Raw genomic sequence first — 53,573 nt, forward strand, 5'->3', positions numbered from 1 at the left:
CATATTTTCATGGCTATTGGTGCATCAGCAACGAATAATTTACCTTGAATTTACCTTGAAGCGCTTCTGCCTCAAGAGAGCGTTACACCCTCGATGTACGTTGAGGCAGGGCCACGGCGTTGCCGCCACCCCTTACACTGCTGCATGTATTCCAGCTGGGAAGTGATGGAGTTAGAAGTTACTGGTCGTGCTGCAGAATATCCCGGGACACCTGGTTGATCCGGGATTGATGCCAAAAATTTGTCCAGTTCCCTCTTGAACACCTCTGTTTCCACCCCTGTAAATGAAAAATTGCAACATTTAGGCTACAGTCACCATGTATTTCGAATTACAGTATTTTATCTGTACTTCATTTCATCATGATAAAATACTATTTAGATAATATGGAGGGTATTGGTGTCTCAGCACACACTCAATATTGCATTCCAAATGTTAACAAAGACTCAGTCAATAAAATCAAGACATCACAAGCAAAATGCATGTCACATACAACAGTCGGATCTGTATTTTCGGTTACAGTTATTTCCTGTTTATATTTACGGGAAAAGTACTGAAAAAACAACATAATTTTTTTTACAGTGCAGCCCTGGCAAACCTACCCTTAAAGGTGATAATATAGTCTTGATTTGCCTTTTCTTCTAAATATACTTGTTCACATTGTAAATAAGTTCTTTCTCTCGACTGTGGAGCACACGAGAGTGTGTCGGAGTAGGTGCCATCACGGGTGGATATGAGGGAGGAAGTGATGGTGTTCTGTCCTTGACCAATGACCACAGTCTGCTGACAACGTCGAAGAGCAAATTTGTCACGTGTTTTGGAATTTATTCAATTCATTGCTATTATCCTAAAACACGACACATATATAACACTGTATAGCCTTATTCGATATATACAGAATATTCAATACAATTTCAAATAGTAAATAGCTAACATAATTATGAGAGAGTGATGTCCTGGGGTGATGCGGCAGCGCTGGGGAGGGGCGCGGGGCCACACCAAAACGGACTTTATAATAATATTGACCACTTCTTGAAGAATGTTTCTAGAAAATAAAGTTGAAGCAGCTGTGTAATTTTGTTGACCTCAAAATGTTCTTTCATTATTTGGTTCCATAGGTTTTTCATATTACACTTCTAGCTATTTCCAGTTTTCAACAGTAGAACATGAAACAAAAGTTTCTGAATCGTCCGAACCTTCCTTACCCGTGGTGATGGTTCGGCCAGTAAGGTGGGATGGTACGGACACTCGTATTACTCAGCATAATCTAAATATGACCTAAGTTTGATTAGTTAATAAGCAAGAATTAAAGGATAAATTCCAAGGCATTTGTGTAAATACAAAATGTCCTCTATATTTATAAGAAAAATAAATAAATCCAGGAAAACTATGACATGTCTCACGATTTATGGAATAATGACTTCCTTCTTCCTTCACACGCACAAATAAGTGACTGGTCACACTCCCCCTCTAACACAAGAGCTAGGTATTCATGTTTTAATCTACGGCGCAATACCCTCGCCGTGCATCGCTGCTTCACCATAATAATGCACAGTATGCTACTTGCCATAGTCATTAACTGAGAGTTTACGATCCAGCCTAAAAATATTACATAGATGAAAAAAACATCGAAAAGTACAGCGCTGAGAGGGTGGTTGTTGTCCCGCGTGGGAAAAGGCAACAAACTTTTGCACATTCACACTAAGATCTCGTCACTCCCAAACCTTTTACAAAAAATGCGATGTCCCGGACCATCCTGCTGTCCGAATCATCACCGCTCTCTCTCATACAATATATATATATATATATATATATATATATATATATATATATATATATATATATATATATATATATATATATATATATATATATATATATATATATATATATATATCCCAGTACATATACAACTCCGATTTGTGAACGTAGTGGATATTAGATACAGTGACATCCCCTCAGAAGAAATTGCAGTGCTCTGACTCGCCATAGGTCCCGTTGCCTCACGTAACCAATGGTACCAATTCTGGGGTTCCTCCAAACAAGTCTCCACAGAAGCACCTTCTCATATCAGGTACCTCCCGGCAGAATCCCTCATCCTTTGCTCAGTACATTTACTGCAAATTCTGCATCCCTACCATCCATCTGTCTTGCCCCTACTATCCATACCACAACCCTTTGCTTTAGTTATTGCATGTTACTGATTTCTGCCGTTGTACAGGTAACTCGATTTACGCGAGTTTGGTTTACGCGTTTTTTAAATAACGCGGGGTCCAAAATCCAAAAAATGTTTAATTTACGTTTTTTTCACTTATACGCGATATTTGATGGAGTGGCCACCAGATGTCTCACGCAACTGGACTCACACGGCGCCGCGGCCACACAGCTGAGCTCAGTTCTTCCCGTGCGCCACTTGAACAACAATACAGTACCCACGCTACGCAACAATAGGGGTGGGCAGGTACCGGTACCAGTACCGGTACTAACGGTACCAGCTATACGGTACAGTACCGGTACTAACGGTACCAGCTATACGGTACAGTACCGGTACCAGGTTGCTCGGTACCGGTACCAGACTGCGCGGTACCGGTACCATACCAACCAGTCGCTCATGGTGTCCCTCATTTCTTCCTCGCACGAGTGAGGCAGAGACTGAGTGCCTGAGTGGATATCTCGGTGATATGGATACTCTCTCTCTCTCTCTCCACTGAATGAAGTGAATATTTATTTTTTGATAGAAACCTACGTCTTGTTTGACTTACATTGTTTTTGATTTATGCGACCTCTTCAAGGACATAATAATCGCGTAAATCGAGAGTTACCCTCAGAAGTAGAGTGCCTCTTGAAGGCACAAGGCAGTAGTATTACCTGAGCACGAGAAACAGATAGCGCCACCAGGGCCGCCAACACCACATAGACAAGCTTGCTCATCGCTGATCGGTGGAGCGGTGCTGAGGGTCGCGACTCCCTGAGCCTCAGTCAATCACTCCGCTGCCTCTTGCTAAATATACAAATACAGCGAAACACTTGTTGTAATCACAAGTGTAGTGATTCAGTGAAAATAAATTGTAAAAAACTTACCCGGAACTGACAATTAATCATATTTTATATTACCTTGCCACGCACCACATAAAGAATAGTATATATACGTATAAATTTTTTTATTTTTTTTTCATTAGCAGTCAATTTTCTCTCTAGCACCTGAATGATGTTACAACAGCAAACCAGTCTTTGGACTACAGTCCATCACAACACTCTTCATATGCCTGAACCTTCCCAGTGCTCAGTGATGGTTGTGCCTGTGCAGGATCACCTAAACTCTGCAATACTTGTTTCAACCAAGAAAAGGTTAGTAAAGGAGCACTCAAACTTACTGTATATTAAATAAATCTATGATAAATATATATATTTTTCAATCTAAACCATTATACATGTACAAAATACCATATTAATCATTTAAACCAAACTCTTGCAATGATATAATGTCAATAATGGGTTCAATTTATGACAGCAAAATAATACTGTTCTGAATTTTTTCTTATGTTTGACAGGACTGTGGAAATACAATTTACTGTATGCAAAAAGAAATATATCCATTAGATCGTATGACATTCATCCCATTTATTAAGCTATCAAATGGAACATGTTTTCCTCTTGTCAAAGACTGCCTATACAAGCTACACCCACAATGAGTATCTACTCAAGTTGCCAACTCACAACCTGATGTACATATTTGTTTGTTTGTTTGTTTAATCTCAAATACTGGAGCATTGTAGACACACAAAAGTAAACCAGTATGTTAAAGGATAAATACAAAAACACAAATAAAGACTGGTAAGAAAAATATGCAGGTAATCTCAGAAACTTTTGAAAATGAAAATACTTCTTTTTTGTGTCCATAAGTAAAAAGTTCATCCATATGTAAAAATATTATAAAAATAAATGGCTCTGCTACAAAGAGAAAATCTAATCTAGTTTTAAAAGATCAATTCTGACACCATCTCCCTTCTTTAGCAGATTTGCAAAAATCTATTTTAAAATGTGAAGCATACAGAATAAAAAGGAGCGACACTATATAATGGCATCGCTGACAGTATTATGTACTAGGAAACAATGTACTAGTATATTAAATTATTGATGAAAATTGGTACTGTTGCACCAACAAATTTTATTTATTTCAGAAATTAAGTGAATAGTACAAAGGCGAGTCAAATAATGCCACAAGAGGTTCATGGCTGTAATATTGAGAGGGGGTAATGAATCAACACTTTAATATGGACACAAATCTGGGATTTCTTCACCTAAAAGTCGAAACAAGAAAGGTTACATATGGTACCTATTACTCCAACTACTTCATTACTGAAATTTTACTTGTACAATACCAGAATAACACCAGGTAAGTACAGGTTGAGAATCCTTTATCTGAAATTCCAAAATCCAAAGATCTCCAAAGTCCAAAAGTTTTTTAAATGCTAACATGACACGTCACAAACAGAAAATTCCACAAAGTGATGGGAAGGTTCCACCACATACAGCTGTTGTGTGCTGTTCAGGGTTTACACCCCCAATTGGGAGGGTAAACCTACTGCTGTGTCGACACTTTGGGCATAAAACATCTGACTGCCACCACCACTGGTTTTGGGCAGCTTTTGGGATGGGATTGGGCAGGAACACAGTCAATTCACACTGGAAATTCTGGTGCTGCTATGTGTAGTTTGTTGTCAGCAGTCATCACAGTAACACCTTCGCTAGTTACTCATTGTTATTACTGCTTGTTGTGTGCCTTGTGGTGTAAAGATATTGTTGAAAATGTCAAAAGGGCCTGCGTATTCCGAAATTCAAAAAAATCCAAAATCCCAACTCTTTCGGTCCCAGGAATTTCGGATAAGGGATTCTCAACCTGTATTAAAGTTGGTAAACTTTTAAGACTTTCTACAAGAACTACATGCTGCATAAGGGTGACTTTAAACAAATGGCCCTACTAAGTAATCCATTCTTTTCACATTCAAATAATAGTGAGTAGCTCAAACTAAATCTAAAATATATATACATTCATATTTAAGTTTGCAATAAACCTTATCCTTGTCAGGCCTCTACATTCCCTGAATGACACTAATACCTGACAGTTTACTTTTATGTTTTGTAGTTCACTCTATCAGCTAGAAACCATTACCTAAAACAAAATGTATTCTTACATGTGTGCAATCTGAAAATTTAAAAGTTTGACAGTTAGACCTTACTGTAGGAAGATGATTTCCTTTATAATTATAGTCACAGATTACACTGCTGTCACTAGGACAAGTAAAAGGGGTCAGCAAGTCAGGGTGCAGTATCTTTTCCATTAGTAGTTCCCTGTACCATAACTGGGGTTGTTGCTGCCTGAGAAACATGCTGTCCCGGAACAAACTCAGCAGCATATGGATTCAGGTTACTCTAAAGAGGGAGTAAAACAAATTCAAATTAATAGAGTGACATTAACTAGGTAGCAGCAGGGATCATGTTTCTTAATGGTCCCTCTAAGCAAGAAAAATGAGAAAAAAAATCATCAGTCACACAAACCATTTCATAATATATATCAAAGCTTTTGTGATCAGTTTATATATCATCTATTTTGGAGGGTTTAAATCATGGCACAAATTTGGCCCGTCGCTGCTACACAGTAAAGCCACAAATTTGGCCCATCGCTGCTACCAGGTTAATGAAAAGGAGTGATAATTCACCATTGTCACCATTGCTGCTGTCACATTATTTCCTACACCAGGCAGGATAAATGGTTGTGAGCATCTATAAAAGTTATCTTGAATTTGAAGCTGAATTTGTCTGATCTAGACACAGAGACAGGACCCCACAAACATAGCTCATTTCCTGTATATCACAACTAGGTGAACTAGCTGAAGTACACACACTATGCCTTCTATATTACAGAAGCTCATGTGGTTCTTGGTACTACTTTAGTCATAGATGATTGAGGTGAGACACTATACATCATCATCACCATCACATACTATGGACAAAGTACAGTAGAGCAGGAATCCCAGACTCAAGAAACAAGAAAACGGAAAAGTCACAATCTAAAGAGGAATGATTGCTCAGAGAAATGGACAATAATATGTCAGCAGATAACACAAATATAGCATATGAGATAATGACTCCAAGCAGAATTTTACCTTAGCTGCCACATCATCCCTTACACCCATCTTCTCCATGCTTGATGAGAGATCTGTTGTTGCATTGTTTCTGATCCTGGAAGAAAATTTGTATAAGAAGCAGCAAAGTGATGTCATATGCAGAGCAAGTAGTTGTTGATGGGGTTCTAGGAATGTAAAGCACCAACATTGTCACACAGGCTATAATGAAATTCACACCTAGGGGGTAAATATGCACAAATGGGATATCTGTGATTGCCTGACAAAGAACTTATAAAGAGTAATATATGTATAGATGCTGACAACGTTGTATGAGGCAATCCTGTAGTAAAATCTTAAAGAGACAACTCAACTCATTTAAAGGCTCATTACTACTGTACTCACTTGTCTTGGCAGTACTGGTGATAATAGACAGTATCTCTCTCCTCCTCCTCAGCTAACATGCGACACAAAAACTCCTCCTCATCATCTCTCAGGCCACCAGGGTCTTCCATCATCACCTGAGACACCTCACATAACACCTGCAGGATGAAAAGAATACAATAACATCAATCTTTTACATGGTACTGAAATTGCACATGTGTTCTGCTTTTTTCTCTTAAAAGAACTCTGCAAATCCTTTTTTGTCATGCTATATTTCACGCCCATGATTCTGAAGTGCAATCTGGGTTGGTAAGAGTACCGATATTATTCATCAGTTCCATATTTAACTACACACTTACACCACTTTCTCTATAACTTTCTATTGATCATGTGATATTTTCTTTCACTAATGTTTCTCAGATTCTTTCCATACTTAAATCTTTCCAACTGTTCCTTGATATTTAAACAACTCAACCTTCTTTATCTTCTCCCTAAACTACGTACTTTAAAATCTTGATATATTGGTAAATTATATCTTTTACAAAAATAATGTACCTAAGCATGTAAGAATCATGTAGGAAAAGGCAAACAAAATTATGTTTCAGAGGTCATAGTGATAATTTTCAACTACACAGTTTTGTCCTTTGAAATTAAAAAGACTTACCTCTCGGTCAAATGCCTCCAAGTCCTCCTCCGCCATCCACATGAACTCAGAGAAGTCCGGCTCTGCGTTGGAGTTCATCCTGCCACTGGTGCTGCTGCTGCCGATGGACTGGATGCCCTCCTTGTTGTCACTTGGCAGGTGCATGGAAAGTGCCACCTGCAGGTGAGTTAAGACAGGAGTACTGACTTGCACTCATGATCATGATCCACCCCACCACACAATCAGGTCCCAACTAAGTTTGTTTAAATTAGATCCATCCTAAATTTTCCACAGTTTAGTTATTCCATCACATGAGTAACCTGATCCCACCAAATAAAATAACAATTCCACCAAACGATGTGGCCTGGCCTAGCTCCACTAAAAAACAAAAAGGTAAGTGATTCTTAATATTTATTCTAACAACCAGCCTAATAATATTATTACCCCTGCATTAACATAGGAGTGGTACACTCATAATGATAACAGCAAAAACATGCCCCATTTATAAGGAAGGCTACAAATTAGAGCCCCTAAACTACAGACCAGTTTCCTTAACATGTGTTCTGTGCAAATTGTGCAAAATTCTAGTAAGAACTGAACTAATAAAACACCATGAAGAGAATGATTTGATCACCAATGAACAACATGGTTTTAGGCAAAGGTGAAGCACCTTAACAAACCTGCTAATATATATGGAATAACTGACATCTGCCAAGGGTAAACAAATTCCTGTGTACGTGAACTACTTAGCTTGCAGGATAGCATTTGAAACAGTACCACATTTAAGACTTTTGATCAAGCGACATAAATTAACTATAATGGGAGGAGAGAAAGAAAAGGAAAACTTGGTAATAGTATCAGCCTATTAACTTAATTTTTTTTTGTGAAATTCCAAACTCTAGAGTCTAGATCATCAATAGATGGGAGCCATACACAATGTAAGTCTTAACCTCCCATGCAATGAATTAAGTAAGTTTGAAATAGCTAAGTTACACCCCTTTATGGTGATGCCAGAAAATAAATTTTTCACTGCTCCCCAAAAACTAACCCCAAAATCAGCCAGAGGTTCCACCTCTAGCAAGACCCTCTCGATTCACTGCATGACCTTCCTGTAGTCTCTCTTATAGTTTCTACCCATTAAAACAAAAATGAATGGGACTTGTCTCACTTGTTCCTCTCCTCTTACAAGCGCATGTACTGAGTAGAGCTAAATACAAGGAGCTTATACAAAACAGAAGCTTCCATCGCAATACCAAGTTCTGGCATCCTTCAGCATATTCTTCTGTCTTGAGCTTGAAAAGATTAAGTGGGGGCCATCATCAACAAAAAAGTTAGCTAACAGGAATTGGCATGTGGTCTTCATCAAGGATGAAATTGATATCCTTTGAATAGTTCGGTCACGATAAGCAAAACTTCTTAAAAAACTTTAATCATTTCGGCCGTAAACAATTTTGGCCATATGTTGTTTCGGTCGTTTGATAATTCAGTTGTTTGCCAGTCTGGATGTTACGGCCTAAATGGCTCACGGCCGAAACGACCAGGACCTGTTTTACCTAGTAATCATTACCATTACACACACTCACTTGTCACCACAACACACCAACACTAACAATGACACTTAATTCACTTCCCTCCCCTGCACACTCGGCTCCCCCGTCCCCCAACAGCCAACACAAATATGCATGTTATGCACCTGTATGGGTGCCCTGTGCATTATCGTCCAGATCCAGATTACATGGTAGTACATTACATGATATTACATTACATGGTAGACAGCTATAGCCTCTATGATATAGAGCACATTACAGCTATGCAACACAGGTCACAGGCATGATCAAGATTAAACAGGGATTCTTTACTAGACTTGAAGTGGCTGTTTCAGAGATAGATTATCTATTACTAGGTAAATTATGATGACTTTAAAATTTGGCATTTTTTCCCTGGAAAACAGCTAAAAAAGTGCTGGAGAAGATTTATTGCATAAACAGCACTGTGCTGTGGCTGTTAGAACAAACAGCAAACACTAAAGCATAAATCATTGAGCAACCTTGACCCCAAGCCTCCAACCTCTGGTGATATATAAACTATAGTCTGTTCACGGTAATTGTGGAGAATCACTCCGCGCCTCCAAAATACGATATTACACCTCCATATTATGGTTAAGGGACTAAAAACATGTCCTTTAACCATAATATGAAGGCGGAAGTACTAAAAAGTAAAGTAAAAGCCGAATTAATCCCCTCCCCCCAACGATCTTGGGGGACCCGCGAGAAGTCAGGGTTTTGGGTGGGGGAGCATATTTAAACTACTCCAACCAAACTTTACGACCTGCTAACTGGGGAGGCTTCGCCCCCCAAGATCCCCTTGCTAAGAGATGGGTTACCTGCATCTATAGAACATGTGTAGTCGCCATCAAAATGGCGCTGGCCCACAGGGCGGCCATCATGGTGACTTTATTTGCAAAATATAGATTTTTCCCCGTAAGTAGAGCACAGAAACGGTTCATTTCAGGTAGACAGCATCATTGCAATAGCTGCTTTTACCCCACAATTTCCCTGGTCTTCATAGCCCTCCCCACTACCAGATATTTTAATTTTGTTGAAGGGGACAGGATTATTATCTGTTATTCCTTATCATCACTTGTAGATGCAGTATATGTGTGATGCGCCGGTAAAACTAGAGTAACACAACAGCATGTGATTGCTTGGAAAGGCTAGTAATGCCGTGGGAGCAATACTGGAGGCGCGTAGTGATTCTCCATATTTACCCTGTTCACTTAACTCCGACCCAAGCTGACAACACACACCTAAGCGTGTTTGCAAGCTATGCTGATTGGCTACTGCTATGGCTTCCAAGTTTTCTTTAACCTCTGCTTGTGTTTATCTCACACAGCACTTGCTGCTAATCTGCACTGTGCTTATGAACATGCTTCGGTTTATGTTGTCAGCTTGGGTCAGACTTAGTGAACAGACTATAACAGCCTAGCCTAGCCACTCAAGATTACCTATAGCTGCTTAGGACATCATCTATTGTGTGCACCAAGTACTTCATATAGCACATAGGTGTCCTTCACAATGAGGCAGTCGGGTGTACTTCTGGAGTGATACCGATCTTCCTTCCTGACCATATGAAATGAACTCCCAATGCACTTTCCAGACTGTCTTATTGGATTATATTATGTTGTTTGATGAGTTGGATAGGCTGGCGCATTGGTTGGTGAGACCTTTCGGTTCTTTGCCTGACGGTTCACCCCAGCATGGCCGCTTAGGACATCACTTATTGTGTGCACCAAGTACTTCATATAGCACATAGGTGTCCTTCACAATGAGGCAGTCGGGTGTACTTCTGGAGTAACACCGATCTTCCTTCCTTTGTATCTTTTAATGTTTTTTTTATCTCTCCCCGTTTCCTGGTTTGAGGCAAGAATGTTTCCATCCTGCCAGCTGTCACGCTCTCCGCCTCTCTGCGACCCTTAGCAGCCCTCACCACTGCCCCGGCCTCACCCCTTCCCCGGCGCACCCTGTATTGAGGCAGTGGGGCTGAAAATATTATAACTTACTCAGAAACAGATGTTGAGCAGATGGAGCGAGAGACGACCTACAACACCCTTTGGCAAGGTTTTGTTGTGCCTTGTCCAAGACCACTTCGCCTTGCGCCCCTCTCGGCCCCACCAGTAAACTATGGGTGACGAAATGGAGTTTTGAGCAATGACTTCGCCTCTGTGTTTATAAATTGCTCCCATATTTTATTTCTAACATGCCACGTGAAGTTTTAAGTGGTTATATGATGAAACGTGGCCAGCAGCAGGGGAAGCATAATGGAGATCAAGCGTTGTGTCGGGAGCCGTACTGACTTGACCGACATTTCATCGCAGTTACTACGACGAACATATTGATGCCTTAAAAATAATGTTTCCATTATGCGAGGAAAGGGATGAACAAATATATGCGTCTTATATTGCCGACGGAGTGCCATTAATGTGATTCTCTTTATTGATTAATTAACCGGGGGCATTAGATTATGTAATAGTGAAACCGAAGTTGCTATACAGACTTGTTTCCAGGGTCGGTATTTTTTTCACTTCCATTTCTCTCATCAACTCTTTTCAAAAGCCAAAAAGGAGATCAATCGGGTTTTCATGATTTTTGTTCTCACATTCATGGTACAGAAGAAGGGCCAAACTTTCACTAGGGCCATTTAATCTACCCCTGGAAATGGCCCAAACTCCTACGAAAGCTTTGTTAAATATGTGAGCTTGGGCGCCAGGCAAGATATGCTTCCACCTGCAACTCATTTCCCCTTCCTCTTTTATATCTAATGGGATATCCAACTGTGTGGATTTCTTGAGTTTCTTGGAAAATTATATAAAGTGCTGCAATGTGTTTTGTGAGAAGATACGACCAAGAAATATCATATTCAGTACAGCTGCAATATTGCATGATGGACGCATTGAACTACGTGATAAATAGATTAGTTGCTTTTAGTGAGGCAGTACCAATGTAGAGGAGCCGAAAATATAATAAGAGAAGGGATAACACATGCGTTCCCTTGCCTCGACGCGTTACCTTGGAGTCAACTTTCACTTACAGCTCATTAATCCTGTTTCTTAGACCCCCGGGTTGACCTTGAGCACGTGTAACTTCTCAATTCTTTCGTCTTTCAGTCCAACAGAACCACAATTCGACTACAAGTAAACTATTTGACACTTTGTGCCGCATATGCAGCGTCTATGATCTGCTAATCCCATGTTGGTAGCTTTATGCGAGTATCCCCCCAAAAAATGTCAACCTTGCTTTTTCACTCCACGCATTAATTTATCTCATTATATTGCCTCTCTGATCTTTTAGTGTTATAGTAGACTATATATAACGTAGTTGTAACTGCAACTCAAGTCTTCGTAACTAATAAAATATCCCTCAGGTTAGACATCTATATATAGGCCTATATACCTATATGTATGTATATAGCTGTTCATTGTAGCCTACTTAATTTCTTATCTCCGATATGCTTTTTGTGTGCGGGGGTTCCATACTACTGCGCCATTGAGTGTGATTTTATGTATGATATGTAATTATACTTTATACCTCGGTCGGGATATGCCTGCACATTCGCTCAGCGCCATATATAAGTATAGCTATTTTGAGATGGCAGGGTTTTAGAGATTGATAAGGAGGGAGATCAAGTAGAGGCCGGACTGGAGGTATAAATTAAGGTTGTAGAGGTTGTGACTGCATGGTAGGGATCGGGAGGTGGAGAAATTGAGATCCGAGGTAGAGATTGGGAAGGGGGAAGGGAGGTGGACTGGACTGGATGTAATGAGTACCTATATAGAGATTGTAATGATTGGTAGGAAATTAAGGTGATTAAAGCGTGGAAGTAAAGGTTGTAGAATGTCATGATTGGTAGGAATTAAAGGTGAAGGGGTGGAGGTAGAGGTTGTAGAGGTTGAAATGACTACGTAATGGTTGTAAAGGAGAGGTGGAGGTAGAGGTTGGGAGGTTGATTGGTAGGAAAATTTGAAGGGGTGGAGGTGAAGAGAGCTTGCGTAGAGGTTGAAATGACTGTAGGTAATGGTTGTAGATCTAGAGATTGTAATGATTGGTAGGAATTAAAGGTGAAGGGGTGGAGGTAGAGGTTGTAGAGGTTGAAATGACTACGTAATGGTTGTAGAGGTTGAAATGACTGTAGGTAAAGGTTGTAGAGGTTGTAATAATTGGTAGGAAAGGTGAAGGGGTGGAGGTAGAGCTTGCGTCGAGGTTGAAATGACTGTAGGTAATGGTTGTAGATCTAGAGATTGTAATGATTGGTAGGAAAGGTGAAGGGGTGGAGGTAGAGGATGTAGAGGTTGTAATGATTGGTAGGAAAGGTGAAGGGGTGGAGGTAGAGCTTGCGTAGAGGTTGAAATGACTGTAGGTAATGGTTGTAGATCTAGAGATTGTAATGATTGGAAGTGCCGGTAGGGGAAGGGACAAGGGAGGAGGTGGACTAGTGGAGTGGTGTTGATAGTGAGGGAGGAGGGAGTAGGAGGAGGCAGTGGTGGTGCAGCGAGCATGACGTGGAAAAGATAGTGACCGTGGAGGTATAAACCGTCACCATGATTGCACTTATTAGTACGTTGATGCCCACAGGGAAGAGTGTGTAGGCTGAGAGAGGCTGCTGGTGCTTGGCAAAACACTTGTGACCCAGAGTGACCCGATGGAGGGAGTGAGGCAGAGAAAGGTCAGTTTTTCGGGGACGTGGCAGTGGCCTCGTTGACCCCCCCTGATTGACCCCTCGTCCCCGTCATGCCTAGGACGTGGATTTATTATTTCTTTGATTAAAATTCGCCTACTTGTTGCTGGCTTTCCCTTGGTAGTTTGTGCACTGGGATGTCACCTCACCCCTTGACTACCCTGTTTACCTGTTCCTCCTCTATGGTAGTTTGTGCACGGGGATGCCACCTTACCCCTCTGACTACCCTATTATATGTCAAATCAGATGAAGATAATTGGGTTTGTTAGTTTGTGGTGGTGTTATTAAGATTTGTCTGCCAGTAGATGCCTGCCTCACCTCCTTTATTAGCTTATGTGCTAGTACGCCACAATGACCACTAACCACCCCCGTAGAATGTATCCAAGAAGACATGGATCTTTTTTTTTTTGTGTGTGTGTGTGTGTGTGTGATTTTGATTTAATTTTTTATGCCTCTAGCAGCCTTCTTCACCCTTGATTCTCATTATGTTAGAATGTTACCTCATCCCCCAACCACCCCAGTAAAACATTTTCAGCCAAATCAGAGTCAAGATATGGATTTTTTTTTTTTTTCGGTGTGTGTGTGTGTGTGTGTGTGTGTGTGGTTTCGATTATATCTTTATGCCTCAAGCAGCCTTTTTCACCCTTGATTCTCATTATGTTAGAATGTTACCTCATCCCCCAACCACCCCAGTAAAACATTTTCAGCCAAATCAGAGTCAAGACATGGATTTTTTTTTTTCGGTGTGTGTGTGTGTGGTTTCGATTTAATTTTTTATGCCTCTAGCAGCCTTCTTCACCCTTGATTCTCATTATGTTAGAATGTTACTTCATCCCCCAACCACCCCAGTAAACCATTCTCAGCCAAATCAAAGTCAAGATATGGATTTTTTTTTTTTCGGTGTGTGTGTGTGTGGTTTCGATTTAATTTTTATGCCTCAAGCAGCCTTTTTCACCCTTGATTCTCATTATGTTAGAATGTTACTTCATCCCCCAACCACCCCAGTAAACCATTCTCAGACAAATCAAAGTCAAGGCATGGATTTTTTAATATAATTAGTGGTTTTGTTCTTGAGAAATTATCTGTCTATGGTTGTCTCCATGATCCAGTAATGCTGCATGGGTTGGGACGACACCCTACCGCATTACAGCATGTCAAATATAGCCAGAATAAAGATGAGGTTTGTTAATTTAGTTTGTTTGTTTGACATTGAAATTTGCCTGGCTGCAGCTACCTTTATTGCCTAATGTGCAGGAGCATGTGTTGGGACATGATCTGACCCCTGACTATTATATTGCAGCCCACCAAAAGAGACATGGACTTCTGGCTTTAACTGGTAAAGGTCCAATATAACTACCTCTTGGTTTAATACATGAAACTAACATTTATTAGCTGGTTCTCATTCGTGTGATCCCCATTTTTTTAGCAAAGTTTTGTATATTTTGGCCCCCCTCTCCCTCACCTTTTCATAGCAAAACATGCAGTTTCCATCAGATCTATCTGGTAACCCATCTGCCACACTTGCCCTATGTCCTGGCATAATAATGGGTTCTTATTCACCACAGGCTCAAGGGCCAATGTGATGGAGATGATCACTGAGGCCACTTGCAGCTAAAGCATATGCCTCCAACATTACCCTATCTGTCAAATAACTGATCAATCTTACCTAACCTGTCAAGTAATTACACATTGCCATTAAATAGTATAGAAGGCCTAAGAGAAAGATACAGTGATTTCCACCAAAAATGCATAACATTAATTAAGAGTGCTATCTCAAAAAATCCCCCCCCAAAAAATAGTTTGATCTCACAAATTGAAATGTAGTTATACTGGACCCTACCTTTTGACTTTTGATTATATTGAAAATTAGTATATACTCTTTTGCTTTAATAGTGCATATGATAGCAAATAGAATGCCACGTCAGCCTATAACTACCCTATTGTATGTTGAAGAAAACAGATTTACCATTTAAGTTTGTGGTTTTGTTAGCCAAGTTCATGTGTCTGTCGCTTTTTTTTATCATGCCTCTACTACCCTATCACAGCACATCCAGAATAAAAGCTGCCGAGTCTCTTAATATCAACTTTACTGTTAGAGTATTACTAGCAGTAATATTCTGAAAATACTAATACAATGTGTGAGGCAAACTTGATTGTATTGATAGCCTAGCCTACATAGAGAGGGATGTAACTAGTGGTTGTGCAAATGTGTGATTCGTAAGTTATCATGCCCTATTAGGATTGTCAGTGTAGTGTTCGAGTTGGTTAGGTGGAAGTTAAATAATGTCTAGGATAGGATTGGATTGGGCTAGAATATGATTAAGTTTGGATTTTTTTTATTATTATTATTATTATTATTATTATTTTTTTTTTTTCAAGATTCATTCATGCCTGCTTAAAATTGGTGCTTCTCCCAAAGATTCTGTTGTTAGACCAAATACGAATAGAGGAGTATCTAACAGCCAGGATACAGGTACTCCTTGCATTCGGTCATAAAAATTCATTAGTTGTAATCGTTACATGTAGCTCTACTCCTTCAGCTGGTATTTTAGCAGCTGTATGTTCTTACCATAATTATATGCTTTTTTTTTTCTACTAGTATATTTAGTCAATCATGGTGCCCTATATCAAAATTCACTTTGCTTTTGGTGTGTTTCCATTGCATGGTATTGCATATATTGGTGTGATAGCTGTCTTTAAGAAATCAAACAGGAAAATACTTAGGAAAAAGTAGAAAGCTGTATTCTGCTTTCATGGATTTTAAGAAACCACAGGATGGAACTGACAGGAGAACCTTGTAGGACAATATTATATGAATGACATATTCATCATGGCTGATCTAGGGTTTTATAACTGTCTGTTGATCCTTATTTACACCTCTTCATTATATAAGTGAAAGATAGTCATGCATGTATGTGTGGACCCTTTCTAACATTTTCAGCATAATGGTTTACTAAACAGAGAGGAGAATGTGCTGTCTCACAACCAGTGAAAAGGTGAAAGCAAGTATATATTCACATCTGTTTGTTATTCTTGATAATTATGCCTCAGAGAGTTGGGTAAGTAGTTACATAAAACAGATTGGTAGATAACATGAGTGATGATTATATTAGAATGTCAGATAAGTAGTTTGATAAAATGGACAAATAGTGGACCAGATAATATGTGAAGCTTTTGTGTGAGAATTATGTAACCTTAAAAGTGTTCATGGTTGTTAAAGAAGTAGTGTACGTAACTCCACAGCACTTGCCAGCTGCAAGTCTCTATCTCCAGGTGTGCTCACACCTGAATCAATATCAATAGCATATGTGGGTTGGGGGGCCTGGGGGTCTGAGAGGAAATGAAGCAGTTTTAGTGAGTTTTAAGAATGTGGAAGTGCTATTGATATACTCCATCATCAAAAGACCCCAGTTTAATGAACTCTGTACAGTAGAAGAGATCCAACTCCAGTTATGATGGAACCTTAGTGAAAGAAAACTTTGTGCTGCTATTGCAATAGAAACAACTTTCCTGGACAGACTGACACATCATTGGCTTTTTCACATTCTTTCTGTTGTCCCTCATCAGCCCTGTTTCCAATGTGCCACTTAAAATTCTTATCTTTTTTATCAGTTCAGTGCACTGTTTGAAGTTTTTTTTAAACTTTAGATAGGTAGTCTGTTTCATATATATATATATATATATATATATATATATATATATATATATATATATATATATATATATATATATATATATATATTTTTTTTTTATTTTTTTATTTTTTTTAATTAAAAAGATAGATACTTTCATAACCTAGATCATCTGTATGACTTCAGGAAACTGAAAGCACTGATGTGTAAAAATATTATTTCAAGCCTTTTATGCAGTTTACTCTTGTGGGCAACATAAAAAAGTGCTCACTACATTCTCCAAACCAAGAATACAAGTCTTTACACCTTCAGGAAGATATTGAACCTTTGTACAATATATACAGAGTAAAAGGAATAGCACATTGACCTGAAGTGACAAGTGCATAAATATGTCTGGAAAACAGGAAGAAAGTGGTGTGCGGGCGCGAAAGGTGATGCCTAAACATGTGCCAATGTCTTTGGATGGACACACAGACAATGACCTCTTTATTGATTTGGAAATGGTAATTAGATTTCCCAAATTAAAAGAAAATAACAGTACCCATACATTTCAACATTCCCAACTATTTTATAAGTAAAATGAATTATGTTTTGCTTTTCCCCATTACATGTCCGAAAAAGAACTGAGAAATAATGTCTTTTAGTGGATTATTATCTCAAACTGTGGCAGCTGAATGTACCAGTCTGCCCTACTCTGACATTTATTTACGCTTGATTAATATACCTATGAGTTTGTTTATGTGATGATTGATCATTCTTTTTCAAGTTATCCATCAAAGTAGGTGAAGAATTGTATGTATCATTAGAAGACATAATTAGAGGACAGACTCAGATCTTTAATATGATCAGAAATAAGTAATGGAAGGGTTCATTAATCTTAAACTGGAAGAATATCAAAGAAGGAACCTCTATAGGAAACAGTGGCCAGTGTAGGGTGTGGAGTAGCAGCAACTGTTAAGGGATGAGTGTCCAAATGTAGATTGTTTGCCCACAGACTGGAGGTGACCTTCTGCACCAAAAGAAGGCTTCTCCCTCTGGAAGCACCATGAGCTCCTTCCGGCTGATGCGCTTCCTCTTCTATGCTATCGTCTTGTTCCTCACCTTAATCCTTACTTTGGGTAAGATAATCAATCCTTTTACCTGTGTGTACTATATGAAATAATAAAGTGTGTGTTTAATTTATCATAGTGTTTATGTTAGGAAGTCAATCTTTACCTTTGTATTTGTATTAGTATGATATTGCAATACATTGTTTGTATTTGGGGAAATTTATAAATTCAATCCTTGTTGAGAATTTAAATGAAACCTTCTACACATGACTAGATCTCAACATTGTGACAAAATGAGTAACTGATGAAGTGTACATCACATCTGAATAACCAAACTTGGTGTGGAAAGCTAAATCAGTACAGTAGAAGTCACTAATGTGATCTTAGCAGGAGAACCTTTTCCACAATTTAGTTAATTATTCCTCAAATTAGTCACCTTCATGGCACTTTTCATACAATTGAATCACAAAAACAAGATGTTGAGGAGCAGTGGCAAAAGGAGATTCATGGTGGTCATGTCACTTCCAGTAACCTTGAACAACACATGGCTCCTGAAGAGTGCCCGACACACCGTTAACTCTCTGGACCGTGTCTCGGTTGCCCTTGGAGTGCAGGAAAGGGTCCATGCTGTTGTTTTAGATGCCGGGTCAACTGGCTCTCGGGTCTTGGCCTTCACTTTCTTCAAGAGTCTTTCAGGTCAGCTTTATCTTAAGAGGGTGAATGCTACACTGATGATAGTTCTGTCTTTTTTTCTGAAGAGGGCATGTTGTAATAAAGCAACTTGATTGATTTAGTTCTCTGCAGCTGTAAAGTCTTTATATAGTTAAAGCCTAAAGGAAATATATCTTCAGTTTTATGTGAACTTATCCCTCCCTTAGTGAAAATTCTTACTCTTTAATATTCAATGCAGTGAATAGCTTAATTAATAAATAGTAAATAAATGAATAAAAAAATAACAGGGGAGATGTGGGAGTCAGAAAACTTTTCTACAGGAGAGTAAGAGGATGGGAAGATAACTTAGGCTACTCCGTGGAGGATCGCATGGCATGTGTCCTTAAAGTCACAATCATGGCTCACTGCTAGTGTGAGTTCCTTGAAATTAAAACTTTCCCTTCACTCTAGCTAGGCAATATAGTCTTAGTTATCTGCTCTTGGGATTATCTTGATGCAAAAACCTAACTTACGTGAATTGAATCTCATCATGATAACTCCCCTTCCCCCATTTTCTACTCATTGTGTGTTTGGACCCATGGCAAGCTCATCATAGAAGGCAGTAAAGGTTGCCACCTTCATAAACATCTCTCATTTATTCTTTATATCTATGCCTTGGTGCTTCTAAGCAGTAGGGGTTCAGGTCCTCTTGCTTCAATGCTCTTCTTGCATCAGCTCACTGTTGTTTCCATGTGTATTCTGTCAAGGGACTTATAAAGCCTTCATGAGAGAAACTGAAGTGTTGTGTAGCATGAAGTTTGGGTAGAGGCAAGAGGGTAGTTGTTTAGCAATCAGTTATTTGAAACTACCAATTGTACAGTAGATGATGAGGAGGAAATGCTATAAGCATGACAGTTTTTTAAAGTCTGAAACACATTTTTTTATGCAACTGTTATTTGTTTGTCTGTCTAGCTCATCCTCTTAAGGTTTTGTCATCTGGGTGTGTTTCTCCACACTGCCTGTGGTGATGCCTTCTGTATATGTCTTTATGCTTGAGTCATTTTGACCTTGTTCTAATAGTGCTGGGTCATGCTCCTCAGCTAGTGTTAATCTCTCCCTACTCTAATCATGTAACAATTTAAAGCTCTTGTAGCATTCTTATTTTTTTTAAATTTTCAAATTTTCTTTTAAATAATGGCTATAATTTGTTCATGTGTTGTTCTCCTTAAATATTTAACTTGTAAACTTTTTTTCATGTATTTTTAAATAAAAGAACTAATGACTAGAGCCACAATGGCCAGCTGGTGAGGGAATCATTGGTTGTGTACGAGCAGGACTGATTCTGTTAACAGGTGGAGGGGATGCCAGAAATGTGGTGGCCAAGGGTCCACTTAGCTTCATCGCTAATAACTCTTCCTATGGTAAAATTTGTCTTTCTTCTCATCCCTTTCTAATCCCTCTGTGCTACTGCAGTATGTGGTGGGCTTGTCTGGCCTTTGTTTCTCTTAGCCTCCTCACCTTCAAATAGTAAAGTGAATGGCTTCATAATTTACACACACGATTACTCATGTTATCACTAGGAAACAATTAATTGATTTGAATGGCTCAGGCTACCACTTACAAGTACCCTGATTCATTTTGTAATATGTCTTACCTTATGTTTCTCCTTACCTCTAATTAGTATGCAGTGCATGGGCAAAAACTTTTTGTGATGCTGACTTATTTTTTATGCAACTTTAATTAAATACAGTGTTATCAGTATATAGTAGCTCAGAGTATTTAATTGGCAAATTTTAAAATTCATTGTGACCAATTATATTGCCTATCATAATTTGTGACTGAAATGATGCACTTTGTAGAATGTTAAATGTATAATTACATAGTCAGTGGATACAGTCATACCTATACCAGCATGAATAGATGGCCATGCCCACTTTAACAATCCAGTTAACATTTTCAGTAGTTTTTATCCTTTTTGAGTCAAAATTTAGTTACCCATTACCTGATGTTCTGGAGTAGTGAACAGAAAGTTACAGCTCATGAAGTTAACTGTAATTTAGACATATAATGTTGGAATGTCTGTGGCATGAGTATCCGTTAGATTAGGTAATTGCTCAGTGTGTATATCCCATAGATAAATTTGCCAAGATGTACTCCCTGTTCCCTCGTCTGTAATGTCAGTGTACACAGAACCTGATGACATATCTTACCTAGTTTTGAATATATATATTTTATAGTCTACACAGAAGCTTGGACCAAAATTCCCCTCACTAATAACAAAATGATTACCAAAACAAGGAAAATCATCTTGTCTCATGGATTCAGATTACAATACAGGTAGGTTACTCTTGGCAGAATGAAGCACTGCTACATTTTTTAACATGAACATTCTCTGGTACACAAAAATAACCATCCTGGTTGCCTAGTACACACAACTAGGTAAGTACACAACTAGGTAAATACACACACACACACACACACACACACACACACACACACACACACCCTAACTGCCTAACTGAAACTAAACTAAAAGAAAACATCCAAATTGAGTTAGATGGAAGATACAATGTATGGAGGAAGGATAGAATGGGCAAAGGCGGAGGAGGAGTGGTGATAATGATAAAGAAAGAGTTATTAGTAAAATCAGTAGAATATGGAGAAAGAAAAGCAGAAATAGTGAGTGTAAGCTTGGAAAACAAGAATGGGAAAAAGTGATCACGTGCTCATAGAGATGGAAATGGAGGAGGGAGGAAGGGAACAAGATGAGACTTATAGAAGCAATAGATTAAACTATAGGAAAGCAGAGGTGGAACACCTCAAGAAGTTTTTTGGTGAAATGGATTGGAAAGAGTTAATGAGTACAAGCAAAGTTCAAGGAAAGTATGATATTTTCATGAAGGCGTACAACACAGGTGTTATGAAGTTTGTACCAAAATACAGACCGAGGGAGAGGGCTAAAAAGGACTGGTTTAATGCAAGATGTGCAAAGGCAAAAGAAAAGAGACAAAGCGTGGTCAAGATTGAAAAGAAGCAAAAATCAAAGAAACAAAGAAGACTTTAAGGCAGCGAGAAATGAGTACGTGAAAGTGAGAAAGGAAGAAGAGAAACGATACAAAAAGGATATTGTGGAAAAGTGTAAAGAACAGTGTAAACTATTTTATAGATTTATAAATGGAAAAATTAAATCAAGAGGAACAATTGAAAGACTGACTGAAGAGAATGTAGAGATTGAGGATCCCAAAGGCATGGCGGAATTATTTAACAAAAAATTCCAGCAAGTGTTTACCAAAGAATCATTATTTAATGAACCACAAGAAAACAACTTAGATGTATATATGGAAGAGGTCAAAATGGATAAAAAGGAGATAAAAAAAACTATTGGGGGAATTGGAAGAAGGGAAGGCCATGGGACCGGATGGAGTTTCAGGTTTTATACTTAAAGAGTGCAGAAATGAGTTAGTCGGCCCGATATATGACATCATTAGGTGCTCAATAAAAACTGGCACAGTGCCTAGGGAGTGGAAGAGGGCAGAAGTGGTACCTATATACAAAAGTGGAAAAAAGGAAGAACCCCTAAATTACAGACTGGTGTCTCTGACCAGCGTAGTATGTAAAATATGTGAGAAATTAATAAAAGAACAATGGATGAGATTTCTAGAACATAATCTAATCACAAACAATCAATATGGGTTTAGGAAAGGCCGCTCATGTGTGACAAACTTGCTGAGCTTTTACTCAAGAGTGACGGACAAATTACAGGAAAGAGACGGATGGGTGGGTTGCATTTACCTAGACTTAAAGAAGGCATTTGACAAAGTTCCACATTCAAGACTGCTGTGGAAACTATAAAATAAAGGAGGATTGAGATAATGCTAAACTGCAGAGACATATAAGAAACAGTGAAGACTGCAAGGAGCTGCAAGAAGACCTAAACAAGATTTGGAAATGGAGTCAGAAATGGGAGATGAAATTCAACGTGAAGAAATGTCATGTTATGGAAATGGGAAAAAGTGTAGAAAGACCAAAATGGACATATAAAATGGGAGATGGTGAAATATTAAAGAAAGTAAATGAAGAGAGAGACCTGGGAGTAATAATGCAAGATTATGCAACCAGAAAGTCATATAAATTGGATCTTCGGTGATACATTTAACATGGTGAGAAATATAGGTATAGCATTCCACTACATGGACAAAGAAATGATGAAAAAATTAATTACTACTATGATCAGACCTAAACTAGAATACGCAGAAACAGTGTGGTCTCCACATATGAAGAAACACATAAAAAAACTAGAAAGAATACAGAGGATGGCAACAAAAATGGTTCCAGAACTGGAGGGACTGACATATGAAGAGAGACTAAAGGAAATGGACTTACCAACAGTAGAACAAAGAAGAGACAGAGGAGACCTGATACAAATATATAGGCTATTGAGTAAAATGGAAGAAGTGGATAACGAGAAATTGCTACTAAGAGAAGAACCTTCCAGCAGGAATACTAGAGGACATAGTAAAAAGTTGAGGAAGGGAAGATGCTCAAGAGACATAAAGAAATATAGCTTCCCACAAAGAAATATAGAGGTTTGGAACAGACTAAGTGAAGAAATAGTATCGGCGAAGAGTGTGCAGAGCTTCAAGGAAAAGTTGGATGATTATAGATACGGAGACGGGACCACACGAGTGTAAGCCCAGGCCCTGTAAAATTACAACTAGGTAAATACACACACACACACACACACACACACACACACACACACACACACACACACACACACACCATTGTATCAGTGAGATTTTGATGGTCTTGCTAAGTATGCAATACTATTCGTTCAGTGATATCTTTGATATCTATTATCCATCGGTGTTTCTCAACATTTGTTAAAAAGATGCTGTATATACTCATATGATATATGTCTAAGTTCGGATCATACTTGGTAAGAGTTTAATTGTGTCTCAGGTTTGCTTTAGGCTTTGAATCTACCACACTTATCAGATTAAAAGTTACTTTACTGTAGTACTTTATTACTCTGTAAATACATATTCCCTTGATCCAATTCCTTTGTACTTGCAGACAATTCACTGAAGCTTGATGATCAACTCTGGCATGAGGTTAAGCCAGGGCTCTCAAGCTATGCTGATGATCCTGTCAAGGTAGGTCCTGTGGCAGGTAGGGAAAGGCATTGTGTTGTGCCCATTTGGACTTAAACTGGCATGCACTCAATGTAATGTTGCATATATTTATTTATTTATTTATTTATTTATTTATTTTTATTTTTTAAGGAGTTACTTTCTTGCTTGGTTTTATCTTGCCGATATGCAAATTATTATAGTGGCTTGAAAAAAAGATAAAGAAATATAATGTACTGCCTGTGGACAGTGGCAATATACATGGTAACCGATGGGGTCTTCTGAGTGACATGATTGCTGCTAACAAAAAGCACGAAGTTGAGGGAAAAGTTTTCACACTAACATCCAGCACATTGTCTGCAGTGCCTTACAACACCTTAGAAATTTTGGGATTACCTTTCATTATTTGTAGTACCTACTATTAGGTGTTTTTAAGTGCTAATTAATTAATTAATTAATTCTTTAGAAGAATTTACACTTTGGAAAAACAAGTACGGTACTGTGACTATAATTATTATTATTATTATTATTATTATTATTATTATTATTATTATTATTATTATTATTATTATTATTATTATTATTATTATTATTATTACCTTATTCATGTGCTGTGCTTTATTTTGGCTCCATGCTGTGGTGTTTCAGGGAGCCGAGTCCCTCCTTCCCCTCCTGCAGCTGGCTCGGGAACGCATTCCTGAGCAGTACTGGAGTTCCACCCCACTGGTGCTGAAGGCTACTGCAGGGCTGAGGCTTCTGCCCAATGAAAAGGCTGAGGCTCTGCTGCTACAGGTGAGGCTCAGTGTATTAACTTTTCGGATGTGGCAATGGGTGATGCTGAAGTAGTATGAGGAAAATACATAAACCCTAGGTAGTATGTAAAGGTAATGAGAGAAAGTTGAACAAAAAAATACAGTTACTTCATTAAACTAAGGTACATACCAAATATTAAGGTGCAACTAGAAATCAGCATACTATCTCAGTTAACATCAACAAGTAAAAGTAAGATAAAGTTTAGGGCATATACTGTTGCTGTGTGTTGCCTTGGTGCTCATCTCTGTTTAATTAGCCTTTAAGCCACAGGGTGAGTGTGTCTGCAGTTTAGCTTCCACAGTTTCCAGAGATACTAATTTATTTACCAGCCTGAAAGGGAGGATGAACAGCTGGGTGGGCTGCTCACTGCTCAGGCTGGGATTCAAACCCGGGCCTGCGGCATTCTACACCACGGAGGCGCACAACAAGTGATGGACAAAATATCCCTTTTAGTAATTACATTTTTTGATGATATTGAGAATGTTAATTTATCTATGACTTGACTTGAATGTGCAATGAATTTCTGACCTTTATCTCAGGAGTGATTGCTTTAATGTCAGGAGCTGCTCTAACATAGTAATATTAGTATTTATTTCTAAAAGCATAAGCAGAATAAGTGCTCTTAGCAAGCTTATGAAACATCACCTGGATTATTCTGTTCAGTTCTGGTTTCTTTTTAACTAAATGACATAGACATATTCAAATCAATAAGAAAAAGAGTGATAGGTGAATGGGGAGAACAACTAGTGATAACTTCTCTGAATCTTATGATCAATATATAACTTTTTATGTTATGAGAAAATTAAACTTACACTTCTGTTCAGGTGAAAAAGGTGTTGTCCAGCTCTGGCTTCCACACCACAGAGAACTCTGTTGGCATCATGGATGGCCGAGATGAGGGAATCTTCTCCTGGTTCACTGTCAACTACCTTTTGGGTGAGTTGCAGCAGAAGGAAAGGTGACTCAGGACATGCAGGACTGGCAGTCAATGATGGTGATGATGATGGTCGTGCTCATTTGAAATAATGTATCTGCAAGTAATAATGTAAATGCTCTTTTCTGCCCTTGTTCCAGACCGCATCACAGGAAATCCCAAGGACACATTGGTAGCCATGGACCTGGGCGGAGGCTCAACTCAAATCACCTTTGTGCCTGTGGAGGGCGAGACCATGAGTAGTACCCCAGCAGACTACCTCACCTCCATCTCTCTCTTACGCAAAAACCTTAATCTCTATACTCACAGGTACTACATGGGATTACCAATTCATATAAGTCACAGAACAGTTGTTTGACATGAAACATCTACTATTTACCACTAGTAACAGACCAAAAAAATAAACATGGTCCCCTTTATTCATCACTAATATAGACTTGGCAAAAAATGATTCAATGAAGACTTCATCAGCATGGCTGTTATGAAAGTATTTTGTCTCAAGAATGAAAAAATGAGAAATTTTTGAACTTACTTGCACACAAAATGTTGCTTATGAAAGAGTGAAACATTGAATGATGGGATGACAAATAAAGGGGACACTGTATTCCTGCTAATGCTCGTGAAGTCACACCTAATGTACATTCTATGCTGCATTGTTTCCTTGCTAATTGCAGTGGTTAAAGAAATGTAAGTTTGTCCTTTTCCTCTCATCCCAGACATGAAACTTATTAGTAAATATTTTTACCATTGGTATTAGTTAATGCTTCCTGTTTTCACCAGCTATTTAGGTTTGGGCCTGATGGCAGCACGCAAGGCTATCCTGATGCGGCATCAAGGCAAGGATGGCATCATCCGCTCCCCTTGTGTCAACCCCATTGTTGACTACCAGTGGTCCTACGGAGGAGAGACCTACACAGTCAGGTGAGGCCAAGACACGTGGCACCAAGGACAAGCAAATCTATTATAAAGTGACAGTTGAGTAGTATCTATATGGTGTAAATTGTGACTGACCAAACACATTGTCAGATATCTAAACTGTGTATACTCATTAGCAATAGTAAATAGATTCAGTATTAGAATTCTACATTTCTACTCCTTCATTGGCACTTCTTCAACAGAGGCCCAGAGGTGCCCAAGTATCAGGAGGTTCGTGGGCAAGCAGGAAGGCTGGGTGAGAACCGTCCCATTGCTGACCACTCGGAGTGTATCAAAAGCTGCATTTCCATCATCCAGAAACAGGTATAGTGTTCAGTGTTTCCTAATCTGTTTTTAAATATATATATATATATATATATATATATATATATATATATATATATATATATATATATATATATATATATATATATATATATATATATATCAACAAAGAGTGACCTCACTTTGTTGTATAGAAAATCTCATTAGTAAGGCAGCATATATGAATTTCCTGAGTCAAGACCTGTAGTGACTGTTTGGTGTTTTGTTAGGTTAGTTTAGGTTATGTTTAGGGTATCTTCAGACACATGATAGCCAGCACTTTATGGTATAAATCTACAAAGAATGACCTCACTTTGTTGTATAGAAAGTCTCATTAGTAAGGAAGAATATATGAATTTTTTGAGTCAAGACCTATATTAACTGTTTGGGGTTTTGTTAGGTTGGGTTAGGTTAAGTTTAGGATATCTTCAAACACATGATAGCCAGCATCTTATGGTATAAATCAATAAAGATTGACTTCACTTTGTTGTATGGAAAGTCTCATTAGTAAGGAATCATATATGAATTTTCTGAGTCTAGACCTATAGTAACTGTATGGGGTTTTCTTAGGTTAGGTTAGGTTAGGTTAATTTTTGGGTATCTTCAAACACATGATAGTCAGCACCTTATGGTATAAATCAATATAGATTGACCTCAGTTTGTTGTATGGAAAGTCTCATTAGTAAGGAATCATATATGAATTTTCTGAGTCAAGACCTTTAGTAACTGTATGAGGTTTTGTTAGGTTAAGTTTAGGATATCTTCAAACACATGATAGCCAGCACTTTATGGTATAAATCAACAAAGAATGACCTCACTTTGTTGTATAGAAAGTCTCATTAGTAAGGAAGAATATATGAATTTTTTGAGTCAAGACCTATATTAACTGTTTGGGGTTTTGTTAGGTTGGGTTAGGTTAAGTTTAGGATATCTTCAAACACATGATAGCCAGCATCTTATGGTATAAATCAATAAAGATTGACTTCACTTTGTTGTATGGAAAGTCTCATTAGTAAGGAATCATATATGAATTTTCTGAGTCAAGACCTATAGTAACTGTATGGGGTTTTCTTAGGTTAGGTTAGGTTAGGTTAATTTTTGGGTATCTTCAAACACATGATAGTCAGCACCTTATGGTATAAATCAACATAGATTGACCTCAGTTTGTTGTATGGAAAGTCTCATTAGTAAGGAATCATATATGAATTTTCTGAGTCAAGACCTTTAGTAACTGTATGAGGTTTTGTTAGGTTAAGTTTAGGGTATCTTCAAACACATGACTGCCAGCACCTTATGGTATAAATCAACAAAGAATGACCTCACTTTGTTGTATAGAAAGTCTCATTAGTAAGGCAGCTTATATGATTTTTTTGGGTCATGACCTATAGTAACTGTTTGGGGTTTTGTTAGGTTTGGTTAGGTTAGGTTTAGGGTATCTTCAGACACATGACTGCCAGCACCTTATGGTATAAATCAACAAAGAATGACCTCACTTTGTTGTATAGAAAGGCTCAATAGTAAGGAAGTATGTATGAATTTTCTGAGTTCAGGCCTATAGTGACTGGTTATTTTTTTTGGCTAGGTTAGGTTAATTGGAGGGCGGCATGTGCCTCAATAGGTGTCACTTAAACAATCCTAACCGCACCACCACCAGGCGAAGGGACATTCACCAACAGCCCCCTAAAACTATAGTCCTAAGAGGCATCAAGAACCTCAACCTCAAAAAATAAATAAATAAAGCCCAAAGGCACTTTAGGCAAACTTGTAAATTTTTCTTAATCCTCAAAGTTCCTGAAAATTCCCAAAAATTACCAAATTTCCCATGGAATGTTTCCCAGTTCAAAATTAATGTTAATTTTACAACCCTAGTTGATAGTATTTAATGAAAAGGAGAAGAAGCAAATCTCACCCTCGGTGTTTGGTTTCACTGGCCAGGTCCATTCACCCAAGGAGCTGCAGTCGAGGGAGGTTATTGCCTTCAGCTACTTCTTTGACAAAGCTACAGAGAGAGGACTAATAGGTGGGTGGTGAGGAAACTCAAATGTCGTTTAATTTTTTCAAATATATTATTTTAATCATATACATATATATACAAGTAACTCTCGATTTACGCGAGTATTGTGTCCTTGAAGAGGTCGTGTAAATCAAAAACAATGTAAATCAAACAAGAGGTAGGTTTCTATCGAAAAATAAATATTCACTTCATTCAGTGGAGAGAGAGAGAGAGAGAGCATATCCACTCAGTCTCAGCCTCACTCATGTGAGGAAGAAATGAGGGACACCATGAGCGACTGGCTAGTATTGGTACTGGTACCGAGCAGTCTGGTACTGGTACCGTACCGTATAGCTGGTACCGTTAGTACCGGTAATGGTACCGGTACCTCCCCACCCCTATTGTTGAGTAGTGTGGCAGCGTGGGTACTGTATTGTTGTTCAAGTGGCGTGTGGGAAGAACTGAGCTCAGCTGTGTGGCCACGGTGCCGTGTGAGTCCAGTTGCGTGAGACATCTGGTGGCCACTCCATAACATATCGTGTATAAATGAAAAAAACATGCAAATTAAACATTTATTTGGATTTTGGACCTCGTGTTATTTCAAAAACGCATGAACCAAACTCGCGTAAATCGAGAGTTACCTGTATCACATAAATAATATGAAGTGCATGAGCATTACTTGTCCACATGTCATTTGTTTTTTTATGGTTTCCCTGAACAAGTAATTATTGAAGGTTTCTTTTTCTTCATAGATCCTTTTAAAGGCGGAGTCTTGACTGTCCAGGAGTTACTGAATGCAGCTCAACAGGGTAAGTTACTGGGCATTGAAGAGCCAGCCATGCTGCTTCTGAAAATTGTAATGTTCATCATTGCAATGCTGTGTTAATCCACTGGCCATTAAAGTCCTAGGGAAGATCATGCAATATCAGGGTATTAATTGCTATTATAACCATGTAATGTAATGAAGAAATGATCTGAACAGGGATAAAAGTTGTTATTCAACACTTTCACGATGCAGAGAAGGGAGACCAAAATATCTGAAACTTTACCCTTCACAACTCCAACAAATTTACACAAGACTGGACTCTACATATATCTTTTACACATATCCTCACAGGTCCAATGAAATTATGAAAAAAAAACTCATGACACTAATTTTCTTCACCTCCTCAGCCTGTAGCATCCCCAATGTTGAGCAGCCCCTGGCCTGCCTCGACCTCACCTTCATTACCACCCTGCTGACCTCAGGCTATGGCCTCCAGGGAACCAATACACTGAAGGTATGTCTCACCATGCTCTTGTACATTGTGCATCCCTTGCCATGCTATAGAACTTTGAAATCTTCTATTTTTTATCATTTTTATATGGTTATGTAATTCATTGATTGTAGTGTGTTCATTGATTGATTATTTAGTAATGATAATATGTTATCATTTGTAGAAAATGTAAATAGGGATTTTTATTATTAATAGACAATTATAATGTGTAGCTCTTCACGTAGCATAGTCTCAGCAAGTCTGCCACTGTGCTGGCAACTAGCCACGGCACAGAACAGGCCCAGTCAGATGAACATATTTGTGCCTGCCTTCACACTACACACTGCACATGATAGATAGGTAGCTATAAAGGTAAAGGTAAAGCTAGAGGGGTATGCTATAGCTGCACATGGTTTTGGTGCTCATCTCCATCACAATGGCTGAGTGGATAGCATGACAGCCCCGCTTCCAGGACGACGCAGGTTCACGCCCTGCCCGGTGCCACAAGCTGGGATTTTTCAGTCACCACTGAGTGGCCTAAGACTACCCACATGCTGTCCAGAAGACCACCCATCAACCCAGACTCTAGATTCTAGGATCAAAGATGAGCTCCAGGGGGGCAGCACGAGCCAATGCAAGATTGTGCCACTAGAAGTACTTGCCTGTGCCACAACGGGCTGGGCCATACTATCAGGCCCCTCCAAGCAAGCCAACTGGCACAATAAGCAAAAAATACAAAAAAAAGAAAAAAAAAGTGACCCTTGAGCCTGTGGTGGCAGGTACCCATTCCCCTGGGACACGGCCAGCGTGGCATGACATCCGAGTTACTGTGATAGCTATAGACATACACTAAATGGTGCACATGAGTATACTTTGCTTTTATTGAAAGTTAGATATTTTCATAGTATTAGTACTGTTGGCATTATTATTATTACTATTATTGTTATTATTATTATTATTACTATTATTATTATTATTATTATTATTATTATTATTATTATTATTATTATTATTATTATCATCATTATTATTATCATTAATAATATTATTATCATGAATTTGCTGACACTAATGCACCTACTTTTTTTTTTTTTTTTTTTTTTTTTTTTTCTTCCATGACAGCTGTACAAGAGGATAGATAGCTATGAAGTCAGCTGGGCCCTGGGTCTGGCCTTCCACGTGATAAATAATGGTATTTGAGAAGCGTGTGTAGTAGATTGGCAGGGAGTGCTGAATGAATCAATGAAATTAAGATTCTCAGTGAAAGCTATACACTTTCATAAGATTGTTATTTATTTATTAGCTGTTTAAAGATGTAAGTATAGATCACATCATCCGATAATCATTTGTCATAGCCAAACAAAAATGTGACTTATTGTACTCTTTAAGAATACAGGTAACTCTCGATTTACGCGAGTATTGTGTCCTTGAAGAGGTCGTGTAAAGCAAAAACAATGTAAATCAAACAAGAGGTAGGTTTCTATCGAAAAATAAATATTCACTTCATTCAGTGGAGAGAGAGAGAGAGAGAGAGAGAGAGAGAGAGAGAGAGAGAGAGAGAGAGAGAGAGAGAGAGAGAATATCCATATCACCGAGATATCCACTCAGCCTCACTCGTGTGAGGAAGAAATGAGGGACACCATGAGCAACTGGCTAGTATTGGTACTGGTACCGAGCAGTCTGGTACCGGTTCCGTACCGTATAGCTGGTACCATTAGTACCGGTACTGGTACCGGTACCTGCCCACCCCTATTGTTGAGTAGCGTGGCAGCGTGGATACTGTATTGTTGTTCAAGTGGCGCGCGGGAAGAACTGAGCTCAGCTGTATGGCCACGGGAGTGACTGGCTAGTATTGGTACCGGTACCGAGCAGTCTGGTACCGGTACTATACCGTATAGCTGGTAACGTTAGTACTGGTACCTGCCCACCCCTATAATGTTGAGTAGCGTGGCAGCGTGGGTACTGTATGTTGTTCAAGTGGCGTGTGGGAAGAACTGAGCTCAGCTGTGTGGCCACGGCGCCATGTGAATCCAGTTGCGTGAGACATCTGGTGGCCACTCCATAAAATATCGCGTATAAGTGAAAAAACGTGTAAATTAAACATTTATTTGGATTTTGGACCCCGCGTTATTTAAAAAACGCGTAAACCAAACGCGTAAATCGAGTTAGCTGTATTTAGATTCTCTGATATTAGCAGGGTGTATTATCACCATGAAGGAATTTTATTACCTTTGTAGAGAAATACATAAATTTATTGATTTGAATTATGTTAAATGAAATACAGCACATTGGTGCTACAGATGATTACATTAAAGAACATAAACTAGCCTTAAACACTAAAATAGTCTGTACATTTACTAAACAGCTTATAATTGAATTATGTTTATCAGATGATAAAATTATCTCCATCTCCATCAAGATTATCATCAGCATCAGCATCATCATCATCATCATCTTTAAAATATTCAGTCCTAACAAGCTCACTTCTTGCCATGCATGCGTTAAGCTAAAACCACAAGCCAAGGAATGAAAAAGAATGGTAAACTTATGCATTTGTGGTGCACCATAGTTCAGAATTCATCCCACTCTGTACCTCTTTCTAAAACATGTTTAAAAATTTGTTTGTTTTAAAACAAAAGTATTTAAAAGTGATCTAATGCCCCATAAAATTAGTCAGGAATAATGGCCAAGGGCCCCACAAAATATTAATCCAGTCCCAATGGTGTGCATAAGTTTATTGAAATAAAAAGGTGCTGTATGCTCAGCTGAATGGATCACTTGATATCCACTCAATACTCCAGCACAGTTTTTAGAATCAGAAACAATAATTTTCCTTTGAGCAAAAGGAAAGGTTTTGAAAATAATGTTCTTAAAGGCACGGTCACACAAGCTAGTTTCCCTGAAGTTTTCTGCGGAGATTCAGGGTTGGCCTAATTTTACGGGAGACTCGGCAAAAATCTGATCAGCATATAGGATACCGGCGTGTCAGCCTTTTTCGTCAGAGGCAAATTCATAGAGTGAATCCCCCCGCCTGAAGGCCGATTGAGTGAAAACTATGAACAGTTTCATCTATTTCTTCACAATGACACTCATTAGTGATGTTTTTTTCCATGAAATTATCATTAAACTGTCAAGACAGCTCATTTTAAAGCTACGTTAAACACCAAACGTTATAAAGAACAGGCAGTACATGCTTTGAAATCATCCAGAAACTTAAAGATAAGCCATTGGCTGATATTTCCCAGAATGCAACAGTCTTCTGTGTGACCAAACTCGACGTTAAATTCGTGGCAGAAAATCATCCAAAGAAAATCTGCAGAAAACTTCAGAGAAACTAGCTTGTGTGACCCCGCCTTAAGGTATAATTTTTTAATATATGCGGCCACACTACCCAGCTGTTCCAAAGTATCAGTCAAGATGTTCTGCTTTTACAATAATATGAAGGTAGTCACCATCTGGGGACTGCAAATATGTGCCTCTTTAGCTGGAGTTCTTTCAGTCTTCTCTTCAGAACAAAATAGTATGTAGGATGTCTGCAGGTGCAAAGATCACATGTGGCTGACCAAACACTGAGTGAAGTATGAATCAGTAGTTTTATCAGAAGTGCTTTAATAGTGATTCCGTTGACGTTTATGCTAGAAAGTTATAACGGGTGTGTCATTAACTGAGCTAAGTCCAGAATGGGAAAGGGGACATTACTATGGATGTACATAATTTAATTGATGTTTAAAGTTTTGAGAATTTTAGCAAGAAAATTATGTATATTTTCATATCTGTAATGTATTTAGTCACTCATGAATTTTATTTTCATGAAATCAAAATGTAGGATATATATCAGCAAAATGTGATGAACCAAAGGTTATGTGACCATAATAATATTACCTTATTATTATGCTGTAATATATTGTTGATGGTGTGGTAGTTCAGTCATTTATTACTATGTCTCATGATAATCTTGTTTGATATTAACTTACATAATTATGATGTATGGCTCCAGTGGTTATGAGATCATCAGAGGACAAAACTACCTTTAGTTAAGAGTAAATTCATAGGGTTTATGCATATTTATTGCAGGTAGATATTCACCATTTGAGTTTGTCATAACACAGAAGTAAGGAAACTTATTATAAGCATGGGAAAATATTGAGCACTAATGTTTACTGTTCCTTGTTGTATAGGACTGAACACACACACACACACACATATATATATATATATATATATATATATATATATATATATATATATATAATATATATATATATATATATATATAGATATATATATATATATATATATATATATATATATATATATATATATATATAATGAATTTCAATAACATACTTTTATTACTGTTGTAATTAAGAAAATCAAGCATAATAGGTAACATATTAATGTTCTTTCATTAAGGCCTACATTATAAAATTAGTAGAGAAAAAATAATATGAGGTAAAGTTTTGTGATGAGTAAGTGAATCTACAGATTTTCAGAGACATTGGCTGAAGAAAAAACTTGACTTCTTATTCTTTCACATTCCTTATGAGTCAGCATCAGGGATCATTGCTTAGTGGGGCACCCATTGTTGTCAAGTGTGGAGAGTAATGGTGCAGTGTGTACTGGGATTATTCTGATTGTTAAATGTAAACGGGTTTTATTGTATATTTAAATTGTATGTTGAAAATTTGCTTGATAACACAAATCTTCTTGCTCATGTATGGTACAGCAATATTAGTATAGTACATGTGACAGAAAATTATAGTATTGCAAAGTGAGTGTTAATCTTCGCATTAGCATGAAAAGCAGAAATCATGTTCACTTTTTCTCCATACAGTATCAAGCTTTAGAAATTAGCACTATATGTAGTGAGGGAATGCATGACTCACACTCAACACCTTTTCTTCAGACACACATTGTACTCATGAGCATAAGGCAGTAAGATTATTACGGTAAAATTTGAAGTTAGGGAACAGGAAAAAGCCTGGTCTAATCGTGTTTTAACTAGTATATACACAGGAAAGCATTCGTTCCATAGTACACCAAGCTATTTGTTTTTATGGATATGCCACACTTAGCAAGTTAAGAGATTATGTTTGAATGTCTATGGGAATAGCTCCATGTAGAGGTGAGCCTTGCTGTGCCTTAGTGGTGAGATTCGGGCTGTGGGGTGGGCAGGGAGGGGAGGAGGGGCCCAGCAGATCATTACTGCCCACCAGCTTCTCTGCCAGGATGCTTTTTTTCTGTTTGTAGGCACTTCTAGGGGAATATTTGTGATCCTATCAGAAGAAAAGACATGTGGGTTTTGTCACTTAAACTTTTTTTTTTTTCTTCTTCTTTTTTGTCTGATATTGTTTATTCAAACTTAATTGTTTATTCGTATTTTATATGATGTTTTGGATTCCTGAAAAAGAAGAGTGTTCACCTTTAGAAAGTATGAAGTCTCAATAAATTGTTGCATAGCAATAGCATTTTTTTTTTTCTTTGTCCCACTTGAATCAATAATGATTGTCACAAGCAGCATAAATGCACACTTAAAACTATGTAGTACTTTTGCATACCTGATTTTTGCAACAAATCCTTATATGTACATCAATTCCATTAGCAGAGCCTGTCAACACAAAATCAATATACGTAGTCAGGCTCATGCAGCTATGAAGTTCATTTGGACGGGGGTCAGCAAGGGGAATTCCCTCACCTCAGCCCTGCCAGACCTATGCCAATTTATCATATGTCTAAAAAATACTTGTTCACACTGTAAATAAGTTCTTTCTTTCTACTGTGGAGCACACACGGGAGAGTCAGAGTTCCCGTCATCGTGGGTGGAGGGGGAGGCGGTGATTGAGTGGGCAGCATGTGGGCGTGGTGATCAAGGATTATAATATTATATCCTTGGTGGTGATTTTCCAATCATTGCCGAGTGGCGGACGATTACCCACACGCTGCCCGGTCTTCAATCAACCTTAACCCTAGATCAGTTAACTTATGAAATTGCAACGATTGTGAATGAAGAATGCCAACTGGAATCACAGTAAAAAAAAAAAAAAATGAAAACATGCCTTATTTATTCCAAATGGTACTGTGGTACAAAAATAAGGCTTCTACTGGCTGTAAATGACTGTAATTAAATACAAATAAATCCAACTTAGAGATAATTGAAAAAAAATTTTGAAAAAAAAAGTATTGAGATCTTCTAGCTGTTCCTCAAACCAAAATATATGAAACTCAGCAAAAAACTGATTTCTATACTAAACTAGAAGGTACTACACTCGATGCCCCAGTCTGCCTGCCAACCCCTGGGCTGCACAGAAATCAGGGTGTCTGGAATGAATAGACATGAGTGATTTTGTACATGCATCTTCGGGTAAAATGCAGCCTGTATAGCCCTTAAAAAATTTTCTTTACAAAATTTAGTAATGTCTTTAGTAATGAGTGGAGTGGTGGAGTGGGTGAAGCGTGGTGCATTAATTGGGATGGTTTGGATACGTGATGGGAAATGGGGGAGAATAAATTCGTGAAGATTGATTGATTGATAGTTTATTGTTGCAAGTAAACAACAAAGGAGAAGGGAGGAGTATGCCATCCCAACCCCCAGGCAGTACAGAGTGTGATTATACAACTAAGGATACATGTGGAAGTAGCACCAGGAAACTAAAAAGATACAATGGTAGGGGAAGAGAGTGTATGAGGGAAGGATTGAGGGAGGGGAAGACAACCTGTGAAGTGGATCAATTAAGTGAGTATTAATTGGAGCGAGAGAGTTAGAAGTAGCAGGATTGAATGTGCTGAGAGGGGAGAGAAATGGAAACAGATCTGCCTTGGCCACCCCCTGGATGAATCTCGTACGTTCCTGCCATAACCACTGTCTACAATAAAAAAAAGAGGAAAATAATATTATATAGTACTAAATTTAGCATATGGGTCAAGTTTACTAAAAAAAAAAAAAAAATGACAAACACTCGGAAACCTCCCGTCAAGTCATATTACAAAACAAAAGACCCCTCAAGAAAGCCTACAGACAGCACATGAAAAAGATAGATAAATTGTCAAACAGATGTATTGAGGCAGATATACCGAGGCAAATAAAATATATAGATTCGCGCGGTCGTTTGCGTCCCCGTCCCCAAGGCAACGCGCCGCTGTCATGAAAAATACCTCCTCGCAGAAATAAGTCGCTCTGATGGCTACTATGCATGACAAAGGATTGATTGATTGATTGATTGTTTATTGTTGCAAGTAAACAACAAAGGAGAAGGGAGGAGATAGCATGCCTTCCCAACCCCCAGGCAGTACAGAGTGATTGATTGATTGATAGTTTATTGTTGCAAGTAAACAACAAAGGAGAATTAAGGGATTATACCAAGGAAAGAATCAATATATACAAGAAGAGGAAATATACGACAACTACCCATCATCAGTGACATTGTTCAAGGCCATGTTAAATCAACTAAACGACAGAAACAGACACAGCATATACAGACAGACAGAGTGCAAGCTGCAGCCTATATGGAGCAGAAAGGTGGAAAACATCAACGATTTTGTGCTATATTGGTGCCCGGCCGTTCCTGCAAGTTTTGTCCACATTATATCATCACACTGTTCATTTAGCCACTTCTTTAATTGCAGCAGAACATCGTCTTTTTACTCCTCTGTTCAGTTCTCTATAGCTGTGTCTATAATTACTGTATACGACCCTCGCTCTTCCATCAGGTCGTCTGTCATCCACGCTTGTCTTGCTATTCTTTCTTTCCTTTATATATGATCTTTGTGATGATTGATATTACCCACAGGAAAACAACACACCAGACCAACTGACCCAATTAACAAGCAAGAATTTGAGTGAACATAAAAATTGTGGGGTATATTTCTCTCTAAAAATCCCTGTTCGGTTGTTATAAAGTCTCCTCTGGACTAAAACTGTCTCTATGATGATTATTCCGTGTATTGGAGCCAAAACAGAATAATTAAACGATAGCGGGGAGTGAAATAAGATAAAAAAGTAAATTGGACCTCTCCCTGCCGTGGGGTATTTCTCTCTAAAAATCCCTGTTCGGTTGTTATAAAGCCTCCTCTGGATTAAAACTGTCTCTATGATGATTATTCCGTGTATTGGAGCCAAAACAGAATAATTAAACGATAGCGGGGAGTGAAATAAGATAAAAAAGTAAATTGGACCTCTCCCTGCCGTGGGGTATTTCTCTCTAAATATCCCTGTTAGGTTGTTATAAAGTCTCCTCTGGACTAAAACTGTCTCTATGATGATTATTCCGTGTATTGGAGCCAAAACAGAATAAGTAAACGATAGCGGGGAGTGAAATAAGATAAAAAAGTAAATTGGACCTCTCCCTGCCGTGGGGTATTTCTCTCTAAATATCCCTGTTCGGTTGTTATAAAGCCTCCTCTGGATTAAAACTGTCTCTATGATGATTATTCCGTGTATTGGAGCCAAAACAGAATAAGTAAACGATAGCGGGGAGTGAAATAAGATAAAAAAGTAAATTGGACCTCTGCCGTGGGTATTTCTCTAAAAATCCCTGTTCGGTTGTTATAAAGACTCCTCTGGATTAAAACTGTCTCTATGATGATTATTCCGTGTATTGGAGCCAAAACAGAATAAGTAAACGATAGCGGGGAGTGAAATAAGATAAAAAAGTAAATTGGACCTCTCCCTGCCGTGGGGTATTTCTCTCTAAAAATCCCTGTTCGGTTGTTATAAAGCCTCCTCTGGATTAAAACTGTCTCTATGATGATTATTCCGTATATTGGAGCCAAAACAGAATAAGTAAACGATAGCGGGGAGTGAAATAAGATAAAAAAGTAAATTGGACCTCTCCCTGCGAGCTATTTTGCGGCTGCGAGCTGATTCCTACAACACAACACTATGGCGCCCAGTGATACGCGAGACTTGCCTTCATCCACCCAGATGTCTGCATTTTACGGCAAGTTACTCATCATCCCACAGCTGTTTAGACCAGTTATTTATAGTTTGTACTCTGAAGAACCTTGTCTAGTCTGTAAATTGACGTCGGTGTACAAATAAGGGCAGGAAGGCGCCGTGAGTGTGGTGTGGTCGGCTTATGACACTCGCCTCACACATCAGCTATTTCTAAACGTCAAAGAGGGCATCAGTTGGGTTCTAATGGTTGTTTCTTTAGGTTCGCGGTACAGAGGAAGGGTCAAACTATCACCAGGGTCATAAAAGTACCCCTGGAAATACCCAAAACTCCCACGAAAGCCTTGTCAAATATGTGAACTTGGGCGACATAATTTTTAGTAATAGGGCTAAAGAGGTCATCAGTTGGGTTCTAATGGTTGTTTCTTTAGGTTCACGGTACAGAGGAAGGGTCAGACTATCACCAGGGTCATAAAAGTAATCCTGGAAATGCCCGATACTCCCACGAAAGCCTTGTCAAATATGTGAACTTGGGCAACATAATTTTTAGTAATACGGCTAAAGAGGTCATCAGTTGGATTCTAATGGTTGTTTCTTTAGGTTCACGGTACAGAGGAAGGGTCAAACTATCACCAGGGTCATAAAAGTAATCCTGGAAATGCCCGATACTCCCACGAAAGCCTTGTCAAATATGTGAACTTGGGCGGTGAAATCTTTAGTAATACAGCCAAAGAGGGCATCAATCGGCTTCTAATGAGGGTTTCTTTAGGTTCGCGGTACAGAGGAAGGGTCAAACTATCACCAGGGTCATAAAAGTACTTTTGGAAATACCCAAAACTCCTACGAAAGCCTTGTCAAATATGACGGCCTCCCTCAAAAAACCCTCAAAAAGAGGATTAGGTGGCAAGTAGCAGCAACGTGTCGTCAGATGAAAATGGAGGTAAGGAAAGGAAATTCAAAAACCATCCTAGAGGGTGGGTGGTTAAAAAAAAAAAAACGTACGTTTTTTTAGGCTGAACAGTGATAAATAAATAAAAAAAAAAAAAAAAAAAAAAAAAAATCAAAGAATGACTGTAACAAAATTTATTTTTGTTTAACTTACACTTACTATTAAATGACATAAAACAGTAAAAAAACAGTGACAAAAAAAAAAAAAAAATCCTCAAAAGGAAGGATAAAAAAAAAAAATAATTTTATTTTTTTTTTTTTTATTTATTTAATTTAACTCAATAGCAGAAAGAGCCTTTTTAATTTTGATAAATATAATTACATTAGTTTACAACATTTTTTTAGTAATCACAAAATAAATTAAAATTAACATTACTCAAAACTAAATGTCCATGAGGTTAGAGCCTAGGCCATGGCGGCCTCATATGTGAACTTGGGCGACGAAACCTTTAATAATACGGCCCTTGGTCTGTGTGTTGGGCTGCAGCGGCTGTGTGTGGCTGGGTAGTGGGTGTGCAGGTGCCCTCACTAGTCTTCTGTGGGCAAGGTTAGGTGGAGGGAGGGAGGGAGGGCTTGGCAGGGGTATGTGGGCCAAGGCTACAGGCATGGCCTTGGTGTTACTGGCCTGCCTTGGGGGGCTGGGGGTGAGTACAGTGACGGCTGCCCCCAAACTGTTCACTGCCATTGGGAAAGGTCATATAAGGAGAGATGCAGCTGGTAAAGTTGCTCAGGAATGGCTAACAGAGATCATTTCTTATTAGGGTAAAAATTTTGGATACTTATACAAAATTACACCCACTGAACACTGGTGCTGCCACTTTATTGATGGTAGGTTTTAATGTGCCATTGAAATTACTTTTTTTGAGTTACGAATACTTAATTAAGAGGTTCTAGGTTACATTCAATTTTAACAGCAATTGAATACTAACCCTCACAGCGAAAGGCTATAGATTTAGCAGTTATTGGTTATATCACTAAGGTATCTCCTATTTTATTTTACTGCGGAAGTCGCTCCTAGCTGTTCATCGTGCTTTTACTACAAGTTTCAAGTGGAATGTGTCTAAATAATAATGCTTTACAGATAATATTTGAGTGTGCATTGTGGCACATGAAATATGCATTCTATGAGTTGCACGTGTAGTGCGGCGACTAGGCCTGATAAGGGAGCCTCCCATAACCCACTTGGCGAGTGGGGTACCTCTTTGGCCGACTCAGTAAGGAGTGGCTCTCCCGTCATGCTGGGTTCAATCCCAGGCAGCCGGCGAATACCCTCTCCTTGTCTTGATTAATTTCTCGTGTGTTTCGATACATGCAGAGGATGTGTGGGGCTGAGAGAACAGTAGAAAAGAGAAAATCAAATCTTGGGGCATTTCACACTTTCTACACTAACCCCAATCCTAATCAACCGAGTCTAACTCAGACCATGGGGGAATGTAGACATTTGTTTCTCTCTTTCTGCATTCAGAACATTCACAGGTATTGAGCTTGCTCAGGATGGCTTGAGAAGGGATTGATGGTCGTTCACTTATCTTGTTCCTTGTATATGCCGATGGTGAAATAAAACTATTATTATTATTATTATTATTATTATTATTATTATTATTATATATCATTCTTTATCAAACTATGCTCTTCACATGTTGAACACCAAATCTGTTTCTCACTAAGTAAAAGGCAGTGGCCATTTACTGAACTGTGTGTGGTCTTGGTTTTTCCATCCATCACTATTTTACTGAGGCAGTTTATAATCTCACAACATTAATTTACGTCCTGTCCTGTTTGGTATATAACTACACTTGTTGCTTCTTACATTAAAAAAAACTAAATCAGTAGTCAGTACCATGTTTATTGTCAAATGTATTTCTTTCCAGATGTGTGTGCCATTTTCCTTGCCTTTGGGTAAAGCAGTTGGTGGTTCTCTGATCACCCAACTGCTCCCACTCTTACTTGTCCTGCACAACCTCCACCCTTCACCCCCAACGAGCCAGGGCCCGTCAAGGCTCCTCCACCCTCACAATGCCCATCCGTATTGTGGACTACACCTGGCGGCAGACTCCAGAGAGGGTGACACTGATCCTGGACCTGCACCGCACCAGCCCCAAGAATGTGGATGTCGTCACCACCAGCTCCTACCTTAAGGTATCAAGTTGATGGCAGAATGACTATATTGTATACACTAAGTAGTGTTACATTATTCACATGTGGTAGTTCTTTAGTTATGGATGATTCACACCATTGCAAATTTGCTTAAAATAAATACAAACAGACTGTACATATTACCTGGCTACCATACTCTAAATACAAGTCCATTTTCTGCTTCAGGTGAGCTTCCTGCCGTACATTTGTGAGATATTCCTTTGCCACATGATCAAGGTGGACCAAAGCTCAGCACGCATCCTGAAGGGTAACCTGGAACTGAGTCTGATGAAGACTGAACCACAGCTGTGGAAGGATGTTGGTCTGAAGCTCACCAAGGAGGAGATGGAGTGCAGGAGGCAGGAAGCGTTAAAAGATATGGCAGAGGAAGAGAAAAGAAAAACTCAACAAATAAAAGGTTAGCTTCCACGATTGATTTTTAATATATTTAACGAGGAAAGAAAAGTAATGTAAGTAAGTAAGACAGCAAGTAATTGGCTATATTTTGTTATGAGACAAGAGCATGGCAGTAAGTATTTGGCTATATCATTTTGTTTTATATTGTAAGAATTTGAAATTTTTGTATCAAATGTATTATTATTTCATTTGTCTTAAGTCATCCTTACTAAAAGCATCTTAGCAAGTAACCACCATTGTGGTACTTTTCTGGAATTAAGCAACAAAAATCAGGATCATAAGGTAACTACAAACAATTCTCCCTGCTAGTACAGGCAACTCTCACTTTACAGTTGGCTGGCATTTCAAGAAAATAATTGAATGTTAAATATTTGTTTAACAAGTTATGCATAATATGAGTTCATTGGAGATAAATATTACCAAATCTCATCAAAAGACAGAACCCTAAACAAAAGATTTTAATTTTAGTCTAGAATTTGGCATTACTTGCAGTATGACAAACAAATGATTGTTATTGGGCTTGATATTTACTAAAGACAAATCTATATTTGTATGCATTTTATATCTTACCATTTAGGTCGTTCAGGGATCTCATCAGCAGAAACAAGATTGTAAAGAAAATAAAGGTGCTCAAACCTTAAAATGCTTACTTGCAGATTGTATAGTGAGAGTTTTCTGTTTATGGTTAAAAATTCAAAAAAGTTCTGCACATATTACTCAAACATTTGTCACACAAAGTACTGAAGGGTGTTGAATGAAGGCTCTGGCAGTTGTATGAAAGCATCAGTCATGTCATGAAAAGCAAAGGAAAGTTAATGTTAGTTAGAAGCTTTCATAGTTTAGTAAACCAAACAAAGTAAATACACATAAATACACAAGATAAACTTTTTTGATTTGCTTCCCTCCACCATGGCACAGAGGGCTGCTGCAAACGGGAAAAATTTGCTGTGTCACAGCAGATCTTGGCAGATGACCTGGTGAGAGCAGAGCGCAGCAGAATGGTGGAGAGAGAGAAGGAGGAGTTCTTTCGAACGGGAGACCCTCAGGAGAGTGACAAGGAACAAGCAGGAACACATCATCCAGGAAGTTCGGTTCAAGAACCAATAAACTGCACCAGCTCACAAGATGGCAAGCCACAGGCGGAAGAGCCCAGCACCGAACCATCAAGTAAGTTGGCAGTCTGATCCTTCTTAATTTATTGGCTCATCATATGTCCTTGGCTCCCTGTACCCCTAAAATTCTGAACTCAATTAATAGCGGATAGAAAGTAAAAGGCTGTAGTTGTGACCCTGATTTGATTCTACTGGAGGAACTGACCTAGTGATGAGCTCCCTTGTTGCATCTGCATTGGGAAAGTGTGCTGTCTATTGTGGGTGCAGGCCAAAGCCTCTGGGACCCTGCTTCTCAACAGTGAGAGGGTCCCCTACCCTTTCTATTTATTTTGAGAGTGGTTGGGATGGTGCAGAAGTGGCTGCCACCCATGAAACCAGGTCTTGGGTAAATATTCAGAGAGTTCTGAGAGTGGGCACCAGGAATAAATATCCTTGAGAACATCAAGGTCTTGGAAAATTTCACATACCTTGATAACATAATGCAGAACAATGGCAGATTGGGTTGGCCCACGGTGTTATGGACTCGTTCAGCATTAGCTTATGGTATTGTCAATAATGCAAGAAAAAGATTAGGATCTCCAAGTCACTATATATCTAAGATATGGATAGTAAATAGTAATGAAGAGGGAAATAGACACCTTAGGTACTAAGTCCCTTTGCTGAATTGTGGGGTATCACTGTAATGACCTTTGTCAAATCAGCAATTATGCTGTATGACAGAATCAAGATCTTGTATCTACATTGTCCTTGAATGACAACTCTGGCATCATAGGGTGGGTAAGGCAGTGCTCCCCCTGATATATATTCTTGACTCAAGTTCCTCTCACATGATCTATGCCAATTCTGTGTATTTTGGTTATGAAGGTTATGAAGTAATCTAGAAGCCTTGGGCTTGCTAGATTATCTTGACAAACACAGGCAAGTGAGAATATGGTGACCCCCACAGGTGGCATGGGCGTGCAGGCACAGCGAGGCAGGGCAAACAGCACCTGCTCTGAGGAGGGCACAGAGGCTACCCAAGAGGCTGACTATGATGGTGATGGAGAGGACAGCATCCACTACTCCTCCACTGAGAACCTCCACCATGCGGTAAGTAGGAACACAAGGCTGAGGGAGGAGGAGAGTTCACTGGCCTTTCACCAAACAAAACCTGTGTGGCCACTACATAGTTTACCCTTAGTTAAGACTTTCGGTGAGGCAATTTTTCATAATGGCGTGAAAGTTCTGGTGTGTTTCTTAGTCTCACCACAAGGATTCATAGTTTCTTATCATAGTCCAAATAATAATAAATCACTAGTGTTGACACCAGGAAAAAATTAAGTGGTGACCATGTTAACAGGATGCCAATATGAAATATGACAAGCAGGAAGTTAAAAACCGCAAGCAGAAGAAGTCAAGTGCCAACCGCAAGACAGCGGTGAGGGAGAAGGAGAACAAGAAAAGAAACAACTTGCCAGCGGTGCCTCCCGTGCGATCTGGGGGCACCATCAGCGTCACACACACTCCGAGAGTCTTCCCGTCACCTGCCAGGGAGTCTACACACATACAGGAGCAGCAGGTCAGCCTCATCAACATAAAATTAACCAAAGGAAATGACTGTTGTTTTTATATCAATCATTGTCTCTGATGAAGAATTTTAGCAAAATTGTTTGGTAAACAACGTCATAAAGGAGAACAGCAAGTTGTTTGGAGTGCTTGATGCTTATAATTATGAATTGTTATCTTGAGGAACATACCTGTATTCAGTGTTAGAGATGATGACAAGTACAATGCATATTATTCTTGTGGACCTTATGTAGATTAATTTATGTATACAGTGGCTGGAAGCTCAGACAGGTGGGCCCCCTGCACAACAGAGTACAGGAACCAACGTCTCAGATTACACAGAGGAACATTTCAAAAACAAGGCTGTGTGAGTAGATGTCTGTGTCTGTGGTGGGCATGATGGAAGGAGATTTTCAGAATAGTCTTCTGGTCTACAAAATCAGGTTTACTTTTTATGAAATAGTGTGCATATTTAATAAGAGGTAGATAGTTTGATTAAAGAAAATGGTACATGATAAGTGTCTCAAATTTTTCCTTCTTATTCCATAACCTGCCATCAATCCTTTGCAACAATCTCTTCACCAGGACATTGTTCAAGAGTGGTGACTACCAGGGGTGTGCCAATGCCTGCACCGAGGGTCTAAGGATCAACCCGTCCTCGCCAGCCTTCTACAGTAACCGTGCCGCTGCTCATCTGGCCCTCAAGAACATGCACCACACAATCAAGGACTGCTCTAAGGTACTAGACTGAGGTTAACCTTTGCTCTTACTAAACAGAACTTATCTACAATGTCATACAAATCATGCTGTTGTTCAAGTTATTAGACATTATTGTGAGTGACTGTTTGCTATATTATTGCTAAATGATCAGTTTCAAGGCTTTAGAGAGAAGAAATATAGGAACTTGGGCTATTTTAGTGGTAACAAATAGTTGAGTTTCAGTTCATGTCTTTAATATTCATCTTTCTGTCTTCAGGCCCTGGAGCTCCTTACCCCACCCACCCAAGACAACTGTAACTCCCGACTCTTGTGCCATATTCGGCGAGGCACAGCTCTTATTCGTCTGTCCCTGTTGTCTGAGGGCCTGGCAGACTACCAGGCAGCACTGCAGCTCAACCCTGAGAACAAGGCACTGCGTAAGGACGTAGAGAGGATCCAGAGCATGCTGATGGCCTCAACAGACTCTAATGAAGACAGTGGCTGTGAGGATGAAGGGGACAGAGGTGCAGGCAGCTCTAGCACATAGGTGTTTTATCTTTTAATATGCAGGGTCTACATTGTTTTAGATGAGTTTGTTAGGAGAGGAATTTTTGTTGGGTGAGAGGTGTAAGGACTTCATAAGAGAGGGTAAAGGATCTCAGAGCAGAGGATAGGAATTGGTTTCATCTGGGGTTTAATTCAGGTATTTAAAAGTATTATTGATGGAGCCAAGGGTTATGTTTAGGTGGCAGGGTTCCTATCTTAGTGAAGAGACGATAGTGGGAGGGGGCATAGCAAGAAGGATATTATCGTTGGGTAGGTTTAAGAGTGTGAGGGGAATATTTTGTTGACTTTGGAAAGAAATTCAATAAGGTAGTGTGAATTATTTATGAAGATTTTACTTTAACTTCTCAATATTTTATCATTCATTATTGTGTTTCCACCCTGACTCCTAATTGTTTTTCCAAATTGATGTATTGTTTTAGTCAATAAGTGTTTCCATATACAGCTCTGAGTAGTGTTTTCTTTATTAGAGAAATTTGTTATCAGAAGTGAAAAAGTTTGGAGTTGTACAAAAATTATGTTACAGATTTTTTATATGGTTGTGAAAGTGAGAACAAAGTGGAAATGGGTCCACACCATTCTAAAGGTATAACAGGTTTGCTAGAGACTTAACCAGTGTCTGAAACTGAATCGTATGTTTTAGTGACTACCACTCAATTAAAAGTGGTTTCATGTGTTTGCTGTAATACTTTAAAATGGTGACTTCTTATGCTCCACCCAAAAATCCAGACACCATAATCATCAATGAGCCAGCTTTCTGCAGAGGCAAGATGGGGTGTCAAAAATGGCTGTGTGATCATATTGACAAGTTTCGTATACAAGAATAGCTGAAAAGGGATGAGTCCCTAGCCACAACCTTTACTGTAAGAGCTACACCTATTTTAGTCAACTTTTATGAGAGTAATGGAGTGTAAGAATATGTATTCTCAATATTTTGTCCTTGGATTCTAAATATATGAGCAAGAGAAAGGAAACTCATTTTATGGGAAGCTAGATTATTTATTTTGTCAATAGTTCTAGTGAATTCAAGAGTTGTGACTGGCTCGTGCAATAATTAAAGTAAGAACTTTCAGAGATACACAAAATGTTTGGAATTTTACTTGATAAAGACTCAGTTGATAGTTTATTTAACATTTCAGTAGCTCACACTTTCATTCTCTATAGCATGTTAAGCATCTTGTATTTAGAAGGCTTCAAATTCAGTTCACTAATTGTGTTTTTTGCCCCAAACATTTGCATTGAACCTTTTGTAATGAACACTTGAGCACTTGTGTTCAGCACATTGCCTGACTGCACAGAATTGACACAGTAAGTAGGTTGCCTCGCTGACTATGCTGTAACATATTTTCAGGCTGAGAGAAGGTTAATGGAAAGTATACCATAATGGTGTAATTATTTTTTATTTATTTATACATGTATATGAGAGGAATCTTTTGATGTACAATTTATGAATGCAAATAACTGCTGCTAAAAATTGCTTGTCAGCGTAGTCATTAGGAGGAAAAGATCATAAGTGAAACTTTACAGGAATAAGTCATTTTTAGTCAACTTTCATGTAACAGAAGAGAGATCAAATTTTATGGTGAAAGTGGTGATGTTGATTAATTCTTGGAATAGATAATCAGATCAGTAGAGCTAAATAACTGCCTTTCATTTTCACTTAAATTAAGACATACAACTGAATAGTAAAATTTTCAATATGGAAAGAGGTTTAGGCAACAAGTGTATAGGAAAAATGTGGATTATCGAAGGAACACATTCTGCATATGACTCGACTATGCACGACTCCCTTGTGTAGTTTTTGTATGTTTATATATAGGATAAGATATCTACCTCGAAGATGTTGCTTCTTCCTTGGTGAGCAGAAGAGTAGCCGAGTGTTCAGCAACCAAAGACATGCTAAAGAAATACATAGAATTGCCATGCACCATAGCCAACCCATGTTTGTTCCCTCTAGTCCAGGTGAGGCTTGCAAGATTCAGTTGATGAAAGGGATCAACATATACCTAGTCTGTCCCTCATGATGTTGCAGTCCTTTTTTCTTTAGCTTGACTTAATGGGTGACCAAAGGACTGAAACAACATATATTCCTGTATTTCATAAAGTATGTTACACTTTTTTACATGGTCTGTAAAATGCCCATGACCCTCCTTAAATGCACAATAAGTATATCTCCAACAAACAATTTTGTGCAATGTCAATGAATCCTTTATTACAAACAGGATGTGCATGTAGTTCTATATTATATTTTTTTACACACACACACACACACACACACACGAGTTGTATTTTAATTTAGTTGACACTTGGCAGCAAGCAGCCCCTTCTCAGCAAACTGTATTCATGTCACATCTGTATTGTTGTGCATTTATTACTGTACTTCAATGTGTGTGTGCAGTAAGTTTCATTCCATTTAATTTGAGGACAACCTGATATTACACTGTAATGTATGACAATGTTGGAAGGCTAGCAACCTGATGATTAGTTCCACACCCAACACAATGTGATATTATTGCTTCTTTGATATCCTGCCCAATTTGTAATGAGCTGTTTTCTTATGTGAATGAAAGTATAATGAACACCTCCAACGAGACTGAGCATGAATAGCCTGTATCTCAAACATAGTCATACATGACATAGTTCTCATACATGACATAGTTCTCAAAGTTCCAGTTTAAACATGCTCATATTGTTATGCTCACACATGTAGAATTCTCTTTTTTTAATTTTGTAGCTAATTGTTTAGTATTTTAGTTCAAACCATTCTTTGTATTATGTGCACCACAAGATATTTTTTTTCTGAGCTACTTATCCAGTTTTTATCATGCAGCATACTACAGGCTTGTGGACCTGCAGTGGTTTAGTCTTACCCAAACACCCAGATTACTGGTAACAGTGTGCAACCCAGCTCCTCAGGAAGGCAGATGAGCAATTGCTTGGCACTGCTTTGTGATTAGATGCTGATGTCCTCTCCATCAGTATTCAGTAGCATGTTGGTTTCAAGGCATAGCAGCATCCTGCCTCTCCCAACTTGGTGGCAGCAATCCTCATGAGAGGTTGTGACATTTACAGTCAGTGTTCAAGTACATTTAAGACAGTAGGATGAGGAGTGATGTAAAGTCAGTGTCATGAACATACTATTATTATAAAAACACTGAAAAAAGATGTTTATATTTTAACTCACTAGTCCTAATTTAGAAAACAAAGACATTTTATGCATTACAAAAACAGCTACAATAACTCATGACAATAGCCAGCAAATTTTGTTAACACTAAAACTGAACATGGAAATGTCCAGTATAATGGTAATTAAAGCTTTATTTCAGCATAATTTATTTGACTTGATCCCCAATATCCTGTCTGCTAATATTTTGTTTTCTTTATCTCAGAGCTATTTCAGAAAATTACATAATGTGTCCATACACTGCTCTCAAAATAAAAAGTGTATAATAACAAACGAAAAAAGGTTAAATAATTGTGAGTTACACTCAAACATTTATAAAAATATGTATACATGAAAAATATACATTTTTAGTGCACAGCAACTACGACCAAAAGAGGACATTGATGGCCATGCACACACACGCTGCTGCCACCCAGGGACTCTTCCGTTCCCCTATGCGAGCCATCTTCCAAAAAGTTCCAACAGGACTGTAACAAGAAGCAGAAGTATCAAAATGGTGAACAATTCACAATGGAACAGTCGGATCAGTTGAGATTGTCACTTGGACTTTATATAAATATGAGGACTGTGTCAGTGCATGAGGATATTGCTCTTGCTTGAGATTCAGTCAGTGGCTCAGTGCAATTCCTAGATATGGACAGCGAGCAGCACTCACCCTGTCTTCTGCCTGTCGAGCAGCGAGGGGGCGAAGGAGCGGATGTAGGTGCAGGTGCAGATGAGCAGCAGGACTACACACAGCAGACTCTCAAAGTTGAAAAGAGCCGACTGAGGAAGAGATACCGATGGATAAATACTGATAACCAGTTTTGTCAGAGTAAGATAATATGCAGCTTCTAGTACTGATCCATTTCAACTCTACTGGTCTGAATGTGCAAGTACCCCTTTCTGCCACCTCTCAGGCAGCCCTGAGACCACATCACACTGAGAGAAAGTCTAAACTCCCTCCTCCTCCTGTCCTTACCCTTAACTGACCTTTGAAAAAATGCTATCAATTTAATAAGGTTATCATATTAATGAAGATTGGTTGCAAATTTACTGGGGTTGGAATTCCTAAGACTACACTGTCAGGGTTTGCTTATTAATAATGCAGCCCTGTAATCTAGAACTGTTTACCCCCAGCCTACCGTACAACCCTAAGTTAACCAGAGTGCCAGATGTGCTTGTGTCCTGCCTCCATATCCTTGCTAATTAACCGTATACAGTGGCAGTATTTGAAGAGTAGTTCCCCCAAAATGAACTGTCTATAAATAGTCACTGCTAACCTTATGATGGCATAAATATAGTTAAGAGATGTTTTAACTATTGTCTATATATAGATTCTACCACACTCTGGAAGTGTAGTTATATTTCTGCCATACAAAACTGACTGACTGAATTTTGGACTGTCTATATATAGTTCCACCACCATCTAAGGATTAATAATGTGGCCCTGTACCTATCTAGAATGGTCCAGACCCGGCCTGCCGTACAACCCTAAGTTAACCTGACTGCCAGATGTGCTCGTATCCTGCCTCCATATCCTCCTTGCTAGTTAATAATGTGGCTGTTATCTAGAATGATCCAGTCCCAGCCGCATATTCCCGAAGTCTGTACGGGTATGTGTTGCCTACTCTTGAACAGGGCAGGATAGGTTAGGTTATGTAAGGTTAGATTGAAGTTCTCTAATGTAATTTTGAGTAGGAATCACTATGAGAGTATTTTCCAGAACGGCCCGTGGTTAGTTTCGAAGTTACAGCCGAGCGTCTTCACTCAGGAACCACATACCGCAGAGGCTTCGGGAATATGCATCCCGGCCTGCCGTATACTCACCTGGTTGCTATCCCATGTGCACAAGTTAGGCAATATGAGGTATACGAAATAAGGATAGAAAGGGACAGCTGAAATCTGTAGGTATGCCAGTCTGTAGGGGTTTGTATATAACTGGGTAAGTATAAGACAATTAACCCAGTAGCAGTGACGGGCCAAATTTGTGGCTTTACCGTGTCACAGCAACGGGCCAAATTTGTGCCATGATATAAACCAGTAATACTTTCCAAGAAGTCCGCCTCCCCCTCCGCCACTCCAGTCCCCCCTACCCCCCAAGACAAGCCTGGGTAACTGTGGGGAACCGGGGTTTGGGGGGGGGGAAGCTAAAATCACTGAAAAATGGGCTTCCAAAATTTCCCTACAAAAATCCCTAAATGAAGGAAAATTCCCTAGTCTCGAAAGTAAGAAAAGTACTAACTTTATAACCAAACAGCACCCTTCACCCCACTGCTAACCAAGGGGGGCTGTGCCCCCATCTGGACCCTCCCACATGTATGATGCGCCAGAAAATCGTGGGTTTTTTTTGGTGGGGAGCATATTTAAACTACTCCAACCGAACTTTACGACCTTCTAACGACCCCCCTCCTAACCAAGGGGGGCTGTGCCCCCCCCTGGACCCCCCACATGTAGGGAATTTTCCTTAATTTAGGGATTTTTCTAGGGGAATTTTGGAAGCCCATTTTTCAGTGATTTTGGCTTCCCCCCCCAAACCCCGGTTCCCCAGGCTTGTCTTGGGGGGTAGGGGGGGGCTGGAGTGGCAGAGGGGGAGGCAGACTTCTTAGAAAGTATTACCTATAAACCCCCCAAAATAGATGATAAACTGATCACAAATGCTTTGATATATATTATGAAATGGTTTGCGTGAGTGATGATTTTTTTCATTTTTCTCGCTTAGAGGGACCATTAAGAAACATGATCCTCGCTGCTACCGGGTTAAGTAAAAAAGACTGAGTTGTGTACCTTGCAAAGATCACTTTATATTGATGGGTGTATTAATTATTATGATCCTAAACTAACAATGTGTATGGGAACCCAGAGAGAGGAAAGGTTGGGTGCATTCTGGATAGGGCGGAAAGTGTTTTATGGAGACCTCTCTGCCAACACTTTCTTCCCTTTCCTCTGGATTCGACCAAATAAACCAAGTTATCAATTATTGTAATGCGGGGAAAACTGAGAAATCGGTAACCTGTAATAACTGATGTGTTGCTTGTGAATCAGGTGGTTACGAACCGCAAGACAGACAGACGAACCAGATGTGGAGCTGGTGGCGTGACTACGCCTCGGCCGAAGGTGCCGAATGATCATTAGTTAGTTTTTTCATGAAGGATTGACGAGCAGAATTTTTCACCTGTATTGAGTGAGAGAATCAGTTGCTTTGAAACTCTTTCTGAACTGGCGGAACAGGCCAATTGGATGTTAACTAAACCACCGATAAATGCGTTCACTAGCCTCTGGCTAGCCGCAGTCAGTGGGAGGGGAGGTGATAAGCTGACTGTGTGAGGGTATCTCCCTCACACACTGTCTCAACCTCACCCCCACAGGTACGTTGAACCCAGCTCCTAGGGACCAAGCTTGTTAGTGTGTTATCTTGATACAGTGTTAATGTTACTTAAAGAGTGAATTGTAACACACACCGTCTGGACCTCACCCCCACAGGTTCCCTAGCATACTGACTGAGCTGGTACCTCACTTGTGTGTCATTATATAGAGTATGTGAACATTTCCTTTTGTGTGGGCTTATGATCACCCACTTGGTATCTTAACCCCACACGAATACTTTGCCCCATGATTATCTTTGTGAACACATATCGATCGGTGGTTGAAGGGATATATATTTTATTGTATAATTATGCACCATAGAAACTTGACTAGGGTAGTTTTGTCAGCTATGGCCAGGACTCTAAACCTCCATATGTTTTATAAAATTAACTGTGATTGGGTGGGCCCTTCTGATGATTGGAATGATGAGTTGAAATCAGTATTGTAAAGTAACTCGGTAAAAGCTCGCTACCATTACATAATAATGAGTTGTCAATAGCATTGTTAATTAATATCCGTGTGCTCGCTACCATTACCAACAGTGATGAATTGTAAATAATATTGTTACTTAATTTCAATAAGCTCGCTACCATTATATATCAACATAATGTGAATAAACCTCATAATTTAACATTTGTGTTGCGTCACCCTAAC

General features: G+C 38.9%; 2 protein-coding genes across 9 annotated transcripts; both read left to right on the top strand.

The window, feature by feature from the left end:
* Positions 1-13,099: 13,099 nt before the first annotated feature.
* LOC127007811 (ectonucleoside triphosphate diphosphohydrolase 5-like) lies at positions 13,100-34,306 on the top strand. 8 transcript variants are annotated; one of them, XM_050879195.1, is made up of 14 exons: positions 13,145-13,368; positions 14,490-14,560; positions 18,007-18,130; positions 18,590-18,757; positions 23,789-23,868; positions 24,493-24,636; positions 25,482-25,593; positions 25,732-25,900; positions 26,372-26,512; positions 26,710-26,830; positions 28,766-28,850; positions 29,576-29,632; positions 29,997-30,103; positions 31,202-34,306. In XM_050879195.1, exons 2-14 carry the CDS (start codon positions 14,492-14,494, stop codon positions 31,277-31,279), a joined length of 1,455 nt encoding a protein of 484 aa, XP_050735152.1. In that variant the 5' UTR covers positions 13,145-13,368; positions 14,490-14,491; the 3' UTR covers positions 31,280-34,306. The 8 variants fall into 8 exon arrangements, with proteins under 8 accessions (XP_050735156.1, XP_050735157.1, XP_050735152.1 ...); XM_050879196.1 differs by having other exon boundaries at positions 13,158-13,228; XM_050879194.1 differs by having other exon boundaries at positions 13,229-13,259.
* A 7,482-nt stretch (positions 34,307-41,788) lies between these two features.
* On the top strand, positions 41,789-49,721 carry LOC127007812 (dynein axonemal assembly factor 4-like). The gene is made up of 8 exons (XM_050879201.1): positions 41,789-42,056; positions 42,240-42,471; positions 43,389-43,637; positions 44,529-44,671; positions 44,922-45,140; positions 45,400-45,494; positions 45,713-45,866; positions 46,104-49,721. The coding sequence occupies exons 1-8, from the start codon at positions 41,934-41,936 to the stop codon at positions 46,371-46,373; spliced, it is 1,485 nt and encodes a 494-aa protein (XP_050735158.1). The 5' UTR covers positions 41,789-41,933; the 3' UTR covers positions 46,374-49,721.
* Positions 49,722-53,573: the final 3,852 nt, after the last annotated feature.

Source organism: Eriocheir sinensis, chromosome 36, assembly GCF_024679095.1.
Source record: "Eriocheir sinensis breed Jianghai 21 chromosome 36, ASM2467909v1, whole genome shotgun sequence".
Taxonomy (NCBI): Eukaryota; Metazoa; Arthropoda; class Malacostraca; order Decapoda; family Varunidae; genus Eriocheir; species Eriocheir sinensis.

Coding starts and splice junctions, on each gene's coding strand:
- LOC127007811 (XM_050879193.1), top strand. CDS start 17,402: ATGTCTGGAAAACAGGAAGAAAGTGGTGTGCGGGCGCGAAAGGTGATG. Junction 24,637..25,481: donor CTGAGGCTCTGCTGCTACAG/GTGAGGCTCAGT, acceptor ACTTCTGTTCAG/GTGAAAAAGGTGTTGTCCAG. Junction 25,594..25,731: donor CACTGTCAACTACCTTTTGG/GTGAGTTGCAGC, acceptor CCCTTGTTCCAG/ACCGCATCACAGGAAATCCC.
- LOC127007812 (XM_050879201.1), top strand. CDS start 41,934: ATGCCCATCCGTATTGTGGACTACACCTGGCGGCAGACTCCAGAGAGG. Junction 43,638..44,528: donor GCCCAGCACCGAACCATCAA/GTAAGTTGGCAG, acceptor TGACCCCCACAG/GTGGCATGGGCGTGCAGGCA. Junction 45,141..45,399: donor CACACATACAGGAGCAGCAG/GTCAGCCTCATC, acceptor TTATGTATACAG/TGGCTGGAAGCTCAGACAGG.